The sequence below is a fragment of the Nasonia vitripennis genome (assembly GCF_009193385.2).
Source record: "Nasonia vitripennis strain AsymCx chromosome 3 unlocalized genomic scaffold, Nvit_psr_1.1 chr3_random0005, whole genome shotgun sequence".
Classification (NCBI taxonomy): domain Eukaryota; kingdom Metazoa; phylum Arthropoda; class Insecta; order Hymenoptera; family Pteromalidae; genus Nasonia; species Nasonia vitripennis.
In genome coordinates this window covers 500,840-561,787 of record NW_022279624.1, presented here as the reverse complement: position 1 = coordinate 561,787, position 60,948 = coordinate 500,840, and the positions used below count along the sequence as shown (strand labels likewise).

Sequence of the window (60,948 nt, the reverse complement as noted above, 5' to 3'; positions counted from 1 at the left end):
GGCGCAACCCCTTGTTCATGGATAGCTGAGCACAGCTTTTTGCAAATAGTCGGTAGATCGCTGGAGCTTCTCTCTTGGAGCTTTTATAAAAGTGTTCGAATCAAAAATTTTTTTTATAGAGTTTGTAAAGCGGACAGGAACGGTGCTTTCTTTTTGTTAGTAAAAATCCGAGCACATTCTCTAGCGAAATGTCGATAGATCGCTTAAGCAGCGCGTTCGTAGCTTTCGCAAAAGAGTGCACAATGAAAATTGATTTATCAGAGCTTCTGAATCGGTCAGCAGCTGTGCTTTTCCTTCATTGATAAAAATTCGAGCCTAGTTTCTAGCGAATCGTCCGTAGATCGCTGGAGTACCGCTCTAGGAGCTTTTGCGAGGCAGCTCGCTTAAAAGTATTTTTTTTTTTTTAAAGCTCAAGAATCAACAGGAGCAGCGCTACCCTTGGCTAATTAAAGCTCAAGTCGTGTTTCTTGCAGAGTCGTTTCAATGAAAATCCGAGCCTAGTTTACAGCAAAACGTCGGTAGATCGCTGCAGCAGCGCTGTCGGAGCTTTCGCGAGGCAGTTCGTGGTAAAATTGTCTTTAAAGAGATTAAGAATCGGCAGGAGCACTGCTACCCTTCGCTCATTGAAGCCTGAGCACTGTTGCTCGCAAAACGTCGGTAAATCGCTGGAGCAGTCGTTTTGGAGCTTTCGTGAAAAAGTTGTTTCGTGAAAAAACTGATTTTTCAGAGTTCGAAAAATCGGTTATAATCGACGCAGTGTTTCTTACTAAAAAGGTAATCTACTTTATTGTTTTTTCCTATAATAATTACAGATTTTACAACTGATAGCGAGGCTTAGCAATATACACTATGCAGAATAAGCGAAACAACGAACAGTAGGCATTCATAGCCGGTAGTGGTATAAAAATCCATGAATAACTGAAATAAGACTTCCGCTGTGCTTTAGCGTCCACATAGTGCAAAATAATTAACAAGGGTTGGTACAAAATTGGCAGCTTTCGGCAGTTACTGAAAATAAATTATCGCAAACTTATTATTTTAAATTGATAGTTTTTTAAAATTGAATTCTTATTTATTCTACTTGAATTAGCGATTTCTGTATTTCATGAGTTGCTGAAATTGTCCACCGTCTGCTTGTATGCACAGCTGAAATCTTCTGCGCAGTTGCTCTCTTGCTCTTCTTAATTCGCCAGCACGAATCGCAGCGCATGCATTTCGCAAGCGTTGCTTCATATCATCAGATGCAGTAGCTGGCTGAAAGGTAATGTTAGGAAAAAAACAAGCTATTATGAAATCAAATAAGATTATAGCCAATAATTGTGAGAATATAGAGAATTTTTTAATTTCTTTACCTGTGTGTAGCAGATTCTCTTAATATTACCGAAAAAGTAATAATCCATGATGGTTAAATCAGGTGATCTTCCGATCTTACGTGTGGTGAATTTAAGCCAATCCACCTTTCAGGAAATCGTTCCTCTAAGTATTCAGTGACTACGGCAGCATTGTGCGCTGGGGCTCCATCCATTTGCCACCACATCTGACTTTGAGGAATCGGATTGTCATGTAAGCGACCATTAATGAGCCTCAATAGTCTGCGATATCTCCTTGCAGTCAAATTTTCATTATAAAATATCGGACCTATAATCCGATCTCCGACAATCCCGATCCATACGTTGAACTTCCACCTTAATAAATATGTGAAAAATTGTAAAATGGAAGTCTGATTGACGTTTGCCTTTAACGTGAACTTACTCACCTATGCTGCCTGTCATTTTCTATAAACCAATGCGGGTTTTGCTCGGACCACATCCTTGTAACTTGCTTATTAATTGGTCCGTTATTGGTGAATGTGGATTCATCGCTGAAGCAAACTCGTCTAAAGAAAAGTGGATTTCTCGCCAACTGTCGCAGACCCCATTCGCAGTATGCCTGGCGTCTTTCGTGGTCACGTTGGAAAACTTTTTGCACCTTCGTGGGCTTGTACGGGCGTCTGGTGACTCTTACAATTCTTCGTACAGATTCTTTCGATACATCTAAATATAAAAATTGAATTAAGTATAAAAATAAATCCAAACAATACTGATTGCTCACTAACACTCGCTTAGAAGGAGCAGAAAGGGTAAAAAGTAAGCGCATATTATATAGAAAATGCGGATTACATACTGAATTGTCGTGCTAAGGCCCTTAAACTTAAACGAGGATTGTCCGTTAGAGCCTGATTAATACGATCACTCAAGTTTTGATCACCCCGCACAGGCTGTACGCGTCGACGTTGCTCCACCTTGATCACGCCATGCTGACGCACTCTTTCAAGAAGTCTATCATAACCCAATTTTTTTTTACTAGGGCAATATTTTTTAGCTATTTCCTTAATAAGAATTATTAACCTACCTGTAGTACGAAGTTCGAGATGGTTGAGGCTGAACATGTGGATATTGTTCCAAGAACATCCGGCTAGCATTCAAAACGTTATTATTTTGCGCACAGAGGCACCGGAACATCGCCGTGTGAATCTGATCACGATTCATAATAAATCACGTTTTCAGCTCTCTTTCTTACACAAGTTACATCAATTAGTATTACTATTTGCACTATTTACATAAATTTAAACAATTCACATTTGCGAAAATGATAGCACATTAGCAAGATACGCGTTGCAAAAACGCCAAATCAGGGAGCACATGACTATATATTTATCTAGAAACCAACTAAACAAAAAGAAACAAAAAGTCCGACATATTCGAACGTCCATAGATCTTCAATAAAATTGTACATACTGTTCCTTTTTTATATTTTAGATTAATTAGCCCATTTCACGTGCTACTCTGCGGCGAAGACGTCAAATGTGCTAGTGTTCACGGCGAAGTTGTGAATATTGCTAATTGCCAAAGATAATTTTGGGAGCAAGTCTTTCTTGCTGACGTTGCCCGTCGAAAACGTGATTTTGGAACAATAGGACCGGTAATCCAGGAGCCTCGACCAAAGCGCTCACCGCCGTCTTTAGTAGCTCTTCTCGCAGCTCCCAGGAAAAATTTCCTCCAAGCTCTCAATCTCGAGTCAAACGTGAAGGGCAAGCTTGCAAGCTCTATGAGAAAGCTTACCTTGAAAGAGACTTCTTCAGAGAAGAGCGAAGGTGTTGCGAGTACCGCTAAGTTTCTGGCAGCGGCTGCAAGCTCTGGTTCATCTGCAGACAGGAACAACTTGTCAATAAGCGATCCGACGTCCGTGTAGCACGAAAGTTGGCATATGCCCTGTTGGTGCAGCAGGTAAACAATCTTGCACTCAGTGGCAAAGGTGCTTTAGACTCCGACATGCTAATAGCGACACTTATGACAGATTTTCAAGCTCTGAAGAATCGATTTTTAACAAGAATTTTCTTGCGAAAGCTCCGAGACAACTGCTTCAGCGATCTACTGACATTTCACAAGATACTGTGCTCGAGCTTTGATAAACGAGGGGTAAGCGCCGCTTCAGCTAATTCGCGAGCTGCCTTGCGAAAGCATCAAGAGCGCTTCTCTAGCGATCTACCAACGATTCGCAAGAATCTGTGCTCGGGCTTTATTGAACAAGGCGTAGCACCGCTTTTGTCGATTTGCGAGCTCTAAAGGAACAATTTTTAAAAAAGATGCCTTGCAAAAGCTCCTAGAGCGGTGCTCCAGCGAACTGCGGACGCTTCGCTAGAAACTGGGCTCGGATGTTTATTCACGAGCTCTAAATAATCGATTCTTGATGCGCACACTCTCGCGAGTGCTCCGAGAGCGCTGCTCCAGCGATCTACTAACGTTTCGCTATAAACTGGGCTCGCATTTTTATTAACAAAGCAAAAGCACCGTACCTAACCGTTTTGCAGACTCTAAAAAATCAAGTTTTGATGCGCACATTTTCGCGAAAGCTCCGAGAGCGCTGGTCCAGCAATCTACGGACGCTTCGCTAGAAACCAGAGTCGGATGTTTAATAACAAAGGGAAAGGACCGCTCCTGACCGCTTTACAAACTCTGAGAAAACAATTTTTATTGCGCACACTTTCGCGAAAGCTCCGATAGCGCTGCTCCAGCAATCTACGGTCGCTTCGCTAGAAACTGGGCTCGGTTGTTTGATAACAAAGAGAAAGCGCCGGTCCCGACCGCTTTACAAACTCTGAGAAAAAAATTTTGATTCGCACACTTTTGCGAAAGCTCCGAGAGCGTTGCTCTAGCGATCTACTAACGTTTCGCTATAAAGTGGGCTCGCATTATCAACAAAACAAAATCAACGCACCTAACCGCTTTACAGACTCTAAAAAATCAAGTTCTGATGCGCACACTTTCGTGAAAACATTTTATTTATAAATCATTGTGACGTTTTACTTCATGAAGCAAACAAGGGGATGCAAAACCGAATAATTGATATGCAGAAAATCACCATTGAAGCACCAAGAAGTAGAGAAGTACCTCGTGCGCCGGTTTCCCTGCAAAAGTTTAATTTATTTTATTCAAAATCATACTTTATAATAATCAAATAGAATTATACAATCAAAAATATATCTTTGCCTCATAAATAGTATTTAGTTTTCTTGAATATTTTGTAAATCCCAATCTCGTCTAAAGTCAATTGGCTCGCACCTTTCTTAAGGTATTTAACCTTCGCGTTCACCGCGTCAAACTTCTCCCGGTAACGGTTGTAACTGTCGATTACTTGGTGAACTGAAAGTTAAAAAAATATTATTGCAAAATGCATGAATTATTGCCCGCTGGAGCTTTGCATAAAAAGCGAGCCCTCTGTCTCCGCATTAGCGGTCGTGCAAGGGTGTCGGAAAATGTGAACAAGCTAGGTTAGGATAATAATTCAGAGAGCAAAAGAGAGCGAATTATTAGCATTATTGAGCGTATGTTTTCGTGTACGTAAAACAAACTTTAAATTATAAAAGGGCGCATCCGCGGTAAATAAATTTCATTCTACTTACAGGTGATAGTTTTTCCCACCGTCCTAGATAACTCCTCCGAGGTTTGGACGAACACATAAATTTTGTCGCCGGTATTCATGTGCCCTGCGGCCTGCTCGTCGGTAATCATCTGGTTAATTGTGTCGATCAGCAACAGCATTGGAATTTCTTGATTTTCACTTGCTGACTCCATTTTTATCTCCGTATCTCACTGCTGGCAATGTCGCGTTGAAAGTGGCGTTTTTTTCGATGCATATGAAAGTTTCATATGTTACCATGACGACACTTTTAGCAATCGACATACTCGAACGTTACTGTCAAATGTTATAAGCTACATTCCACTCTAGAAACAGAAGTGCAATTAATCTACTGTAAGCATATTTATTGAATTTAATAATGCTTACTTCGCTCAGTTACGCAACTTTGATTGCAGTATTTGTGTTCCTGCGCCGCAGTTCAACAGTGGAAAAAACATTAGAACGGCCGCGTTTAAGACCGATAGGCTGCGGTTTAAAATACGTATCCTATTTGTTTATAGGACAAGCCGGGAACAAAGATACAAGTAAGAGTTTCCTCCAAGTGCTGGATCTTAAGTCAATCGCAGCAGGGCAAACTTGCAAGCTCGTTAAGAAGGTTTACGCCAAAACGCAGAGTCTCTGAAAAAAGCGGCAGCGCCGCGAATATCGCCAAGTTCTGGGCCAAGACTGCAAGCTTCGGTTTACCCAAAGATAGAAAAAACTTCTCAATAAGCGACCTGACACCCGTGCAACACGACAGTTGGCTCGAGAGTAATTGTCCGACCTCTCGCCAGGGCTATCAAGACACGTGCCGACGGTCCTATCAGACGCAGCGTTTGCTCAGCAGATTTTCTAGGCATGTTGGCCGTCGCGCAGTGGAAAAAAAAGTATCTTTAGGATGAGAAGCGACTTACGACACATGCCCTGCCAATGCAGCAGCTAGACAATCTCCACTCAGCGGAAAAGGTGCTTCAGACGTCAGAAATACTAGTAGCCGGCGAGTTCTTCTGCTTCTCATATAAATCCCCTCAAGCATAAACAATGCGCCAAAGATTTTGCGATGACCACACTCCAACAACGGCTTCCGGCCTCGTAAGCATTCCCCAGGATAATCTAAGCGCCGCGTCATCTGCTCATCTCAAACAATAGTCAGATATCGATAAGACAGGAATAGCGCCACTTCTAGCAAATTTTCAAACTCTCAAAAATCGATTTTAACGCGAATATTCTCGCAAAAGCTCCGAGACAGCAGCTCCAGCGATCGACTGACATTACGCGTGAAACTGTTCTCGAATTTTAATCAACAACGAGTAGCGCCGCTTCTAACCGATTAACAAGTTCTAAAATATTAAATATAAATGCGCACACTCTCGCGAGAGCACTGAGAGCACTGCTCCAGCGATATACGGACTTTTTGCAACAAACTAGGAATGGATTTATATAAACGAAAGGGAAACACTGCTCCTGATGATTGTTGAGCACTCAAAAATCGATTCGTGACGCATACTCTTTAGCGAAAACTCCGCGAGCGCTGCTCCAGTAATCTACAGAAGTTTCGCTATAAAATGGGCACCGATTTCATTAACATAGGAAAAGCAACGCTTTTGATCGCTTAGACAACTCTAAAAAAATCATTTTTGATGCGCACGATTTCGCAAAAGCTCCAAGAGAGAAGCTCCAGCAATCTACGGACGTTTCACGAGAAGCTGTATTCCGATTTACATGAACAACGGGTTGCGCCGCTGCTGACCGATTTACAAGCTCCAAATAATCAATTTTTAATACGCACTCATTCGCGAAAGCTCAGAGATCGCTGCTGAATCGATCTATCGACATTTCGCTAGAAACTGGGCTTGGATTTTTATAAACAAAGAAAAGCAGCACTCCTGACCAAATTACAAGTTCTGAACAATCAATTTTCAATGCGCACTTTTCCGCGAAAGCTCCAAGATCGCTGCTCGAGTGATCTATCGTCATTTCGCTAGAAACTGGGCTTGGATTTTTATAAACAAAGAAAAGCAGCACTCCTGACCAAATTACAAGTTCTGAACAATCAATTTTCAATGCGCACTTTTCCGCGAAAGCTACGAACTCGCTGCTTAAGCGATCTATCGACATTTCGCTAAAAACTGTGCATGGATTTTTATAAACAAAGAAAAAGCAGCACTGCTGATCGATTTACAAGCTCCAAATAATCAATTTTTAATACGCACTCATTCGCGAAAGCTCAGAGATCGTTGCTTAAGCGATCTATCGACATTTCGCTAAAAACTGTGCATGGATTTTTATAAACAAAGAAAAAGCAGCACTGCTGATCGATTTACAAGCTCCAAATAATCAATTTTTAATACGCACTCATTCGCGAAAGCTCCAAGATCGCTGCTCGAGTGATCTATCGACATTTCGCTAGAAACTGGGCTTGGATTTTTATAAACAAAGAAAAAGCAGCACTGCTGACTGATTTACAAGCTCCAAATAATCAATTTTTAATACGCACTCATTCGCGAAAGCTCAGAGATCGCTGCTGAATCGATCTATCGACATTTCGCTAGAAACTGGGCTTGGATTTTTATAAACAAAGAAAAGCAACACTCCTGACCAAATTACAAGTTCTGAAAAATCAATTTTCAATGCGCACTTTTCCGCGAAAGCTCCAACATCGCTGCTCGAGTGATCTATCGTCATTTCGCTAGAAACTGGGCTTGGATTTTTATAAACAAAGAAAAGCAGCACTCCTGACCAAATTACAAGTTCTGAACAATCAATTTTCAATGCGCACTTTTCCGCAAAAGCTACGAACTCGCTGCTTAAGCGATCTATCGACATTTCGCTAAAAACTGGGCTTGGATTTTTATAAACAAAGAAAAAGCAGCACTGCTGACTGATTTACAAGTTCCAAATAATCAATTTTTAATACGCACTCATTCGCGAAAGCTCAGAGATCGTTGCTTAAGCGATCTATCGACATTTCGCTAAAAACTGTGCATGGATTTTTATAAACAAAGAAAAAGTAGCACTGCTGACTGATTTACAAGCTCCAAATAATCAATTTTTAATACGCACTCATTCGCGAAAGTTCAGAGATTGCTGCTCGAGTGATCTATCGACATTTTGCTAGAAACTGTGCTTGGATTTTTATAAACAAAGAAAAAGCAGCACTGCTGACTGATTTACAAGCTCCAAAGAATCAATTTTTAATACGCACTCATTCGCGAAAGCTCAGAGATCGCTGCTTAAGCGATCTATCGACATTTCGCTAAAAACTGTGCTTGGATTTTTATAAACAAAGAAAAAGAAGCACTGCTGACTGATTTACAAGCTCCAAAGAATCAATTTTTAATACGCACTCATTCGCGAAAGCTCAGAGATCGTTGCTTAAGCGATCTATCGACATTTCGCTAAAAACTGTGCATGGATTTTTATAAACAAAGAAAAAGCAGCACTGCTGATCGATTTACAAGCTCCAAATAATCAATTTTTAATACGCACTCATTCGCGAAAGCTCCAAGATCGCTGCTCGAGTGATCTATCGACATTTCGCTAGAAACTGGGCTTGGATTTTTATAAACAAAGAAAAAGCAGCACTGCTGACTGATTTACAAGCTCCAAATAATCAATTTTTAATACGCACTCATTCGCGAAAGCTCCAAGATCGCTGCTGAATCGATCTATCGACATTTCGCTAGAAACTGGGCTTGGATTTTTATAAATAAAGAAAAGCAGCACTCCTGACCAAATTACAAGCTCCAAATAATCAATTTTTAATACGCACTCATTCGCGAAAGCTCAGAGATCGCTGCTGAATCGATCTATCGACATTTCGCTAGAAACTGGGCTTGGATTTTTATAAACAAAGAAAAGCAGCACTCCTGACCAAATTACAAGTTCTGAAAAATCAATTTTCAATGCGCACTTTTCCGCGAAAGCTCCAAGATCGCTGCTCGAGTGATCTATCGTCATTTCGCTAGAAACTGGGCTTGGATTTTTATAAACAAAGAAAAGCAGCACTCCTGACCAAATTACAAGTTCTGAACAATCAATTTTCAATGCGCACTTTTCCGCGAAAGCTACGAACTCGCTGCTTAAGCGATCTATCGACATTTCGCTAAAAACTGTGCTTGGATTTTTATAAACAAAGAAAAAGAAGCACTGCTGACTGATTTACAAGCTCCAAAGAATCAATTTTTAATACGCACTCATTCGCGAAAGCTCAGAGATCGTTGCTTAAGCGATCTATCGACATTTCGCTAAAAACTGTGCATGGATTTTTATAAACAAAGAAAAAGCAGCACTGCTGATCGATTTACAAGCTCCAAATAATCAATTTTTAATACGCACTCATTCGCGAAAGCTCCAAGATCGCTGCTCGAGTGATCTATCGACATTTCGCTAGAAACTGGGCTTGGATTTTTATAAACAAAGAAAAAGCAGCACTGCTGACTGATTTACAAGCTCCAAAGAATCAATTTTTAATACGCACTCATTCGCGAAAGCTCAGAGATCGCTGCTTAAGCGATCTATCGACATTTCGCTAAAAACTGTGCTTGGATTTTTATAAACAAAGAAAAAGAAGCACTGCTGACTGATTTACAAGCTCCAAAGAATCAATTTTTAATACGCACTCATTCGCGAAAGCTCAGAGATCGTTGCTTAAGCGATCTATCGACATTTCGCTAAAAACTGTGCATGGATTTTTATAAACAAAGAAAAAGCAGCACTGCTGATCGATTTACAAGCTCCAAATAATCAATTTTTAATACGCACTCATTCGCGAAAGCTCCAAGATCGCTGCTCGAGTGATCTATCGACATTTCGCTAGAAACTGGGCTTGGATTTTTATAAACAAAGAAAAAGCAGCACTGCTGACTGATTTACAAGCTCCAAATAATCAATTTTTAATACGCACTCATTCGCGAAAGCTCAGAGATCGCTGCTGAATCGATCTATCGACATTTCGCTAGAAACTGGGCTTGGATTTTTATAAACAAAGAAAAGCAGCACTCCTGACCAAATTACAAGTTCTGAAAAATCAATTTTCAATGCGCACTTTTCCGCGAAAGCTCCAAGATCGCTGCTCGAGTGATCTATCGTCATTTCGCTAGAAACTGGGCTTGGATTTTTATAAACAAAGAAAAGCAGCACTCCTGACCAAATTACAAGTTCTGAACAATCAATTTTCAATGCGCACTTTTCCGCAAAAGCTACGAACGCGCTGCTTAAGCGATCTATCGACGTTTCACTTGAAACTGGGCTTGGATTTTTATAAACAAAGAAAAAGCAGCACTGCTGACTGATTTACAAGTTCCAAATAATCAATTTTTAATACGCACTCATTCGCGAAAGCTCCAAGATCGCTGCTCGAGTGATCTATCGACATTTCACTAGAAACTGGGCTTGGATTTTTATAAACAAAGAAAAAGTAGCACTGCTGACTGATTTACAAGCTCCAAATAATCAATTTTTAATACGCACTCATTCGCGAAAGTTCAGAGATTGCTGCTCGAGTGATCTATCGACATTTTGCTAGAAACTGTGCTTGGATTTTTATAAACAAAGAAAAAGCAGCACTGCTGACTGATTTACAAGCTCCAAAGAATCAATTTTTAATACGCACTCATTCGCGAAAGCTCAGAGATCGCTGCTTAAGCGATCTATCGACATTTCGCTAAAAACTGTGCTTGGATTTTTATAAACAAAGAAAAAGAAGCACTGCTGACTGATTTACAAGCTCCAAAGAATCAATTTTTAATACGCACTCATTCGCGAAAGCTCAGAGATCGTTGCTTAAGCGATCTATCGACATTTCGCTAAAAACTGTGCATGGATTTTTATAAACAAAGAAAAAGCAGCACTGCTGACTGATTTACAAGCTCCAAAGAATCAATTTTTAATACGCACTCATTCGCGAAAGCTCAGAGATCGCTGCTGAATCGATCTATCGACATTTCGCTAGAAACTGGGCTTGGATTTTTATAAACAAAGAAAAAGAAGCACTGCTGACTGATTTACAAGCTCCAAAGAATCAATTTTTAATACGCACTCATTCGCGAAAGCTCAGAGATCGCTGCTGAATCGATCTATCGACATTTCGCTAGAAACTGGGCTTGGATTTTTATAAACAAAGAAAAAGCAGCACTGCTGATCGATTTACAAGCTCCAAATAATCAATTTTTAATACGCACTCATTCGCGAAAGCTCCAAGATCGCTGCTCGAGTGATCTATCGACATTTCGCTAGAAACTGGGCTTGGATTTTTATAAACAAAGAAAAAGCAGCACTGCTGACTGATTTACAAGCTCCAAATAATCAATTTTTAATACGCACTCATTCGCGAAAGCTCCAAGATCGCTGCTCGAGTGATCTATCGACATTTCGCTAGAAACTGGGCTTGGATTTTTATAAACAAAGAAAAAGCAGCACTGCTGACTGATTTACAAGCTCCAAATAATCAATTTTTAATACGCACTCATTCGCGAAAGCTCAGAGATCGCTGCTGAATCGATCTATCGACATTTCGCTAGAAACTGGGCTTGGATTTTTATAAACAAAGAAAAGCAGCACTCCTGACCAAATTACAAGTTCTGAAAAATCAATTTTCAATGCGCACTTTTCCGCGAAAGCTCCAACATCGCTGCTCGAGTGATCTATCGTCATTTCGCTAGAAACTGGGCTTGGATTTTTATAAACAAAGAAAAGCAGCACTCCTGACCAAATTACAAGTTCTGAACTATCAATTTTCAATGCGCACTTTTCCGCGAAAGCTACGAACTCGCTGCTTAAGCGATCTATCGACATTTCGCTAAAAACTGTGCTTGGATTTTTATAAACAAAGAAAAAGAAGCACTGCTGACTGATTTACAAGCTCCAAAGAATCAATTTTTAATACGCACTCATTCGCGAAAGCTCAGAGATCGTTGCTTAAGCGATCTATCGACATTTCGCTAAAAACTGTGCATGGATTTTTATAAACAAAGAAAAAGCAGCACGGCTGATCGATTTACAAGCTCCAAAGAATCAATTTTTAATACGCACTCATTCGCGAAAGCTCCAAGATCGCTGCTCGAGTGATCTATCGACATTTCGCTAGAAACTGGGCTTGGATTTTTATAAACAAAGAAAAAGCAGCACTGCTGACTGATTTACAAGCTCCAAATAATCAATTTTTAATACGCACTCATTCGCGAAAGCTCAGAGATCGCTGCTGAATCGATCTATCGACATTTCGCTAGAAACTGGGCTTGGATTTTTATAAACAAAGAAAAGCAGCACTCCTGACCAAATTACAAATTCTGAAAAATCAATTTTCAATGCGCACTTTTCCGCGAAAGCTCCAACATCGCTGCTCGAGTGATCTATCGTCATTTCGCTAGAAACTGGGCTTGGATTTTTATAAACAAAGAAAAGCAGCACTCCTGACCAAATTACAAGTTCTGAACAATCAATTTTCAATGCGCACTTTTCCGCAAAAGCTACGAACGCGCTGCTTAAGCGATCTATCGACGTTTCACTTGAAACTGGGCTTGGATTTTTATAAACAAAGAAAAAGCAGCACTGCTGACTGATTTACAAGTTCCAAATAATCAATTTTTAATACGCACTCATTCGCGAAAGCTCCAAGATCGCTGCTCGAGTGATCTATCGACATTTCACTAGAAACTGGGCTTGGATTTTTATAAACAAAGAAAAAGTAGCACTGCTGACTGATTTACAAGCTCCAAATAATCAATTTTTAATACGCACTCATTCGCGAAAGTTCAGAGATTGCTGCTCGAGTGATCTATCGACATTTTGCTAGAAACTGTGCTTGGATTTTTATAAACAAAGAAAAAGCAGCACTGCTGACTGATTTACAAGCTCCAAAGAATCAATTTTTAATACGCACTCATTCGCGAAAGCTCAGAGATCGCTGCTTAAGCGATCTATCGACATTTCGCTAAAAACTGTGCTTGGATTTTTATAAACAAAGAAAAAGAAGCACTGCTGACTGATTTACAAGCTCCAAAGAATCAATTTTTAATACGCACTCATTCGCGAAAGCTCAGAGATCGTTGCTTAAGCGATCTATCGACATTTCGCTAAAAACTGTGCATGGATTTTTATAAACAAAGAAAAAGCAGCACTGCTGACTGATTTACAAGCTCCAAAGAATCAATTTTTAATACGCACTCATTCGCGAAAGCTCAGAGATCGCTGCTGAATCGATCTATCGACATTTCGCTAGAAACTGGGCTTGGATTTTTATAAACAAAGAAAAAGAAGCACTGCTGACTGATTTACAAGCTCCAAAGAATCAATTTTTAATACGCACTCATTCGCGAAAGCTCAGAGATCGTTGCTTAAGCGATCTATCGACATTTCGCTAAAAACTGTGCATGGATTTTTATAAACAAAGAAAAAGCAGCACTGCTGATCGATTTACAAGCTCCAAATAATCAATTTTTAATACGCACTCATTCGCGAAAGCTCCAAGATCGCTGCTCGAGTGATCTATCGACATTTCGCTAGAAACTGGGCTTGGATTTTTATAAACAAAGAAAAAGCAGCACTGCTGACTGATTTACAAGCTCCAAAGAATCAATTTTTAATACGCACTCATTCGCGAAAGCTCCAAGATCGCTGCTCGAGTGATCTATCGACATTTCGCTAGAAACTGGGCTTGGATTTTTATAAACAAAGAAAAAGCAGCACTGCTGACTGATTTACAAGCTCCAAATAATCAATTTTTAATACGCACTCATTCGCGAAAGCTCAGAGATCGCTGCTGAATCGATCTATCGACATTTCGCTAGAAACTGGGCTTGGATTTTTATAAACAAAGAAAAGCAGCACTCCTGACCAAATTACAAGTTCTGAAAAATCAATTTTCAATGCGCACTTTTCCGCGAAAGCTCCAACATCGCTGCTCGAGTGATCTATCGTCATTTCGCTAGAAACTGGGCTTGGATTTTTATAAACAAAGAAAAGCAGCACTCCTGACCAAATTACAAGTTCTGAACTATCAATTTTCAATGCGCACTTTTCCGCGAAAGCTACGAACTCGCTGCTTAAGCGATCTATCGACATTTCGCTAAAAACTGTGCTTGGATTTTTATAAACAAAGAAAAAGAAGCACTGCTGACTGATTTACAAGCTCCAAAGAATCAATTTTTAATACGCACTCATTCGCGAAAGCTCAGAGATCGTTGCTTAAGCGATCTATCGACATTTCGCTAAAAACTGTGCATGGATTTTTATAAACAAAGAAAAAGCAGCACTGCTGATCGATTTACAAGCTCCAAATAATCAATTTTTAATACGCACTCATTCGCGAAAGCTCCAAGATCGCTGCTCGAGTGATCTATCGACATTTCGCTAGAAACTGGGCTTGGATTTTTATAAATAAAGAAAAAGCAGCACTGCTGACTGATTTACAAGCTCCAAATAATCAATTTTTAATACGCACTCATTCGCGAAAGCTCAGAGATCGCTGCTGAATCGATCTATCGACATTTCGCTAGAAACTGGGCTTGGATTTTTATAAACAAAGAAAAGCAGCACTCCTGACCAAATTACAAGTTCTGAAAAATCAATTTTCAATGCGCACTTTTCCGCGAAAGCTCCAAGATCGCTGCTCGAGTGATCTATCGTCATTTCGCTAGAAACTGGGCTTGGATTTTTATAAACAAAGAAAAGCAGCACTCCTGACCAAATTACAAGTTCTGAACAATCAATTTTCAATGCGCACTTTTCCGCGAAAGCTACGAACTCGCTGCTTAAGCGATCTATCGACATTTCGCTAAAAACTGTGCTTGGATTTTTATAAACAAAGAAAAAGAAGCACTGCTGACTGATTTACAAGCTCCAAAGAATCAATTTTTAATACGCACTCATTCGCGAAAGCTCAGAGATCGTTGCTTAAGCGATCTATCGACATTTCGCTAAAAACTGTGCATGGATTTTTATAAACAAAGAAAAAGCAGCACTGCTGATCGATTTACAAGCTCCAAATAATCAATTTTTAATACGCACTCATTCGCGAAAGCTCCAAGATCGCTGCTCGAGTGATCTATCGACATTTCGCTAGAAACTGGGCTTGGATTTTTATAAACAAAGAAAAAGCAGCACTGCTGACTGATTTACAAGCTCCAAATAATCAATTTTTAATACGCACTCATTCGCGAAAGTTCAGAGATTGCTGCTCGAGTGATCTATCGACATTTTGCTAGAAACTGTGCTTGGATTTTTATAAACAAAGAAAAAGTAGCACTGCTGACTGATTTACAAGCTCCAAAGAATCAATTTTTAATACGCACTCATTCGCGAAAGCTCAGAGATCGTTGCTTAAGCGATCTATCGACATTTCGCTAAAAACTGTGCATGGATTTTTATAAACAAAGAAAAAGCAGCACTGCTGATCGATTTACAAGCTCCAAATAATCAATTTTTAATACGCACTCATTCGCGAAAGCTCCAAGATCGCTGCTCGAGTGATCTATCGACATTTCGCTAGAAACTGGGCTTGGATTTTTATAAACAAAGAAAAAGCAGCACTGCTGACTGATTTACAAGCTCCAAAGAATCAATTTTTAATACGCACTCATTCGCGAAAGCTCAGAGATCGCTGCTGAATCGATCTATCGACATTTCGCTAGAAACTGGGCTTGGATTTTTATAAACAAAGAAAAGCAGCACTCCTGACCAAATTACAAGTTCTGAAAAATCAATTTTCAATGCGCACTTTTCCGCGAAAGCTCCAAGATCGCTGCTCGAGTGATCTATCGTCATTTCGCTAGAAACTGGGCTTGGATTTTTATAAACAAAGAAAAGCAGCACTCCTGACCAAATTACAAGCTCCAAAGAATCAATTTTTAATACGCACTCATTCGCGAAAGCTCAGAGATCGTTGCTTAAGCGATCTATCGACATTTCGCTAAAAACTGTGCATGGATTTTTATAAACAAAGAAAAAGAAGCACTGCTGACTGATTTACAAGCTCCAAATAATCAATTTTTAATACGCACTCATTCGTGAAAGCTCCAAGATCGCTGCTCGAGTGATCTATCGACATTTCGCTAGAAACTGGGCTTGGATTTTTATAAACAAAGAAAAGCAGCACTCCTGACCAAATTACAAGTTCTGAACAATCAATTTTCAATGCGCACTTTTCCGCGAAAGCTACGAACGGGCTGCTTAAGCGATCTATCGATGTTTCACTTGAAACTGGGCTTGTATTTTTATAAACAAAGAAAAAGAAGCACTGCTGACTGATTTACAAGCTCCAAAGAATCAATTTTTAATACGCACTCATTCGCGAAAGCTCAGAGATCGCTGCTTAAGCGATCTATCGACATTTCGCTAGAAACTGGGCTTGGATTTTTATAAACAAAGAAAAGCAGCACTCCTGACCAAATTACAAGTTCTGAACAATCAATTTTCAATGCGCACTTTTCCGCGAAAGCTACGAACGGGCTGCTTAAGCGATCTATCGATGTTTCACTTGAAACTGGGCTTGTATTTTTATAAACAAAGAAAAAGAAGCACTGCTGACTGATTTACAAGCTCCAAAGAATCAATTTTTAATACGCACTCATTCGCGAAAGCTCAGAGATCGCTGCTTAAGCGATCTATCGACATTTCGCTAAAAACTGTGCTTGGATTTTTATAAACAAAGAAAAAGCAGCACTGCTGATTGATTTACAAGCTCCAAAGAATCAATTTTCAATGCGCACTTTTCCGCGAAAGCTCCAAGATCGCTGCTCGAGTGATCTATCGTCATTTCGCTAGAAACTGGGCTTGGATTTTTATAAACAAAGAAAAGCAGCACTCCTGACCCAATTACAAGTTCTGAACAATCAATTTTCAATGCGCACTTTTCCGCGAAAGCTACGAACGCGCTGCTTAAGCGATCTATCGACGTTTCACTTGAAACTGGGATTGGATTTTTATAAACAAAGAAATAGCAGCACTGCTGACTGATTTACAAGCTCCAAAGAATCAATTTTTAATACGCACTCATTCGCGAAAGCTCAGAGATCGTTGCTTAAGCGATCTATCGACATTTCGCTAAAAACTGTGCATGGATTTTTATAAACAAAGAAAAAGCAGCACTGCTGATCGATTTACAAGCTCCAAATAATCAATTTTTAATACGCACTCATTCGCGAAAGCTCCAAGATCGCTGCTCGAGTGATCTATCGACATTTCGCTAGAAACTGGGCTTGGATTTTTATAAACAAAGAAAAAGCAGCACTGCTGACTGATTTACAAGCTCCAAATAATCAATTTTTAATACGCACTCATTCGCGAAAGTTCAGAGATTGCTGCTCGAGTGATCTATCGACATTTTGCTAGAAACTGTGCTTGGATTTTTATAAACAAAGAAAAAGTAGCACTGCTGACTGATTTACAAGCTCCAAAGAATCAATTTTTAATACGCACTCATTCGCGAAAGCTCAGAGATCGTTGCTTAAGCGATCTATCGACATTTCGCTAAAAACTGTGCATGGATTTTTATAAACAAAGAAAAAGCAGCACTGCTGATCGATTTACAAGCTCCAAATAATCAATTTTTAATACGCACTCATTCGCGAAAGCTCCAAGATCGCTGCTCGAGTGATCTATCGACATTTCGCTAGAAACTGGGCTTGGATTTTTATAAACAAAGAAAAAGCAGCACTGCTGACTGATTTACAAGCTCCAAAGAATCAATTTTTAATACGCACTCATTCGCGAAAGCTCAGAGATCGCTGCTGAATCGATCTATCGACATTTCGCTAGAAACTGGGCTTGGATTTTTATAAACAAAGAAAAGCAGCACTCCTGACCAAATTACAAGTTCTGAAAAATCAATTTTCAATGCGCACTTTTCCGCGAAAGCTCCAAGATCGCTGCTCGAGTGATCTATCGTCATTTCGCTAGAAACTGGGCTTGGATTTTTATAAACAAAGAAAAGCAGCACTCCTGACCAAATTACAAGCTCCAAAGAATCAATTTTTAATACGCACTCATTCGCGAAAGCTCAGAGATCGTTGCTTAAGCGATCTATCGACATTTCGCTAAAAACTGTGCATGGATTTTTATAAACAAAGAAAAAGAAGCACTGCTGACTGATTTACAAGCTCCAAATAATCAATTTTTAATACGCACTCATTCGTGAAAGCTCCAAGATCGCTGCTCGAGTGATCTATCGACATTTCGCTAGAAACTGGGCTTGGATTTTTATAAACAAAGAAAAGCAGCACTCCTGACCAAATTACAAGTTCTGAACAATCAATTTTCAATGCGCACTTTTCCGCGAAAGCTACGAACGGGCTGCTTAAGCGATCTATCGATGTTTCACTTGAAACTGGGCTTGTATTTTTATAAACAAAGAAAAAGAAGCACTGCTGACTGATTTACAAGCTCCAAAGAATCAATTTTTAATACGCACTCATTCGCGAAAGCTCAGAGATCGCTGCTTAAGCGATCTATCGACATTTCGCTAGAAACTGGGCTTGGATTTTTATAAACAAAGAAAAGCAGCACTCCTGACCAAATTACAAGTTCTGAACAATCAATTTTCAATGCGCACTTTTCCGCGAAAGCTACGAACGGGCTGCTTAAGCGATCTATCGATGTTTCACTTGAAACTGGGCTTGTATTTTTATAAACAAAGAAAAAGAAGCACTGCTGACTGATTTACAAGCTCCAAAGAATCAATTTTTAATACGCACTCATTCGCGAAAGCTCAGAGATCGCTGCTTAAGCGATCTATCGACATTTCGCTAAAAACTGTGCTTGGATTTTTATAAACAAAGAAAAAGCAGCACTGCTGATTGATTTACAAGCTCCAAAGAATCAATTTTCAATGCGCACTTTTCCGCGAAAGCTCCAAGATCGCTGCTCGAGTGATCTATCGTCATTTCGCTAGAAACTGGGCTTGGATTTTTATAAACAAAGAAAAGCAGCACTCCTGACCCAATTACAAGTTCTGAACAATCAATTTTCAATGCGCACTTTTCCGCGAAAGCTACGAACGCGCTGCTTAAGCGATCTATCGACGTTTCACTTGAAACTGGGATTGGATTTTTATAAACAAAGAAATAGCAGCACTGCTGACTGATTTACAAGCTCCAAAGAATCAATTTTTAATACGCACTCATTCGCGAAAGCTCAGAGATCGCTGCTTAAGCGATCTATCGACATTTCGCTAAAAACTGTGCTTGGATTTTTATAAACAAAGAAAAAGCAGCACTGCTGATTGATTTACAAGCTCCAAATAATCAATTTTTAATACGCACTCATTCGCGAAAGCTCAGAGATTGCTGCTTAAGCGATCTATCGACATTTCGCTAAAAACTGTGCTTGGATTTTTATAAACAAAGAAAAAGCAGCACTGCTGATTGATTTACAAGCTCCAAAGAATCAATTTTTAATACGCACTCATTCGCGAAAGCTCAGAGATCGTTGCTTAAGCGATCTATCGACATTTCGCTAAAAACTGTGCATGGATTTTTATAAACAAAGAAAAAGCAGCACTGCTGATTGATTTACAAGCTCCAAAGAATCAATTTTTAATACGCACTCATTCGCGAAAGCTCAGAGATCGTTGCTTAAGCGATCTATCGACATTTTGCTAGAAACTGTGCTTGGATTTTTATAAACAAAGAAAAAGCAGCACTGCCGACTGATTTACAAGCTCCAAATAATCAATTTCGCTAGAAACTGGGCTTGGATTTTTATAAACAAAAAAAAAGAAGCACTGCTGACTGATTTACAAGCTCCAAAGAATCAATTTTTAATACGCACTCATTCGCGAAAGCTCAGAGATCGCTGCTCAAGCGATCTATCGACATTTCGCTAAAAACTGTGCTTGGATTTTTATAAACAAAGAAAAAGCAGAATTGCTGATTGATTTACAAGCTCCAAATAATCAATTTTTAATACGCACTCATTCGCGAAAGCTCAGAGATCGCTGCTGAAGCGATCTATCGACATTTCGCTAGAAACTGGGCTTGGATTTTTATAAACAAAGAAAAGCAGCACTCCTGACCAAATTACAAGTTCTGAACAATCAATTTTCAATGCGCACTTTTCCGCGAAAGCTCCAAGATCGCTGCTCGAGTGATCTATCGTCATTTCGCTAGAAACTGGGCTTGGATTTTTATAAACAAAGAAAAGCAGCACTCCTGACCAAATTACAAGTTCTGAACAATCAATTTTCAATGCGCACTTTTCCGCGAAAGCTACGAACGCGCTGCTTAAGCGATCTATCGACGTTTCACTTGAAACTGGGCTTGGATTTTTATAAACAAAGAAATAGCAGCACTGCTGACTGATTTACAAGCTCCAAATAATCAATTTCGCTAGAATCTGGGCTTGGATTTTTATAAACAAAGAAAAAGAAGCACTGCTGACTGATTTACAAGCTCCAAAGAATCAATTTTTAATACGCACTCATTCGCGAAAGCTCAGAGATCGCTGCTTAAGCGATCTATCGACATTTCGCTAAAAACTGTGCTTGGATTTTTATAAACAAAGAAAAAGCAGCACTGCTGACTGATTTACAAGCTCCAAAGAATCAATTTCGCTAGAATCTGGGCTTGGATTTTTATAAACAAAGAAAAAGCAGCACTGCTGATTGATTTACAAGCTCCAAATAATCAATTTTTAATACGCACTCATTCGCGAAAGCTCCAAGATCGCTGCTCGAGTGATCTATCGACATTTCGCTAGAAACTGGGCTTGGATTTTTATAAACAAAGAAAAAGCAGCACTGCTGATTGATTTACAAGCTCCAAATAATCAATTTTTAATACGCACTCATTCGCGAAAGCTCAGAGATCGCTGCTCGAGTGATCTATCGACATTTCGCTAGAAACTGGGCTTGGATTTTTATAAACAAAGAAAAAGAAGCACTGCTGACTGATTTACAAGCTCCAAAGAATCAATTTCGCTAGAATCTGTGCTTGGATTTTTATAAACAAAGAAAAAGCAGCACTGCTGACTGATTTACAAGCTCCAAATAATCAATTTTTAATACGCACTCATTCGCGAAAGCTCAGAGATCGTTGCTTAAGCGATCTATCGACATTTTGCTAGAAACTGTGCTTGGATTTTTATAAACAAAGAAAAAGCAGCACTGCCGACTGATTTACAAGCTCCAAATAATCAATTTCGCTAGAAACTGGGCTTGGATTTTTATAAACAAAAAAAAAGAAGCACTGCTGACTGATTTACAAGCTCCAAAGAATCAATTTTTAATACGCACTCATTCGCGAAAGCTCAGAGATCGCTGCTCAAGCGATCTATCGACATTTCGCTAAAAACTGTGCTTGGATTTTTATAAACATAGAAAAAGCAGCGCTGCTGACCGATTTACAGGTTCTGAAAAATCAATTTTCAATGCCCACTTTTCCGCGAAAGCTACGAACGCGCTGCTCAAGCGATCTATCGACATTTCGCTAGAAACTGGGCTTGGATCTTTATAAACAAAGAAAAAGCACCGCTCCTGGCTGATTTACAAGATCTAAACAACTATTCTCGGATTTTAATAAAATACGGGTAGTGCTACTTTTGGCAGGTTTTGGAGCTACAAAAAATTAATTTTATAATTTTATGGATGAACAATTAAATTCAAATTTTATAGGTCTTACCTGGCTGACCTCTACATTCATTATAAAACATTTATTCTTTATTACAAATTTTATTTTCATTATAAATCACTTACAGGATCAAGTTAAATGAAAAGTTCATCGATTTATGACTGACAGTGTTATAGCTATGCCAATTACGCATGAATTTTTTGCTCAAGTGTGAGTGTGCGTTTGTCTTTGTCGTATTGCAAGTCTGCTAGAGCTTTGCAGGTGTTAGCTGACGAACTAGAAATTTGCTTTTATAGCAGTTTAACATGAGCTGCGTCTCCCCGTACCGATTTTCTTACGTCCGGGTGTAGCCAACTGATCATCTCGAACATCATTATCGTTTCCTATAATGATGCTTGTACAAAACTTCTGGAGCATTTAGTTTCGATGGCTAGCTGTGGCTTGAGCAGACGTTTGCATCTTCGCGTTAAACTATTGAACAGCAACCTTTGGTTACGGTATCTGCAAAGTCGCTGAGTTCAACCTTGTTGGCCACTTCGGTACTGGGCTATGTAACGGATCTTGCGTATTCATCTTCTGTATTGACGACTGCATGTTAATTAAGAGGTTGAGATGAAGGAGTAAATCATACACAAACGGGTGTCTTTGAACACTCGTTGCAATTCGTTTGATACTTAAAAAATATTGAAAATTTAAAATGAAACAACTCACTTCGTCAAAAACAAGCTGATTAGAAGGTAGAGAGCAAATTCACTGAGTAGGAGTAGTATGGGATCGCGCTGATGGAAAAGGATTCGCAGCAGGATGTAGGAGAGGTTGGCAAGTTGACCAGCAGCCCGAATAAACTTCTTACACGATCTGTCACGTAAAGAATTTGTATGGATTATACTTTTTATTTGCACAATGAGCACGCGTTTAAATTGTCCTAATTGCCGTTCAAACTGGCCGCTTACTAGATTATGGTTCTGAAAATTGTAACTTATATCTAAAAATTAACAATCAAGTAATTTTTTTTCTAAAGCACTAATGAAAATAATGCTTTAAAATTCTTTTACAATACAAACTTAGCATACACACTCAATTATTCGGCAGATTTTGCTCTCAAACCCAGAGATTGATTATGACGTTTAAAAAGGAACGTTCGAGTCAGGCCAAGAACGCCTGACATTCAAGATCTCAAACTAACTCGATACCTCTCCAAAATTCAGAGCACTATGTTTTTTTTTAATTCTGAGACTGGGCTTGGATTTTTATTGAAAAGGAAAAGCACCGCTGCTGACAAATTTACGAGCTCCGAAAAATCAAATTTCAATGCGCACTCTTTCGCGAAAGCTCCGAGATCGCTTCTTTAGCGATCTACCGACGTTTCGCGAAAAACTGTGCTCGGATTTCGGAGTCGAGCGTTGTGACAGGGACACCTCTAGCAGACGAACTGACCTTGAGTCATAACAATAACAAACCGGTGTAGTACCGTCTGGCTTCGGTCCGCCCTGTTCCGCTTTCCGCTGCGGTCGCCATGTCTAGCTCTCGCGAACTAATTCACATCTTACAAAATTTATTTCGTTAATTATTAAAAAATAAAATCTACATCTAACGATAATGTTTTTTGGTGGTTTTAAGCATTATTGGCCACGGCCTATGCGATGGAAGGGTAAAAAACATCCTGGCATACTTTTTTTTGCACTTATTATTTTTAGCCTCGGACAATTTTTTTACTGATAAATCCTATCGAACGGAGCAAACGACAGAAGCTAGAGCTAAGTTTACTCTAACTTTTCACTAAAAAAGATTTGTTTGCACCCCCGCTAATTTTGCTAAAATCACCAATTTAAGTATCTGTACGCTTGATCGTAGACATACTGTATATATATATATATATATATATATATATATATATATATATATATATATATATATATATATATATATATATATATATATATATATATATATATATATATATATATAATATATATATATATATATATATATATATATATATATATATATATATATATATATATATATATATATATATATATATTGCAACGACCGAAAATTCATAAATCTTATTATACGTTATTTTCTAATGCTTGCGGTACTTCAGTAGTCACTATGCACCTTGCGCTCACGTGACCTATGCATACATGCAACGCAACGACGCTACACGTATACGTATACACTATAGTGGGCTATGTTGAGTCTGCGGAAGTGCCCTACTGAAAAAAATCAGATGACAATCAACTGATAATCAGCTGATAATCATGCCAAAACATCAGCTGATTATCAGGTGATTTCGGCTCAGTATTTTTAATAAAGCTGATAGTTATAAATATGCGTTTATGTGAGAAAAATTTTTATTTTTTAACAATTAAAAAAAATTGTTTAAATTAAATTATTGAAAAATAAAAATATTGGAGCTCACAGCCAGAGTTTTCGTGTTATCATCCCGATGGTAACACCAGTACTGGCCCTCATTATTTGAAATTTATAAATTTTACTTATTTTAAATAATTTATAATAAATATATTAAAGGTTACACATTTTGAATGATTATCACCTGATTATCATGAACATTTTATCTCACATAAACGCAGATTTATAACTATCAGCTTTATTAAAAATACTGAGCCGAAATCACCTGATAATCAGCTGACGTTTTGGCATGATTATCAGATGATTATCAGTTGATTGTCATCTGATTTTGTTCAGTAGGGTGGGGACACGACGCACGCACATATGATGGAGTCTTGCATGTATGCGTAGGAGCAGCGGCGAAAGGTATGTGCGACTTTACATTATTAAATATGAAAATCGGCTACTGAGTTTATTCCAAAACTCGAGCCGCCTAACTTTTGCGAGTCAGTCGTATCGCGTGCGGAATCATATATTTCTGAACTTTCAAACTGCAAACATATTACTTATCCATAACCACGTGGAGCAGTTTCCACGCAACAAATTCTCGAGGCCCCGCGAGCACACTCAAGGTCCTGTTCGAAGCCATCTGCATTCCAGAGAGCAACGGCGAGAAGTGAATTGTCTCATTTTAAGTTTCAGTGTAAGTGTAGTGATTGAATTGCTCAATAACGGATTCATGTTTTTTGTGTTTTATGTGCAGTGCTAATTTGTAAGTTTACTAACACTGGCCGGAGGAATAGACATTCGTGCTAAGCTCCATGCGTCTATTTCACTTGTGCTCACAGAGGTATAGCCACGGCGAAGCTCTGGCACAGTTAATGTGACTTACCAGGTTAACTTAGTTAACAACCGCCCCCGTAAGCCGGAGAGGTTGAGTTGCAGTCTAGGGACTGCTAAGTGCCTTTTACAATATCGGGCTACGTCCGTATCGTACTTGCCGGCTAGGGCGCATCGCGATTTACGACGTAAATCACTCATGCGATAATGCAATAAAGTCACGCGTTACTAACAAACACGTGGATCTCATATCCAAACCATCGCTAGGTGGTCGCGAGAGTTTCTTTTCTACGCAGCAACCTATACTCTAACACGCACAACAAATTCCATCGATACTATTGATTCAATAACGTTTTTCGAATGCAAAACGAATGAAACTGTGTTGTCACAAACCACTATATCATATTAAAGGTAATAATTAGAGTGTTGTTTCTCTCTCTGTTCTAGTTTCTGTCAAACAGTCGACTATAGTCTCCCACAAACTACAGGATGTTCAATTGTTGCTAAGGAGTAGTTCATGACACAGTTAAATTAGATTATTTCAATTCACGTCAATTCTAAAATTAACTTCCTTTTGATCATACTAAATTTACTTGAATAAATTTAATTATTATTTGTTCGGTCATTATATGATAAAATTTAATCTTTGATTTAAATGCAACTAAATATCTCCGAGAAACTTGCAATCAGCATTCAGAGATATTGTTCTGAATCTAACATTCTGTTATATTAATTAACAATATATTTTCTTTGAATTTTTAATAAACAAATGAAGGAATCGCGCTGAATTTTTTTTTTTTGAGAGTCAGGTACAACATCTATAACATATATATATAGTTTGGGCAAAAATTAAAATTTACATCTTCGATTTCACAGAGAACCACCCATATATATATATATATATATATATATATATATATATATATATATATATATTATATATATATTGTGACGGCCGAGTGCACGTCTAATGTCTAACGGCTAATCATGTACTAATTGTAATAAGATTATTGTTTCAGCAAGCTGCCAACGAGCGCCGAAACGAGCGAGAACGGGAGACGAGGCAAGATAGAGACAGAGAGAGTGAGAGCATAGGTAGCGCGGTTGCCGCCTGGCCGCACAGCGTTGGCGAGATATGACAACGATGTGCCGACGGCCGGGAGAGCCGCGACTAGAGTTAGTCTCGCTGCGCTATCCACACGAGTAGCTCGCACTACTATATAAGCGGGTTTGTTGTGAGTCCTGCGAGCATCCCGAGAGCGAACGATATTCGTCCGTGCGTTACTGACGAGTTGCTGCGACGCCCGACCGAACTGTTACATCTCCACGTCCGAGACTGGACCACGTCCGTTGCGTCAAGTACTACTGCCACTACTGAGTTGTAAGTACCTGCACTCTCACTCTCTCACGTCGACAGGGTAATATCTCTCGTCTCTCTTTATCATTCGTCGAAGTGTACGGCGTTTGCACCTCCGTGTATAGCTACAATTGAATATACATTTCCATATCTAAACTTCTCGTGTGTTATTTCCTACGACCCGACCTACGCCGCCTCCGCGGGCTCGTGTAAAAATACGTGCATGATCTGAGTCGGCCGAGCCGTGCCTTCTGCACGCTCGACGTTAATTTACAATAAACAGGGCCCTTCTGGCTCTGGTTATAACACGGCAGAAAAGTATTAACCGAGTGTTATAAATGGCGCCCCAAAACGTGTGTCAAGGTCAAGCTATTTAACTCGCGAGTGTACAAAAATTGTATAGCTGCTACTCGTGCTAAAGTGTCGACACATTGTAGACGTAAGTGAGACTCGAAAAAAAAAACTGACCGCAACGGTAGAAAGTATTAGACAGCGTCGAATAATACGTGCAGTTTAACTTTGTAGCGGCAGGCATCAGCCTTCAAAATTCGAAACGGTCAACGACCGAGCGGCCAGCGACAGCGAGCGTATACATTGTTTACATAGCGCGCCGCGAACCGAGAGCTCGAATTCTTACAGTGTCGCCCGTTAGGCAGGGAATTTTTGGCTGAGTGCGAGTGAGACGGATGAACTATAGTCAGTATAGGAATTCAAACTATTGTATGGATTTTTGAGAATTCTTTTTGCACTCTGATGCAATTTTTATACTTGACTACTGTTTAAGCCGTAATCTCGCAGTTCAACAAATTGTTATGTTATTAGGAATGTTAAGGCATAAATCGCGATAATAACTTAGGAAAATTTCGCTAGATCTTGAGCCTGGTTTTGTGAAAAAAAATAGCTGTGTAGTTGAGTACAGAAACGTACGAATAAATATACGTATACAATTAACACACAGCCGCTCCGGCGTATAATTGCTTTTTCGAATTCGCGTAGAAAAAAAAAAATTTTTGCATGATAGAGGGAGTTAGTAACATTTAAATTCGCAAATAATTTATTAAAGTGGAATTGTTTTTTTTTTTTACAAATTAGTAAGTTTTTTTCTCTTTCTCAGATTTTAAAACTTGTAGCACAAAACAAGCGTGATTACTTGCTCTGTCAGGCAATTTATCGCGGTTCAAAAACAAATTATTGTTACCGTTATATAAAATTAATTGAGTGATTAAAATTAAATCACACGTATTAATCGAAAAAGCAAACGTGTGTTCCAGTGTCAACAACTAATTATTAAATTCACTTCGAGAGTAACTTGGATTGTTGAATCCTGAGTTTTTTAGGTTGTGCTGAATTTGACTCGGCTCTGCTTCTATTAAACGTCAGAATACTCAACGAGCACAATGTCTTTAACTGGCTCGTACATAGATTTAAGCAGATCGCATGTAGCGATACAAGACCACGTAAGATCGATGGACACGAATACGTTAGGTCAAGCGTTAGATTTCTTAGATTTGCAGGATAGGGGGGCTGATGAAGACAGAATGCGTCGATTGTTTAGGTGCCTAGCAGGTGACTACGCGCCAGAAGACTTCCGTCCGTCGCTAACCCTGTTAAATTCGGAGGAGTTATTTAGGCCGCGGGCGACACGACGCGCGTCGTACATAACGAATCATATCCCTCAGGAAGTCAGCGGCATATTTGAAGAAGAAGAGCTTTAATAAATTTGCACCAAAGAAATGCAATCAGCAATCCTGATGCCGAAAGTCAGGAGCAGCAGGCGTATCAGCCTACGGATTGCAGCAATCCAAGCGGCGTCGAAAACGAATTCAGCTGGTTGGAACCAGTAACAATAGGGTTCGGTCAACCGCTACATAGAGAACAGGTTCGACAACCGTTAGCAACAATTTTCGGTGGTAATCCGTGCGATAATACTAGCACGGTAGGGAATGACGTTGTTGAGGAAAGCCTCGAAAATCCAGATCAAATAAGAATAGACGCGAATCCCCCAGAATTAGCGGATGAACAAGAGAGAACATCGAACGTCGATTTCCTGATGTATTTAGCCAGCGACGGCTGCACGTATAATTTACCGAAAAGAGTCGTCGACGACCTATTAAAGAAAGACGACGAAATCGCACAGTATAAGAAAATACGAGATGAGGCGTGCGAATATATAAAGAAATTACGCATAGCTAACAGCGCTCAGAGAGAGCCTCCGGCGTGTAGTACCCGTTTAAGAACATCAGAATTTACACGGTCGAAAGAAGATGCACCACCATCAGCAGAGACCAAGAGTAAACATGTAGATTTTAATGACACGTACACGACTAGGTATTTCGAACCAACGAACAAGAATTTCTAAACTTCAGAATTAGAAGATAGCAACATATACCAGCAACCTCAGCGAAGGCTAAGTCAACAGTCGACACCACACAACCATACGCCTGGCTAACTACGGCCGATTCAGCCTCCGTATACGTTACCACAGTCGAGTTACGAGAGGAATATCTTTTCACAGAACAGAATGGCACAACAGGCACAAGTACTGACATGTCATCAAAGCCAGTGTTACCAGACGTACGATCAGCATAGAATAAACCAACCACAAAATACTGGTGATTCCCAGCAAAGGAGTGGGAATGTTTAGAGAGAGGGGGACCAGCCAATACGTTCGAATCGCCTGGTCTCGGAACGAGGCCCAAGCAACCTACAGACTAATACGTCTGGATATTATGACTCTAACCTCCAAAATACGCTGAGAGAAAATTCCGCCGATATTAACGACAGAATACGGAAATGGAATGTAAAATTCGGAGGCACGTCAACAGAAGATGTAGAAGAGTTTATCAGATTAGTGGAAGGTTGTAGGAAACTAGCTCGTCCAAGGATTTCAGAGGAAGAATTGTTAGACGCGTTATCACACACCACCTCTTTACTATCAGGAAGAGTATTGAAATGGGCTAGGGTTGAACGTCCGAAATGGTACACGTGGAAAGATTTCTGCGAGGAAGCCAGAGCAACGTACGGCATGACAGACGAAGAGCGCTCACAACTAATTGTGGAGGCGAGTTCACGTACGCAGGGACCACACGAAGACGTAAACGATTACTACGTTAGCATGGTCATGATATTCAACCGTATGCCGGATGCCCTACCAGTTCGACAACAGCTGGATATTTTATATCAAAATATGAATCCAGAGTTAAAATTGATTTTCGGTCGAATCGAATTCGAAACTCTAAACGAATTCAAGAGTAAAGCTGTGAGTGCCGAGAAACGGACGAGAGCAAAATCACGTTACAAGCCACCCCCTACTCCGGAGAAATCTATGCTACCAGGAGCGGCTTATAATCCACAGGAGAAGGCAAAGAATAAAAATCAGCCGGCGATAGCAGCTATCTGTCCAACGGATGCAAAGGAACCACCCCTCTGGTTTAAGACTTGGGTCAACAACAATTACCCTTCAATAGCAAAGGCCGTCAGAACCAAAAAGGGTCCAATAGATCTACCCAGGGTAAGAAGAAAACCTTTGCGGAAAATCAGCAGACGAAGTCCACGACGCCGACAGTTGTGAAAAATAATCCGACTCCAAGGAGGCCAATAAATCGTCTGGAAAATCGAGTGACTCAACAAACAAGGAAAAAAGAGAACTAGCTTGCTGGACTTGTAAGTCAGCGGGCTTTACGAAGAAGACATGTCCCAATTGTGCGGGAAAAGACAAACGGGAACAGTAAGCGAGATCCGTACTGACCCCGAGGTTAATTCAGGGATCTCGGCATCACAGTCGACTGAACAACTAAATCCGACTGCAATAGCACACTGTGCAGCGACCAGTAGTAACGCTGTTTTATCCGACCAGCGCTGGTGGGTGCAGGTGCAGGTAGGTGAATTCAGGGTCAGGGCCCTTTACGACCCAGGAGCCACTCAAACTTGCATCGGGGCTACGTTCGTACAACTAGCCAGTGCATGTAACGCAGAAATAAAACCATGTGACGGAATAGTCGCCTGCATGGCTGACGGTAAAACCTCAATGGTGACTGGAACAGTCGACTTGCCCTTCACGAACGGTGGACAAACCAGGACGCTTACTACGCTAGTAGTAACTGACTTACGTGAAGGATGCAATTTAGGCGCTGACTTCGTTCTACAATTCGACGCCAGGCTTAACCCTCGTGACCGAACGTTAACGGTTGAAAATTCAACCGAAGTCATAAACGCCTGTGAAGCGGTAACAGACGGATCCACTCGTCCGGTCTTAGCTTCGATTGGCCTGCAGGATTTGCATGAAGGCCAGAAACGGATGTTAGAAGAATTACTCGATCGGTTAATTCCTAAAGATGATGGGCCGCTCGGCTTTACGAACTTGGTGGAGTTCGATCTAGAGATAGAGACATGTCGTCCGATCAAGCAGAAATTCTATCCGGTTTCGAAGAAACTCGAAGAAATGCTCTTTTCTCAAGTAAGAGAGTTACTAGCAGCAGATATCATCGAGCCTTCGTTCAGCGACTGGGCTAGTCCCGTCGTGATGGTGAAAAAGGGGAATAGTGGAAAGCGTCGATTGTGCATCGACTTCCGCAAATTAAATAAAGTTTCCAAAGTAAGCGCTTACCCCCTACCTTTCATGGATACTATCTTGAGTAAGCTTCAATGTGCTCGTTACATATCTACGATAGATTTGAGCAACGCTTACCATCAGATAAAAATAAAAAAGAAAAGTCGACCGTATACAGTATTCAAGGTCCCCGGAATGGGGTTGTTCCAATGGAAACGTCTCCCGTTCGGCTTAGCTGGTGCTCCTGCCTGCTTCCAGCGTATGATCGATTCCTTGATTACGCCCGATCTCGAACCACACTGTTACAGTTATTTGGACGATATTATCGTCTGTACCGAAACGTTCGAAGACCATTTAAAAGTCTTAGAGATTGTGCTGACGAAACTAGCCAAAGCATGATTGACTATAAATCGCGAGAAAAGTCATTTTTGTCAATCGGAAGTGCGGTATCTTGGCGTGCTCGTCAACAGGGACGGTTTTCGTCCGGACTGCGCGTTCGAGCAAACTAAAATGCTGATAGCATCCGCTCCGGTTCTCCACCGACCAGACTTTAATAAAACCTTCTGTCTACAATGCGACGCTTCTGGCACAGGCCTTGGTGCTGTTTTAACGCAGGTGATAGAAGGGGAAGAACGTATGTTATCGTTCGCGAGTCGCACTATGAATCCGGCGGAACGGAATTACTCAGCGAGCGAGCGTGAATGTTTAGCGGTTCCTTGGGCGATACAAAAATTCCGTCCGTACGTTGAAGGTTACCATTTTCTGGTGATTACCGATCATAGCAGTCTCAAGTGGCTAAGTAATTTACGAAATCCAACTGGACTTTTAGCCAGATGGGCACTTGAATTGCAGGAATATGATTACACGATCGAACATCGCAAAGGCTCAATGAATGTGGTTCCCGATGCGCTGTCGAGACTTTACGAAGGAGACGACGCAGAAGAGACACGTCCGATTATTGCGAGTATTACACCAGAGGACGAAACAACTGACAAATGGTACACCGAATTAAAGAAGGAAGTAACTGATAACTCGCTAGAATTTCCTGGCTGGAAGTTATTAGGTGTAAAATTATATACCTACCGGCCTGACGCATTCGTCGATGATGTTTTCGAAGATGAGAATGCTTGGAAATTAGTACTTCCGAAAGAGAAAAGAGCTCAAGTTTTGAACGAGTGTCATGACGAAGCGACGTCAGGTCATTTTGGCCGCAAGAAAACGCAAGAAAGAGTCGCCCTGTCATACTATTGGCCATCGATGAAAAAAGATGTGACAAATTACGTCCGAAGCTGCTTGATCTGTCAACAATGCAAAGTTGAACAAAGAAAACCAGCTGGTCAAATGGGCAGTCGCAACTTCTCGCGTCCATGGGAAACAATTGCTGGTGACGTAATGGGTCCGCTATCAAAGTCTACCCACGGTTATGAATATTTACTGGTGTTTCAAGACATGTTTATTTGGTGGGTAGAATACATACCTATACGAAAGGCCAACGCTCAGACCATCATTAAAAACTTGAATGAACGGGTTTTTCTACGGTTCGGAACGCCAAAAGTCTTCTTTTCCGACAACGGAACAGAGTTCCGAAATAAGGCTATGGATAAATTCCTAGAGGAACGGGGAGTACACCATACGTACGCACCACCGTATCACCCTCAGCCTAACACCGTAGAACGTGCGAACCGCACGATTAAAACGCTGATCCGCGAATATATCGAGGGTCATCATAAAAACTGGGACGAACATATAGCAGAGTTCGCATTCAGTATGAACACGGCTACACAAGACTCACTCCAGACTTCTCCGGCGATGTTGAATTTTGGTAGACAGCCGAGCCACCCCAAATCTCTGCTTCGACAAGAGGAGATTGAAGCTATAGCCAACGAAGATCAGATCGCTATATCTGAATGGAAGGCTAGAATGGAGAAGCTGAGAGAACTCCAAGAAGCGGCTAACGATAACGCTCAAGAAGCGCAAGCGCGCCAGGCCAAATATTTCAACAGCCGACACCGAAACGTGGAGTACTCAGTAGGCGACGAAGTCTGGAAGAAGAATAGAGTACTGTCATCAGCAGCGGAGGGAGTGTCAGCTAAATTAGCCCCACCGTTTATCGGCCCCTTCAAAATCAGCCGTATACTGAGCCCAGGTATTTACGAACTAGTTGACCGAAACGGAACGGTTGATGGACCGACTGCTGTCGAATATTTGAAAAAGTATCACAATAGAGAAGAATTCGACGGTGAGCCTGTCGCAGCAGCAGACGGCTGTAAAGTTACTGATCAAGTAGACGACATCAGGACTACGTCCGTCAACAATGAAGAAATTGAAGAAGCGAAAGAATCTAACGCAAGTACCGAGCGACCGAAAAAGCGCGATAGGCCGAGAAAAACGCGGTTCCTTGTAAAACGCAAAACACTACCGGCGAAGATGGTACACCCGACAAACACCGTAAGCGTCGTGGTAGACAAAACGAAACGCGGAAGACCGAAAGGTTCGAAAAATAAACCGCGTGACGTTCCGAATAGTTTGTCTCCTAGGAAAACGCGAGTGCAAAAGGCGGCGGGTACGGTTGACAATTAAAATCATGCGATTAGGGAGCTTCATTCTTCTGTATACCGTCCCATTCTCCACTCATAATTCCCTTCTTCCCACATAGACGGCTGAACGCAAGATGGACGACATCAGGGAGTTAGCAGAGGAGATTGTGCAACAAATCGTCGAAGAGTCGATGAGTCACACGGTCGACGACACGCCAGCAGTACCGGCCAACGTCCCATCCGGATTAGAGGTGGGAAGCGAACTGCTCAACCGGTCGATCTTTGCTATCCCGGAATCACCGACCGAGATCGAACTGAGGAAGCAAGCTCTGCTGAAAGAACTGCAGGTGATAGAAGACGCACACTTCGCTCAGGCTCTAGTCAGAAGACAACAAGCGAGAAACCGAGCGACGCAGCTCAGAACCGAGCTGATCGCTGCACTGGAAGAAGCCATCGCTATTGGGTCGGAAATTAAGGAGAAGTATGGCCACCGGCCGGATTTACCTAAGGGAGACACAACCCTAGTAGAAACCGTGGCATTTCTAAAGGCCAAATGCAAAACGAAGCCGCAACCATTGCCAGCGCCACCGGTTGTCCCGAAGACGGCTCCAACAGCCGTAAGGCCAGATTCGACCAGCCATCAGCCCGACACGACGTCGAAAACCACGGCCACTCCAGCAGCAACAGCCGTAAAGAAACGGCCGACTCTAACCAACGAACAGTTGAACAAAACAAAAAAACAGTCGACCGTAACCGTGAATTGAAGCGTCGAGCGAAAAACAGGCTACCGACTTACACAGAACCTGAACCGCAATGCCCCATTTGCGGATACCGAGGTATTGCTCGATTGGATGAGTGCCCCAATTTCAACGTCCATGGAATGGACTTAACGTACGGCGACAAGTACAAGAAGAAGTAGAAGAAGAAGCTCAGGCTAACGGCCGAACCACTTCATTTCATCCTGTACCTTACCTCAATCCCGTGCAATGAAGCATTTTGTTTTTTTCTTATTTCTCTTCTTTCTCTCTTAATGTTTTTTTAGAGGCAAAAGACTACCGTACTGGCCAACGGCCGTATGTAAAAAGAGAGGCAAGAGATTAAAAATGAACTATTCTTTTTTTTTTACTTCTTTCATTATTTGTATTATCTAATTAATGATGATAATAAAAAGTCAAGTTTTCCTTGTAAAAATTGATATTTATTACAAGTTCTTATTACCCAGTTAGACATGACTGAGTGCGAGCTGGTACACCTGGCAGGGTACACAGCGTCTGGGGGAGGGTGTTGTGACGGCCGAGTGCACGTCAAATGTCTAACGGCTAATCATGTACTAATTGTAATAAGATTATTGTTTCAGCAAGCTGCAAACGAGCGCCGAAACGAGCGAGAACGAGAGACGAGGCAAGATAGAGACAGAGAGCATAGATAGCGCGGTTGCCGCCTGGCCGCACAGCGTTGGCGAGATATGACAACGATGTGCCGACGTTCGGGAGAGCCGCGACTAGAGTTAGTCTCGCTGTACTATCCACACGAGTAGCTCGCGCTACTATATACGCGGGTTTGTTGTGAGTCCTGCTAGCATCCCGAGAGCGAACGATATTCGTCCGTGCGTTACTGACGAGTTGCTGCGACGCCCGTCCGAACTGTTACATCTCCACGTCCGAGACTGGACCACGTCCGTTGCGTCAAGTACTACTGCCACTACTGAGTTGTAAGTACCTGCACTCTCACTCTCTCACGTCGACAGGGTAATATCTCTCGTCTCTCTTTATCGTTCGTCGAAGTGTGCGGCGTTTGCACCTCCGTGTATAGCTACAATTGAATATACATTTCCATATCTAAACTTCTCGTGTGTTATTTCCTACGACCCGACCTACGCCGCCTCCGCGGGCTCGTGTAAAAACACGTGCATGATCTGAGTCGGCCGAGCCGTGCCTTCTGCACGCCCGACGTTAATTTACAATAAACAGGGCCCTTCTGGCCCTGGTTATAACACGGCAGAAAAGTATGAACCGAGTGTTATAATATATATATATATATATATATATATATATATATATATATATATATATATATATATATATATATATATATATATATATATATATATATTGCGAGGTCTGTGGATTCGGAGTGATTACGTGAAAGGAGACTTTTGTAGCAATTATGTAGATACATGACTTCGAACGCAATAACACCAATATAATAGTAAAAGTAAAAATTATATTATTGATTAATACAGTAGAACGTTGAATTCAGGACAATATCTCTGAATCGCCTCGCAAGTTCCTCGGAGATATTGAGTTGTGATTGAATTTAAAATACACTTTGTAAGATAATGATTAAATAATACGATATCCTCAATAAATGAATCTAATTATGCTTATTGAATCTATGCAAGTAATTAACAGTATTCTCAAAAAAAAAGTAATTTATAGTACGAAGTAAATTGAAATAGTTTCGATTATTTATTTTATGAACTATGCTTCAGCAACAGTTGAACTGCCTGTAGTTCTCGGGGGACAAGAGTCGATTGTTCGAATGAAACTAAAACATAGAAAGAAAGTATACACTTAGATATTAATCCGAGACGGTCTAGAGATTTGAAACAACACAGTTCATTATCTAAGCGTTCGAGTTAGTAATGCCAAGTTTTCAGAAATATTGTGTGATTGAGTCACACTATGGAAACGCGATGAGCGCTAACCGGCAAGTACAATACGGACGTAGCCCGATATTGCAAAAGGGACTTAGCAGTCCTCAGACTGCAGGTCAACCTCTCCGGCTTACAGGGTCAGTTGTTAGTTGAGTTATTCTGGTAAGTCACATTTACTGTGCCAGAGCTTCGTCGCAGCTATACCTCTCTAAGTACAAGTAAAGTTGACGCATGGAGCTTAGCACAAAGGCTTATTCCTCTAGCCAGTGTTAGTAGCTTAAAATTAGCACTGCACATCATACACATAAACATTCACAGTGGTTGTTGAATCACTGTACTACACTTACATAAAATAACACTTAAAGTCGACACTGCTTTTTCGCCGTGGCTTCTTCGGGTGCAGAAGTACCTCGACGGAAATGCTTGGATCGCTCCGGGACCTTGACAGTGAATTGCGTTGTAGATAAATTGCTGCGGGGTGCTGTGTTTGAGAGTCGAATATGTCGTGAGCCGCGCACTGCGACACTGCTTCTTGGCGAGGAGGAATTTCGGCGGCTCAGGCATATGAAGCAGCGCGAGAAACGAATTTGTATTCACGTGTGTTTTTCTCCGCGCATGGCTCTCGCCGTGGCTCTCACTCACACAAACTAAGTTGAAGCGTACGTGCGAGTAACGTGTCCCCACTACGGCTGACTGAAACATAGTGCACTATGCATCGCATTGCTATCTGCGTATGTGAGTGAGATCACGTGGGAGGGCCATGCACATAGCTATCTTACTCGATGCCCCGGGCAAAATCGTATTCTGACCGTGAAGCGGGTAATTCATAAAGAAAGAAAATCAAAACGTATTGAAATGAAATGTCACTCGTTGCAATATATTTATGTATATTTAAATTATACTATAGTATTATTAACACATTATAACGACTAAATATATAATAGTAATTGTTTGGCTGAGTTATCGCCATTTAGTCCGGGAGCTGGTGCCATCTGAGTGTAAATTTCGAGCTCCCCTCAGTAACTTGGAATTTTTCTATGTTTTTTGGGATGCTGAATCGAAATTTGTTGGTTACGAAGCCCGAAACCCATCAGTTTTTTTGTTATAAACAAATTACTGATTTGCAATAAACAAATAATCGTTTTTTGCAATTAAAAAAAATTGAATTACATTATTTATTTTTTTTTTTGATGATATGATTTATACAATATATTAAACAATAGTGTATCTAAAAAAGCATAAAATTGCCTACTTTTTCCCGCAAGATTTTCCAGATTGACCGCTCTGTTCAATTTTTATGATGAAAAAGGTGATTTTGAACAAAAATTTAATATCTGAAAAAATAAATTGTCAAACCTTTTGAAAAAATGTATGGCAATAAAAACAATAATATCTATTTGCTGTAAAAATTTTAAACCATTTTGATGACTAGTATTCGAGCTAGAAATCAAAAACTAAAAAATATGGATTTTCTATGTCGTATTATTACAATAGTAAAAAGTCTTTATTTAAGTTGAAATTTTGGTAAAATATCGATATTTTGATCACCTCGGCTAGGTTCTTTTTGCAGCTTATGAAACGGATTAGTTTAAAAGATATTAGGAATCAAATTCTTTGTCTCTCACCCTGTATACCCTGTGTAACTGAAAATTACTATTTTTGTTAAACCTTCTAAACCTGCTAAAGTTCAGAATGTTTTGAGAAAATTTATGATATTATAAGGTTATGAGGACACTTTGGTATTTAAAATATTGAGGTTTACATTTTTTCATGAAAATTATATGATTTGATATTGTGACGGGTGCTCCTTCAGTAAAATAATTAAAATTGAAAGTATTTTAATAATCATGAATATCCTGTATATTTGAACAATATTCTATCTATTGAAATTATAAATTTTGTTGGAGGAAGCTACGTGTCAAAGAATTGGCAGCGGTTTTAGTTAAGAAACAACAAAATCATTCCCAACGTTGAAAATTGTTAATAGTCCGCAGAAGGGCTGTTGCTGCTGCCACGTGTGTACACACGTCACGGTTTTCTAAATACACTGAAAAAAACACAGCCGTTTCTGCTGTATAACACGGCAGTTTTAGCGAGTGTCACCACAGTAGCGACTTTTCAGTAAAAACAGCGAGTGGCCACTGGTAGTTTTGGCAGGTCTCGGGGAGATGTCTCTATCTCGAGGATATTTAGATTATGTATCACCTTCTAAACCACCAAAAATCTTAAGAAAATAGTTTTTTTAATGAGTAATATGATTAATTAAATTAAATTTATAAGTAATGATCATTATAAGAGAGAAAAATACCTTGAATAACAAACATCAACTTATTACCATCCCATTATGCAGAGTACCTATTAGCAAATAAGTTACGTGAACATTTTGAATGTTGTTACTTATCAGTCCCATATGGTCATTACTTTATATTTTATCATAATACTCATTAAAAAAATTTTCTTAAGATTTTTGGTGTTTTAAAAGGTTTAAATAACCTAAATATCCTCGAGATAGAGACAGCTCGCCGAGACCTGCCAAAACTACCAGTGGACACTCGCTGTTTTTACTGAAAAGTCGCTACTGTGGCGCACTCGCTAAAACTACCGTGTTTTACAGTAGAAACGGCTGTGTTTTTTTTTTTCAGCGTAGTATAAGAAGACGAGTAGAAGAGTGCAATGCAGTGGCGGCCGTGGCGCGACGACTGAACGTCTGCCTTGCAAGCCAGAGGATCTGGGTTCAAGCCCGGGGTCCGTCACTTTTTCGTTGCACTCTTCACTCGTAATACTGCATTTAAAATATTTTATTACGTTAGTCTAAAAAAAAGACAGATAAACATTTCTGAATAGTGTTAAAGAGTACAAAACTTAGTATTGATGTTTGCAAGGCTTGCAATATCTTGCGAAAATTAGCAATTGGGGAGGGAGGGTAATAAGCTACTTCCCTGGTAGAAATCTCAACGGTTCAATGGCTTATTAATGGCTTATTTAGCCAATAACGCTAATGAACCGCTTAGAAAACCGCTAAATAGCAGCTTACTGTAATAGAAGCTTATACATGGCTCCTTACAGTTAAATTGCTGAAATTTAGCTTACTAGTCATACGTATCAAATTGTGAGGTTATGATTTTCTATAAATGAATAGAACTGAAATTATGATTAATTAATTATAATTGGATTATTGTTAGACAATGTTAGGAAAAAGGTTAGGACATGAGAAAATAACAAATAATTAATATAATTATATATTTATTTAAAAATTCCTTGTTTACAGGAGGCTCGATAAACTTTTTTCACAAAAACACCTTAATGTAATAGTTATGCAAAAATACAATAATAATTTATTTCCACTGCTCAACATTGCATAAAACTTCACTAATACTTTTCAATAGTATTTTATCAGAGATTTCTAATGTCTTATTAACTCTTTTTACTTTTATAATACCTGTAAACAAAAAATGAATTGATTGATCATTTCAAAATGCCAAGATTATGTGCTTTTGATTAATATGCCACCCGGAGTGCAAGACATACCACACATAAGGCCATACAGATTAGTCGAGATAAATCTCTCTTTTCTCTCTTCGCTCTGGTTCCTTGCACTTCTTACAGCTGTAAATTTTCCAGCAACTTCCTTCGTCATGAAGAACTTCAACATCTTGGTAAAACTTTTGGTTACGATCAAATCAGCATCACAGAGATCAATCAGTTGTACGCTCTGGAATTAAAATATCCAATATAAATAGTCACAAATAATAACAAATAATAACTATATATATATATATATATATATATATATATATATATATATATATATATATATATATATATATATATATATATATATATATATATATATATATAAGTAAAGAAAAAAAACCATACCACATCATTTTTTAAAAGTTCATTCTTAGCTAGTTCACTGTCGAATTACAAAAACTGTTCCAATGAGGTGATTGGAATTGTAAAATTGAATTTAGTTTTGAAATCAATAACGACATTATTGATCTGTGTGACTTTATTGTCTTGAGTAATCTTAATAACTGCAATGTCCTCGCTAATGGTAGCAATGTCATTTCTTAAGTTTGTCAGCGTATTCATGAGGATGAGATCTGAATCAGTTTTGGAGTTGAGCGGATCCATCTCAATGACAACAACATTGTCTTCTTGGACAGAAATGTTCTCTGAAACTTGATTTGAAGTGCTCATTGATCCTCATAAGTCTTGATAGTATCTTCTTGATCGCAGTGAACTGAAATTAATGCTTCTTTACCAGCATCACTCTTATTGTGCTCGGTGTCATCAGGTTGTTCTTCATCAATTTTTTCTTTGATTTTGATTGTCGCAGCTTTCTTATTAGATACTTCTTTGCCAGCTGAAATAAATATGAGTTTAGTGATTGAGTTATAAAAAATTTCATCAAAAAAAATAAATAAATAAATAAAAACAACTGACCTTTCTTGTCTTTTGTGGAAGGCTTTGTTGTGGTTTCCTTAGACTTTACTGCGTATGAAGATTTCAAATCATTCAATTGTTTCTGTAATTGCCTTTGCCTGATTTCATTTTCCATTTTCTTTTGCACATCATGTTGATCATCCTCGGTATCCTCAGTTAGGACGTTGGTTTCTGATTGAAGAAGCTTTAACTTTTGCAAAGCTTTGTGGTAAGTCTCTGAGAAAACAAGAATTTTTTTTAAAAGTTAACTGCCAAGTAACGAAGCCACTAAGAAGAATATCTTCAAATACTCACTTGCACGTCCAATGATTTCCACAGAAAACCATGGCCAAGACTCTGGTGCTGGAGCAAGTTCTTTTACAAGGGAATGAAGCAAGTTGATATCTTCTTGAGTATGGACTTTATCTAGAAACTGTGTCGTGCATTTTCCTTTCTTGCCGTCAAAGCTGAGCCATTCACTGTTGATAATGTCAATTTGCTCGACAGCCCTCCTTCTGCCTCTATGTACAAATCTCACTATAGTGAGCTCATAAACTTCTTCCTCTTTGACTTCTTCCTCGCTGTCAGACATCCTAAAATAAACAATATTACACTTTAAGACCAAAACTCAAACTCATTTCAGAGGTTAAAATCGCCAATTTATTTGAAAATCTTGATATTTTTCATTTTTTTATTAAATGTGTAGGAAGTGGGAAAATAAGATACCTGATTAACTTTTGCAGCAAAAGATTAATCAACAAAAAGCACGCGGATTAAGCAAAAAGTAACTTTGCTAGTCGTGACTTTTTCGCGCGAAAGTATATATGCGGGACAGTTCAAATAGTGACAGATGAGGGTTAGGTTAGGTTAAGGAAGCAGCATGATGCGATAGCTGACGACGAGCAGAAGTGCACCGTTCGAATCAAGTATACAATATGAGGTTGTAAACGTAGCAAGTATAATTAATAAAAGTATTATTACCTTTTTTAACTTCTCTAGTGCAAGAGTGGCAAAACAGACGATTTTGTATCTTCCTCTCTGGACAAGTTGAGTTTAAAGTGAACACTTGAACTTTTCTCTTGGATAAATTATTGACCTCCCAAATATTCAAAGTACCAGAATCACACGGTTGGTCAAATATTGAATCTTTCTTTCCGTATTTTTAAATTGTACCATAGTAATTGTTCTCGACAATGCTAAAGTTACAAATACGTGCAATGCTTTTATCTTGTAATATGACCACGTTATTGGGATGTTTTGTAGATAAAATATAATGTTGATATCGTAATTTGACAATACTGTCCTTTTTTTTCATTATAATTTCAACTTAAGATTGAGTGATCGTTTCTTTTTTTGAGAAAGTGTGCTTCTCTGTCATTCTGTGATAATACTGAGAGACTAAGTTGACTGGACTACGTAAAACACTTCTGATAATACCCAAGTAACAATCGAAAGAGAATGCACTGATTTCATTCATTGAGCCTTTCGTGTTTTCAATGTCATCACACAAGTGGATCAAATTGTGCACATTTAACGAGACAAAAGTTTCTCCATAAAGAGTCGAAGCCAAATCAACAAAGTCTGTTAAATACCTTCTGGTTTCACTGATTTGAATATTTTCAAATTTGCCACACAAAAATCTGCATACTACTGTTAACAACATGAAGTAACCGTATAGATCATCAGATAATAATTCTATAAACACTACAGGAGCTGCATATAATAGAAAAAATTTGAATTCTACAGCCTTGTACTTAGAAAAGTGATCTATTGATCGCATTTTTCTACAAAATTCTTCTGGAATGTCATTATAGATAGATTTTGTCCTTCGCACTAACTCACTTTCGAAAGTAGCACTAAGTTTTGCTGCACGAGTCGATGGTAATAATAAATATTCTAATAATCTTTTTGTGCACCCCAGGTATACAAGGTGCATCGGATCCAGAATAAACTGGGAAACCATATTTAAAGCTGGTGTGACTGTGCTTAATGGCGACGCGCCTATGTGGCATTGCGGATCAGCAAATGTTGCAAAACTTTTGTCAGTTCTCTTTTCAGCGTCTGTTTGTAAAAAAAAACTGTCACACCGTCAGCTTTTTCCCCAACAGCTCGACACCTTTCACAAGCATGAAATCCACCATGGCCCATAACATTCTTCACAAAGGAACGCGCTGGGCAGTCACATGAAAAGTATTTCACTTTGATTGTAAAACATCTATCATCAATATTCACCTTTGCATTCAGGATATGATTAAGTTCTTCAGAAAATTTTCTTAGATAATCTGTGGACTCTTTGGGTTTCCCATTTCCAGCATACACTGCAACGGTAAACGGGTGGCACACTTCACACTCAGTGAACACTTTGCACAAAATAGGCCACACTGTCGCAGCACTGGACTTGAATGGTGAGAAGCCATCTATGTTAAATATAAGTTCTAAAAAATCTTCAAGATGTTGTTTAACATCAACCCTTTTTTTAGTTCATTTTCTATTCCTAGATAAAGAAATTCTCCCTTAGAGCCATCACTAACTTCCATTTCTTCTATATTGTCGAGTTTGACATCACATTTCAGTAAGGTCTTCGAATACTTTGGAATCCCCGGCAACAATCTTCTTTTCAAAATTGGGAGAAGTTTATCGACATGCTGATGTGGGATATTGTTGTCGACAACCCAGGCTCTAATATCTTGAATTTCTTGAACTTCTGGCAGATCTATTGTTTCATCTTGTTCACTATCACTAAAATCCTCCAATTGATTGTTAAAAGTAGCAACAATTGCTTTGTACAAGCTTTCATCTTCTGCCTCCGTATCACTAGAAGAATTGTTTGACTCTGATGATGAGTCTGCAATTTTTTGCATTTTTTCTTCTTTTTCATAAACTAACTGCGCAAACTGCTGCAACTCTTGCAGTCTTTTTGTGTCAGATGATCTTTTCCTTTTTGGAATCCTTTGCATCTTTACTCCAAGTTGCAGGTTAGGTTTCACAACTGATATTTTTGTGCACAAACACAATTAATATTTTTGTTCACAAATACTTTCACAAAGCAGAAAACTTTATTTTAAACAATAACGTCGATTTCGAAACAGTTGCTCCGAAAATTCAACTCAAGCTGAAAATTGCGTCGAACGTTTGCTTCGAAACGTGCTCCGAAACGATACTTCATAATACTCTACGCGTATATATATACCGACTGTAGACCGCACTCTACACACGCGCAGCAAGTATAGTCGCGACACATATATAGGTATACCAATATGAGATAACCTATATAATTTACGATCTATTAGGAATATCAAAAATAGAGCATTGCCGTACTTAAAAAGTAAAATAGTGTCATATAAGGTACTTTACAAAATTACAAGTTACTTTACAATTGCAAATATGTGCATGAAAATTAATTAATAATGTCGAATTTTTTTTTTACATCTCCAAAACTTAACGGTTTCTAAGCCATTATTTTTTTTAATTTCACCTGGACCTTTAAAACGGTTAGCTAAGTATAAACGTCTTAGCAAATCCGAACCGTTAATTTTCTACCAGAGTTGTTACTCCTTTTAAAAATCAAACAGCCATTAAATGAAATCTCAAAGGTATAACAGCCAAGTAAACTGCATGAAGAAAATTATGCTGAATTACTCTTGCTCTAAAGAACAACGAAAAACTTTTTGCATTTTGCTGATAAGTTAAAAAGATCACCACCGTGGGACTTTATATATCACCAATATTCTTCGTTTCCTTGTTCACTATTTTGGGACTTAGTGAAGTGTCGATCTCTTACACCACTATTTCATAACCGAAATCTGGCGTTCAATAGAAGTTCAGATACAGAGAGGTTATCAACATTTCGACTTCCCAGGGGTCAAAATTTGGGTTCTAAGGAATCAGATGAAATCATACAAATATACTTCCGCCAGAAGTTAAAATTTTACATATTCCATAAAAGAAGCATCCGCAGATAGTAGACTTATCTTCTTAGCTTAAAAATACGGGCAAGGGGAAAATTCGCTGTGATGAAACGCCGAAGCGTTTGCCTGTGAGAAGGGGTTTAATACATAGTAGCGAATTGAGCAGCGACGACGACGATTTTGACGATAACTCACCAGATTCTAAACACCTGCTCAAAGTTGCCCACAGAAAAAGATTTGTTTTCTGATTAATTATAAAACTAATTATAACTTTCTGGTTTTGATATTGGTTTTAAAATAGTTTATAAATCGGAAGTTATTGTATTCGCGCAAATTTTTGTATCTCAAACTAAGGGCGCGTTTGCAAACGTTTATAGCGGTAACTTTACGGAGAATAATATCGTAAGGCTGTAGATATATCCTACTGTACAACAGTATGTATATGTAAACAGCGGATTATTTTGTTTGTAGTAGCTGTCGTTTCTTAAACAGAAAATGCAATAATGCGAAATGCAGTTTATAAGATAAATTGTTGCTTTCTGTACTTAAGGGCGCTAAGTGCCATATTCTAAAACATAATATCATTGAATCAATTTTCCAATATAACATTGATATATGTAATTGTATAGTTTTTCATGAAATAGCATTTATAAATGTAAGTTTATAGTTTTTCATGAAATGTGCAGTAACAAAAATGAAGAAATAAAATAATTTTGATTTGTGCACGCCTTATTATTTTATACAATTATCTTTGATCTTACAAACAAACACAATATTATTTGGGTACAGTTATAGCGAAATTAAAGAAGAACAGTCTAAAGAGTAGAAGCCTCTGAATCAGGAATGTTTATTAAGCCATCTTTTCTCCAATAATACCTAGGTGGACCCATGCTGAAACAAAATTTATCATACAAAGGCTCATCATCCGTAACATAATACATTAGATAAAAATTACACATTTCATCGTTATTTGTAGTTCCAACATAAGTCCACTTATCTCTTTCGCTTTTCATTGTACATCGAGCAGCTAGCCTATCACCATATGTAATTGTACCATTATAGTTAATATTATAGAACATTTGTGGTGTGAGTGGATCTCTTTTCCCAAGTTCTATCCATTCATTATTTTTTATTATATAACCAGATACCACTTTTCCTAAGCTATGCGTGTGCACTCTATATGCGAATGGATAAAGAGTTTTGTTTTCTGATATTTTACAAGATGATTCCATATTTTCGATACTGTTAGGTGGGATACCACCACCAGTTCCAAGAACGTATACTCCTGCTAACTTTGTTAAAGGCTGTTTTGTAATATGTAAAGTAATACCAGAATCATCAGTACTTCCATCTTTGAACTGGTCAATGTGTGCATAATGTACTTGTAGCACTAAATATTTTAAAAGAGAACCTTTGCCAACTTTAAATCCAACTCCATCAGGAAGTATAAGCGCTGGAGCATCTCTAGCCCACGCATAAATAATCTGAAACAAAGTATAAAGTTACAGAAAATATGCATAGTGTCACTGCACTCACTCCTATAACTTACACTCCATGCATTGTATAAAAACAAATCAAAAACCTCTATAGCAGAATATTTAAAAATGAGGTTAGTTTTTAAAGGCAGTGAGTTCGCTAAATTAGCTGAATAACTTACGGCATATAACATACACTTTTCTTATCACGCACAGAAATTACTTTTAGTTTCCATTTTTTTCTGTTGACAACCGTTTTTATCTAAATGAAAAACTACATTGGTGTAAGGAGCAGTATTCTATATAAGTTTAATTATCAAATTTAATGCATCTAGATTAAGAGGATGTCGTCCCAAAAAACACTGTTTTTCTATTACATAAAACTTTTTAATAAAGTTTGCAAACGAAAAACCGAGTCTGTAGCGCCGTAGTGTTGAGTTTAATGAATCGTTCTACCGAAAGAAAATTTCAATAGGACTTTTTGTTTTTCTAAAATCTTGGAAATATGAACAGATGTTTACGCGTACTTCGTCGTACTCGAGCGATTGCAGCGCCAACCTTCAAATCTAATATTACATAAAACTTTTTAAATAAAGCTTGCAAATGAAAAACCGAGCTGCAGCGCCGTAGTGTTAAGTTTAACGGACCGTTCTACCGAAAGAAAAATTCGATCGGAATTTATGTTTTTCTAGAAGTTTGTAAATACAAAATTCCCCGTGGCGGATTTGCGAAGCTTTTGCGCCGACATCCCCTTAAGGTGGGATTCTGGTGTTTTTCGACCAAAAAATCGAAAAAATTTTAATTTTTTTAAAGTGTTCTAAAGAATGCGTAGAATCTAGTATCAAGTTCCTTTTATGGGAATAAATTTTATATACATGAAAAGCAAGCTATAGAAGTTTAAAAAAAATAATACGTTTACTTATATACCATACATGTAAACAAAATATATGTATAATATGCTAAAGTTGTAGTTGCATAATTTATAATTTATTAATTTATAAATTACAACAATGGGTGCTATACATTCAAAGTGGCGTAAACCGAAGCCAAAAAAAAAATCGTAAAAGTGCTACGAGTGCACCTAACCTAATAAAAGCTCGAGCAAATGTAAACAAGGCTGATCAAAATAAAAATGCAACAAAAACTAGTGTTCCAAATCGTAATTCTCTCAATGAAAAACCTTGCACTAGAAGTGTTTCTAACAATACAGTAAATGCTATGCAAGCTAAACTGCAAGAGTCAGCAACAACAAGTAAATTGGTGTGTTTACTGATATGTTAAAAAGTTCAAGTGATGTTGTTGATGAGGAAGAAAACATATTTATTAACATAAATGTTTTTAAAGTTATAGCTGACAAGATGACATGTGAATTTTGTAAAACAAATTCAGTGAATTTTGAATCAGGACAACGAAATGGTTTTGCTGTGAATTTATTGTTTATTTGCAAAGTTTGTGGTGAAGCATGTGTGGATACATTTTCAAGCTCACGTACAGATCCTAATAAGAACAACTCTTCTTTCGTGATCAATGAGATCGTAGTGCAGTCTTTTACAAAAGTAGGATTAGGAATCGCTGCTCTTCAGGATGTTTGTGCTTCTGTAAATATGCACTGCATATCCACTTCGTCCTTTTACCGTCACATGGAAACAGGGAAAAGTCAGTGTGATGACTGGTCTTGTTGTCGACTATGAAGTGTTTAGTAAATATTGCCACATGTGCATGATTACTGAAAAGGATTTAGGATCTGACTCTCCAGAGTTTGATATTTGGTAGAAATCACACAAAACTTCAGGCAATTGTAATAAAAATTATGATGGCTCTTCCGGCTCCATGGAGTTAGCCATAGCTCAAATTCTATGGCGAAGATCTGTGAGTGATTGTGAAATGAGATATATGACAATGCTACCCCCTATCAAAAATATTTACATCAAATTTTACATAAAATTTTATGTAAAGATTTTAAACTCTTATATGTATAATTTCACATAAAATCAATAAAATTGTAAAATTTTACGTAAATATTTTTGATAGGGTCTGATGCTGACGCTAAGACATTCAATCATTTATCCTCACTTAATATTTATTCAGATCCATTAGAGAAAGAAGAGTGCATCAATCATGTGGCTAAACGCTTGCCTACAAGCTTTAAGAGAAATAGTAAAAGGTGCTGAAGCAAAGGGGATAACACTAGGTGGAAATTCAGCTGGAGCGCTGACCAACAAAGTGATTGGCACGCTTGCTGGATATTATAGGAATGCTATTGTAAGAAAAAAAAAATAATAATTTACAGGAGATGCAAAAACAAATTATGGATACTTTATATCATTGTAGTTCCACAGATAAAAAGCACAATCATTCACTGTGTCCTCAAGGAAAGCAGTCTTGGTGCTTTTACAAGCGTGCTGTAGCAGAAAAAAAAGCCGCATATTCATACAAGTATGCAAGTGTTTTTGAATCAGGTTGTTATAGAAAATATTCTATCAATATATGAAAGATTGTCAAATGAAGAATTATTAGCTCGGTGCACCCAAGGACTTACTCAAAAAAAACGAGGCTATACATTCAGTGCTGTGGAGAAAGTGCTCCAAAAATAATTCTTCATCAAAAACTAGAGTAGAAATTGCTGCAGCTCATGCAGTTTCTGAGTACAACCTGGGTCGTTAAAGAAGTGCTGAGATACTTGCATCAATCACAAACAGTAAGATGACAAGTCACGCAGAAAAAATTACGACTCAGAAAGATAAAAAAAGGAAACTCTCAAGTGACAAGAAACATGAACCAGAGTCTAAAGCTGCAAGAATTTCAAAAAAATATGGCAGTTAACGACAAGAGTCATTAAAAGTACAATCAGAAGGTGTTACTTATGGTGCCAGATGTTTCTAAGTGAATTCTAAAATTTTATATAAATTTTATGATAATAGTATAAATATTAATCAAGAGAATTAACAATTTTATATAGTTTTACAGGATTATAGGATTTGAGATTATTATTATCTGATGACTGAGATCAGACTGATGCTTAGTGAGGTTATGTAAATATAAAATAAGAAGATATTAATGTTAACATTAAAAACCAAAGTACGGATGATTATGAAATCATTTTGTAAAGATTTATGTACAGTGAAATAGATTATTTATAAAATATTATGAATAACAGTACTTTTTTACAAAAACCTCATTTTCTCAGCTTTAAGTTTTGAAATATTCAAAATGCACCCTGCGGAATGCATTTCCATTTCATGATTCCAGCAAACTACGGTGAATTCTTTGTTATTTTAACAGCAAATCATAGTGATTATATTTTTATTATAGCCCATATGATATCAATGGCAAATCCAGGTAATCAAAATTTATTGTAATTTAACTCACTTTATTATTAATTTTATGCATTCAAATGACATATTTATTTATAAAAATAAAAAAATTATTTTGAAAATCTAATCACTATAATTCTTTCACATCGGCTTAAAGATTACACTCAAATTTTCTGGAATCATGAGATGCAAATGGGTTGCGCAGGATACCTTAGCAATATAGCTAAATTATAATAAAAAACTCTGCTTCATCTGCATTGTCCAACTAAGTATTAGATAAATTGGGCTGAAAATTTACAAAAAATCATATTTTTTATATACATAATGATCGAGGTCAAAATCTTAGCTGACTAGATCTAAAGGGGGAAAAAAGTGAAAACACCTTAAAAACCCAGAACCCCACCTAAAGATTTTTATTATTATGCGCATAATGAATCAAATAAGTCAATTAAAAAAACATGCTTTTTCGATTATAGCAGGTCAAGATGCGATTACTAAGAAAACGTCCATAAACTATTTTTCTGGCCCACAAAACTTTTTAAATAAAGCATGTAACGAAAAACCAAGACCTGACAGGGAAACTAATTTTTTTGGTCCTGGGTGCATTTATATTTTGTATAAAAGTAGAAATTGTTTCTTGATCGGCATTGTAATTATGACGACAAATCAAATGAATTGATTTTTTATAGGTTTAGATATTTGTGTAGGTCAGGCAGTGAAATTCATAATAATAATAATAAAAACCTCATAGTATATTGTGCAACTAGGGGGTGGGAACGGACTATTTCTAACGATGGTGAGATTTGAGCACAACTTGTGCTCAAATCTCATCCGAGGTACAAATTGCCTTCCCCCCTTGTAACACACTGTACTTTTTTTGACAAGTGCCTGTTAAGACCCGTTTTCATGCATATAGAGTGAATGGTAAGTTGCGCATTTTGAGTCGTAAGCCACTCTCTTTCAAAAATTAAAAAAATTTGATTTATTGGCCATTCCGTCCCGTACGCTCGAAATGAACAGCTTGCCGTTCACTTTCAATGCATGGGAACGGGTCTTTTTCATGCACGTGTTAAGAAAAATTATTTTTCTTAACACGTGCATGAAAAAGACCCGTTTCCATGCCTCTAAAGTGAATGGCAAGCTGCTCATTTCGAGCGTGCGGGAGGGAATCATTCCCTCCCGTTTCAGCGGGATAGAATGGCTATTCCCTCCCGCTACTCATAAACACTCAAAAATAATCAAATTTTTGAAAATTTTTGAAAATTTTTAATAAATATTGATATTTTTTGAAAGAGAGTGGTTTACGACTCAAAATACGCAACTTACCATTCACGGGTCTTTACAGGCACTTGTCAAAAAAGTACAGTGTGCAACAAGGGGGGGGGGGGCAATTTCTACCTCGGGTGAAATTTGAGCACTCGTGCTTAAATCTCACCCTCGTTAGAAATCGCCCCCCCCCCCACCAGTTGTAGAATATACTATTAACATAGTAATAAGCATATTCAAGAGAATCTAGTTACGATTAATACTGCGTAATTTTGCAGAATTCTGTTTAACATATATTATATCGTAAATTCGATTTTGATTTTTTAATATAAGTAGAATTGAAGCTGATAAGAATATACGTGTTAAGCTGGGTTATGCTCTTTTCGCAGAATTTTTTCAAGTATTTTTCGACCCAAGGCGCAAAGTTTCTCTTAACATTGCGCGGAGAACAAGTGCCTTGCACAGGCTGTGCTTGGCCTTATAAAGGCAACAGGAGAGAGCGGAATTTCGCCGCCAAAAAAACTCGCACATATAAATGTTATATGGTATAAACCAACACATGCACGTTCACACCTAATTACTAAATACACGCACTACGCGCAGGCCTATCTCGACTCTTCACTATGATTCCTCCTGTTGCCACCGCTGACTAGTGACGCTGTTGATGTTCTGCTGCTGCTAGGGCTTAGCTGTAGCCCAGAGCATTAACGGGACGATTGGGGAGAAGAGTAAACCTAAATATACTTTAAACATAAATTCGTTTAACTTAAGGATTTTTAATTCATATATTTTAATGTACGCTGCTGAGCTTGTATGGGACATTACAGACCAGAGCGCAATAGTGTTTTGTTCAAAGAATCATTCTACTAACGGAAATTGTCAATTAGACTCTTAGTTTTTCCTAAAGTTTTGAAATACGAATGAGTATTCAGGCGATTTCAGCGTTAACCTTAAAACTAAGTAGTACCTTAATTTTACCAATAATCTTTTTATTGTTTCAATAAAAATTTATATAAATAGCACACTACTATTTTATGAAGTGTAATGAATCATTCTAATTAGACTTTTAGTTTTTCTTTTGGCATTTGAAATACGAAATACCTCGCGGCGTATTTGCTAAGCTGTAGTCCCCACATCCACGTAAGGCAGGAGCGGCTAGAGTAAAAATATGATCTGGTTTGGTTTTCTTATTAAGCAAGCTTTGTAATAGTAACTAGCGTGATTCACCTCACTCCTAACGTCGCTCGGTTAAAATATATATTGCAGTAGAAATAAAATTTGTTTTGTTACGATCTTTTTTCCTACTATCAATTCCTAATAGGAGTGGAAGTAACACATTTTAAATAATAAAGATTTGAAACACGAGATAACGCATTGATTTTTAATGGAAGGTAAAATTTTGAAACTGAAAATATTAAAAAAAACTATGACGCAGTCAAAAGAATAAATTTTAAATTTTAAATTTAAAACAAAAATACTCTCAACTCTTGTTATTTTATATTTCCTAATATTTCAATTCAACATTTTCGTTTTAGAAATTGTTTAATTTCATAATTTCAGTTGTGACAGTGCACATGCACACACAGACACTACACGACACGACACGCGTCTCCGAGACGCATGCCGAGGCGACAGGAGTCGCCCGCGAAGCATAAGCATAGGACAAGCAAGGTAGGTGCGAGAGAGAGATTAGATTAGATTAGATTAGATTTATTTGACGTACAATATGTTGTACGATAAATTGTATACAGCAGCAATAGTAGTACAGCAAAAATGTGTATTGTGAAAGTATGATAATGTGAAGATGGGTCAAGCGAGAGTGTGTGAGTGTGTGCGTTTGCGTGAGTGTGTACAGGCGTGTGTGTGTGCGTTTGAGTGAATGTGTACAAGCGAATTCAAGTGTTTGTGTTTTCAAGCTCGAGAAAGTGCTCTTTAGCTAGTCTCTTGAAACCTGAGACAGATGTAGTGTTACGAATGTGAGATGGTAGGTTGAGGTATGAGGCGCTGATATGAAACGAGTTCCTCAGCGTCTCCGTCGCGAATGTCGGAATATCCAGAGGTATCACCTCCCCCCTAACAGGCCGAAGTGTCACGCGGAAGTCAAAGTATGCCAGTACGTATGATGGTACGGCTGTGTTAAACATTTTTCTTAGGAAACAAACAGTGAAATACTTCCTGCGTCCGGCAGTGGTTAGCCACTGCAACTCCCGCCTGTATGGGGAAATGTGCTCATCTCTTCTTACACCATAGATGTACCGAATTCCTGTATTCACGAGCCTCTGAAGTTTTAGGTCGAGTTCCTGCGTCAGGTCACAGTATACGAGGGAACAGTAGTCTATAAGAGGAAACAGGAGGGCCTGCACTAAGTGCTTGCGCAACCTGAGATTGGTGCTTTTCCTGAAAAAGTAAAGCCTGTACATTAGTGTGTGAGCACGCTTACACACTTGTGTAATATGCTCCCTCCACGTAAGCTTAGAGTCGAGCACCAATCCCAGATTACGCACGGAAGATTCTAAGCTGACCTGGGCACCCCCTATGTTAATGAAAGTGTTAGCTGTTGAGGGTAATGCGTTTATGTAGTAGGGAGAGCCCAGGACAATTGCTTTAGTTTTAGCAACATTAAGTTTTAGCTTATTCTGTGCAGCCCAACCAGTAATCCTCTCAGCATTGGCACTCATCTTGTTTGATAAAGAATCGAGCTCTTCGAGGTGGCATTGACTGTAAATTTGCAAGTCATCCGCGTAGATGGAAAACATCGGTATCAAGGCAGAAACCGATGTCATTGATGTACAATGCAAACAGCAGCGGACCCAGAACGGACCCCTGCGGAACGCCGAGGAGAAGAACGTTCGTTATTGTCACCAACGACGGCCTGCTCTCTACCAGAGAGGTAGGAGGCAAACCAGCGGATGACTTGCTTTGAGAAGCCGAAGGTGGATAGCTTTCTCAGGAGCCTGACGTGACACACAGTGTCAAACGCCTTGCTAAAGTCAAAGAGAAGGAGTAGTGTTACTTTCTTTTTGTTTATCCCAGCTCTGGCATCATCAGTTAGCTTAATTAGGCCAGACTGAGTGCTGTGACCAGTGCGGAAGCCTGTTTGAAGGTTATCTAGTAATAGCCTTGATTCAAGGTATTCTGAGACTTGCCTATGCACTAGCCACTCCAGAGCCTTGGAGAGAAAGCAGAGAAGTGAAATCGGACGGTAATCAGTCAGGGCTGTTGGTGAGCTGACTTTGTTGAGTGCGCGCACAAGTGACATTTTCCAGGCAGATGGGAAGCAGGGTTCGCTAAGGGACAGGTTGAAAATATGACTTAGTAAGGGAGCAAGAACCGGCAAAGCTTTTGAGATGACAACCTGTGGGATGCCGTCGCTCCCCCTGGCCTGAGTGTCAAAGTGTGATACCGCAGCCAACACGTCCGATTCCGTTATAGGTTTGAATTCGAAATGTTCCGGGAGGTCAAGACTTTCCAGGGTAACAAGATAATCCTCAACAGCAGGAGCCAGCGGATCATTTGAGATCGCGCTGAAATGCGTGTTGAGTTCATCTGTGGTGAAACTAGATGGTAAGGGGGCCTTGGTGGCAGAAATTCCAAGTTTCTTCAGCTCTTTCCAGATCTCAGCAATATCAGTCAAGGTGGACAGGCGTGAATAGTAATAATTCAGCCTGGCCTCCTCGACTTGTTTGTGAGCATAGTCTCTAGCTAATCTGTAAACGCGTCGATCTGATTCGAGCCTGGAGTCCCTGAAACGCCTGTAAAGTCTATTGCTCTCGGATACAAGGCCACGAAGAGCCGCAGTGTACCACGGGTGACGTTGTCGTCCTGGAGTCACAGTCCGCAATGGAGCGAGGTGGTTGATGGCGTTAGTGAGGTTAGCGTTGAGTAAAGATATGCAGTCGTCAAGTGATGAGGTGGTGAGAGATGACCAGTCACAATCGCTAAGAAAGTCTCTCAGCTTCTCAGCGCTGATTCCTTTAAAGTTTCTGTATGAGTATGTATTTGGTACGTAGCGTGGAATCTGTACGTCGAGAGTGGCCGTGATAAGGTCGTGTCCGTTGATGAAAGGTGCGTCTGTCTTCCAGTATGACTGCAGGCGATCCTGCTCGTCGATTAGGCACAGATCAAGCCAGGTGTCAGAACCCTCTTTATGGTGTGTGGCACCATAGGGAACGGACGAAAGGGAGTTCTCATCAATGAAGGCCCTGATGAAATTGGCATCTTCAGATGAGGATAGTTGGTCAGAGTTAAAGTCCTCTATTATAATCTTCGTGGAGTAGTTGTGCATGTGAGTTGTTAGTTCGTTAATAAAGTTAGAGCCTTGGAAAAAAGGAGCATGAGGTGGACGATACAAGAGAGAGAGAGAGAGAGAAAGTATAGCGCGACACGAGAGCCATACACCAGTACTATACCCGAAACGGCCGAGAAACAAACATCAGCTCATCCCAAAAAGCCAAGAGAGGGGAGCCGAAATACCAGGCAGCGAAACCGAGCCAGATCACTCTTCCGATAGCTGCGATAGCAGCAAGAAGTACCCGGCGCTCTCGACGAGGCGAGTAGCGGACGGAGCGGGACTTCAGCACGGCGATCCCGATTAGCCAGGGCGAGCATCAGCCCGATCGGAGAGAGATCTCTCTCTCTCTGTCTAAATCAGGAATGTTTATTAAGCCACCTTTTCTCTAATAATACCTAGGTGGACCCATGCTGAAACAAAATGTATCATACAAAGGCTCATCATCCGTAACATAATACATTAGATAAAAATTACACATTTCATCGTTATTTGTAGTTCCAACATAAGTCCACTTATCTCTTTCGCTTTTCATTGTACATCGAGCAGCTAGCCTATCACCATATGCAATTGTACCATTATAGTTAATATTATAGAACATTTGTGGTGTAAGTGGATCTCTTTTCCCAAGTTCTCTCTCGCTTTCTCTCTCTCTCTCTCTCTCTCTCTCTCTCTCTCTCTCTCTCTCTCTCTCTCTCTGTCTCTCTCTCACACACGAAAGGCGCGCGGCGCAAACAACGCGATAGACGCTGTAGACAGGTTAGATAGTAACATTCATCAAGTTAGTGCAGCTAAAAGCACATAACCTCGGTAAGAGTCTCATGTACGCAAGATACACGCGAGTATATAATACCCGGACCGAGCAACGGTCGGAAGAAATTCTACTTGTTAATTCATGAAAATAAAGGTTATACCGGACATAACTTAAAAACGGAGAGTAAAAATCTTTATTCTGCATGCAAACCCTGCTTCCAACTTTCATTTCAGCCAGCCAAGAAGAAAGGATCCCGCCTTAATTTTTTCGAATTTTAACTGATTATTATGAAAATGAAGACGCTAAAATTTTAGTAAACAAATATTATCAAAGTTTGATATAATGGTAAAAGATTGTTTGAACATTGGAAAATAGAGATGTAATTATTTTCTTATTATTATTACTATTATTTTTTATTTAATTTTAATCTTGTAATACTTGCGATAACTTATATTTCATTTTTTAAAGTAATTTTCATCAGATGTATGAGTTATAAGTTAGCGATCTTTATACGCAACAGCATCAGATAATGCGATTAGCTCATATGCATCATATAACGATTCTATTCGCTTTTTTATTAATATACAGTTTTGTGTATGCATATTAGTAATTTATTATTTATATCTCAACTGAAACGGTCCGATCAGTGTTAGCCGCGAACCGCATATAAGTCCTACACCCGAGTGTTAGTTAAGGAGGATGTAAGCACACCCAACGAACGAAACAAATGACCAAAGATCATCCGGCTCTACGGGTGATGATCAATGGTCCGCGCAATAATAGATGCTTCGGGAGGAACCACACTCTCACGTCCACATCTGTGTATCACTGACTCAGTCAAGGCAGGGATCAGCAGTTCTGTCCAAGAAAGAGTAAGACGAGGGGGTAGGAGGTTGATAAAACAAGGTTGAAAGAATCAATTGAGAGCGAATGACTCCGTTAGCGCAGCGGAGCTCCTTATATGCCTGGGGCTACCCGTCTCTTGAATGCTTTATACACGCATGCCATCTACCTACGCTTAGGTAGACTATTACATAGTCGATGCTAGTACCACATGGTCGGTAACTCACGGATACCGGCAAGTTATCCGTTGCTGTTCTTTAACCTACCAGGTGGGGCTGCCGTCTCACATTTTTTATAAAAGATAAGCAATATAACTTTATTAAACGAAATATAAATTATCTCATGTATTTCAAGATACAAATCAAATAAAAACTCCATTATAGCCATAAGTGCGCAAACAGCTCTGATTGCAGGATAGCGGATTATCACGCTGAGGACCCGAGTTCTAATTTCAACAGGAAATTTTTTTTTAATTTTATTTATTACTGTTCAATGGTTTTTAGATTTACAATAAATAAATTCTTTCATAATTATTTTTGTAATAAAATAGTAACTTCTGGCAATTATATTATATACAGAAAAACTACAAGTGATTTATCAATTGATAAATCGCGTTAAATCATCACTTGATAAATCATTTGATAAATCATTTAACAAATCAGTTGTTTAATCACGTGATTAATTAAATGTTGAATCGAATGATTTTTTGTGCCAGAGCTACTCTACCGACTATGAATATGGCATTCCATATTCATCGGCGCTCACTTTTCTCTGAGCTCTCGTGTAGGAGACACGCGTTCGCGCTATTCATTATCTATTGATACTTATTGTTCTGCAAGCTCGATAACTTTGTAAATTACGTTATAATATTTTGTTGGAAGGCAAACTGAATTAAGTGATACTATTCTGTAAACTGTGTACACGTTATTCCCCAAATCACGCTAGGGTTAAGCAGAGTTCAACAGGCTATGGGCCCAGCATGCTTCCACTGCGCTGCTTGAGGCTTTGCTGAACCTGTGCGCGTACTTGGTGAGAATATCTCGCGAGTGAAGTGCTGGAAAAAAATACGTATTTGCCGTTTCAGTGTTAAAATTCGGCGACCACAGTTCGACGCTCTGCATCCTTTTTTCGACGTGCAATGCTCGACACGTGCAACCAAGGACAAAGCCACAGAGGGACTACTTAAGCTCAAGTGCGATGTCCTATCAACGTAAAACAGTGTCTACGCAAATGCCTAAGACAAGGGGTAAGTCATAGTTCCCTTGACAAAGTGCGCGAGTGAAAATTTGCGAGAAGACGGTGCGAGAAAGGCACAAAATCCGTGGCAAGGCACGTAAGGCGGGAGATTCTAGGAATCGGTCCGAAGCCGGCAACATGCTTGAGCGTGCCGGTGCGCGCGTCGAGCGCTCGTAACAAAGAAGCGCAGCGAAACAAAATGGCGACGCCCGGCAACGCCGGGAAGAAAAGACGTTGGTGCAGTTGATCGCGAGCGCCATCTTACTCTCAGTGCACATAAGAGAGACGGGACGAGTTGATGCAATGGTGCTCATTAAAGATAATAGCTCGATTTTTTATTGAAAATTCATTCACGAATAAAGTTTTAAACTATGTTGCGGCACGTTGATCAAATCGGGAAGCAAAAATGTTTATTAAAAATTAGATTTAAGTTCGACTAACCTTATTTAAGATTGCAATTTTAAGTCAGATTAAAAATTATTATGAAACAGTTAACTGATTAGTTCGAATTTAACAGATGAGAAAAACCTGCAGTTGTTTCTGCAGCTCCAGGACCACGAGCTAGGAATTTTGGAAACATATCCCGATGACTCCTTTTATCCAGAAATGGATGATAAAAGGCCGTAATATAAAAGACAAAAATTCAGATCGAAGTAACAAATAGAGATAGCACCTTCGTAGAGAATACAAATTAACACAAAATTTGAACATTAATACGTTTTGGACTTTTTAAACTCAGAACTGACTCTTGCTGATTTATTGTTCGTGATTGATTCGACAGTTCAGCCAACACGCGTGCCTGATCAAACTCAGCTGAAAAAAGATAAAGTTTGAGTTCGAGACATTATCATAAATAGAATTGATTACGTATAATATATATAATAATTGATTACGTTAATATATCTTATTACGAGAAGGTATCGGATATCCGAAATCTTATTGAATTGCTTGATGAAATTAAACGTATTAAAGAAAACGAATTAAACGTGACTACTAGAAGTATAAGAAAAGAGTTACACAGTATTCGATATAATCAACATAAAGAGAGAGCATCAGCTTTCTGGAACAGATTGGATAGGTTAGTTCGATTATACAATAAGTTACCTTAAGTTGAAGAGTCCGAATTTTTTAACAAAAATACGGCTGGTAAACTTTTAACTTTGAATCAACTTAAAGATTATATTGGTACTTTTAGTCGTGGTGTAAAACGACGTAATAACGAAGTACCTAATGGTATCGACCCTAAGAAAAACAAGTCCGATAGAGGTCATACGAGTAGTATTAATTGGCTATAAACCAACTGGATATTTATTCTTGAAACCTGAAGAATGAAAATACTATGAAAGTAGGGATGTTCGATTCAATTAAAAGCTTGTATTTGGAGACAAATACAATAAACAGATCATTAAGGATTGGGCTAATCCGATGGAAGATATAAATAAGGAAACATGGCTTGTTAAGTTCGAAGAAGATTAAGTTTTGATCTCTGAAACAGAGGGACAAAAATAGCGAAGAGGACGCCCAAAAAAAGTAAAAGAAGTCGAGCGTCTATAAGAGTCACATGCACTTGAATTTGAATTAAATCTGCTGGAAAGTGATGAACGAAATGCAATCATAGCAACTGAAGAAAATGATACAAATTCCTACAGAGTACTGTACTGTAAGCCATGAGTACTTAAAACAAGCTTGAATGGCGAACAGCTATTAGGAGCGAATTAGACTCAATGAAAAAAGATAAAGTCTGGACACTTGTCGACAGACCAACGATTCAAGGAGGAAAAATACCTAATATAATTGACTAAAGGTGGGTCTTAAAAACAAAAGTTGGATTGAATAATGAAAACAAATAAAAGGCTCGACTTGTGATAAAGGGTTTCAAAGATCAAAACAATAACAAATTATGGAAACATATGCACCTATTTCTTGGATACCTCTGATCAGATCAGTGCTAGTCGTAATAAATAAGTTTGATCGGAACAATCGACAGCGAAATTTATATGGAAATACCTGCGGGTATTGACTGTTCACCAGAAACCAGACGAGATAAAGTCTGTAAGATTCAACGTGCTTGGTACGGCTTGAAAATAAGTCCGAGAAAGTGGTACGAACAATTTACAGAAGTTTTAATAAAACTAGGACTAAAGTCTCACGATTCAAAGCCCTGTCTCTTTATTTGGCGCAACAATGAGAAACATCTGATAATGTTGCTGTATGTTGATGACATACTGATAGCCACTAATGACACATAAGCTGGATGAAATCACATCAAAACTTAAGTTGAAATTTGAAATGTCGGACATGGGAGAGCCCAAGAGCTTCCTTGGCATTGAAATAAATAGCGACAGACAAAATCAAAAGATGACTTTGACTCTAGAGAATTACATTGACAAAATGTTGAAACGTTTTCGATATAGTAATATGCATTCTCAGAGAACGCCAATGGTGACATACCAAGTGTCGAATCGAAAAAGGCAAGTAAGAGAGAAAAGCAATAATCAGCTTGAAAATATACTAAACAAAACAAACGGTCCTTATAAAGGGATAGTAGGTTCTTTTTTGTATCTCGCTAACACTGTACGTCCCGACATAGCATATGCGGTGAAAGTGTTAAGTCGACATCAAATTAATCCCTCTGATAAGGAGTGGAGAATGGTGAAACAAGTTTGTAGATACCTGAAACACCGGAATACATGTGCCGCGTGCTCCGACCGACCTAACTTGACGAACTGGCCAACCTCGCGGACCAGCTGATGGTCCCGGAGATGTTTACGTCGTCAGCACGCGCCAGGCATCAGCGGCGTATCATCGGTCACTGCCTCGCCTGTTTTAGAGCACGAGCCTGATATAGCTGCGGCTCAGCATGGCCCAGCTCCTCACTACCATCTAGAGGCAGACCTCGTTGCTAGGGTCGATCGCTGGCGTCATCACTAGCAATAACAACATCAACAGCAGCTACAGCAGAAGTCACGCACGCTCGTGCTCACGCCCTCGACCGACGAACGCAGCTGCTCCAGTCGCACCCGCAGCATCTAACGCTGGCTGGAGCTGATATCATCGAAATTCAACAACGAGGCCACATAGTGCAAGCTTCTCTGCAACTTCCCATCAAAAGCAGGAAACTGAACGCGCCTCAGCCCCCGCAAGCCAAGGCAGTTGGCGCACCAACGGAGCAGCGCTTGCACGTGTGCGACAGGAAATCAAGACTCCGGCTCCTTATAGACACCGGCTTGGCAGTCTCCCTGGTACCTCGCTCATATTTCAAGGAGCAAAGAACTCGTGGCCCACTCACTCTCAGCGCAGCCAACCCTTACACGATCAACACGTACGGCACGCACACGATGTTCTTGGCCTCGCTCTGTTTAAGTCCCTGGCGTGTAAATTTATCGTCGCAGATGTCAGCAACCCCGTCATCGGTGCTGACTTTTTGGCGCATTTCAGCCTGGCTGTCGACTTACAAAGAAGAAAACTTATCAACGCTGATCACATCCATCACGCAGCCTGCTCCGTACTTTCAACGCAAGTATATTCAGACGCAGTTAACATCTCTGCTAACGTCTCGGAGGAAGTTTTCGCCGATCTGCTCAAGGAGTATCAAGATCTTGCCACGTCAGAAAGCACCATCATCGCTCTGCCTTGCACCAC

General features: G+C 39.1%; 5 protein-coding genes across 9 annotated transcripts in view; 1 reads left to right on the top strand and 4 right to left on the bottom strand.

Moving 5' to 3' along the window:
- Positions 1-447: 447 nt before the first annotated feature.
- On the bottom strand, positions 448-3,817 carry LOC116416703. The gene is made up of 3 exons (XM_031925919.1): positions 1,757-3,817; positions 1,082-1,685; positions 448-1,008 (listed from the first exon to the last, which is right to left on the bottom strand). Exons 1-2 carry the CDS (start codon positions 2,134-2,136, stop codon positions 1,406-1,408), a joined length of 660 nt encoding a protein of 219 aa, XP_031781779.1. The 5' UTR covers positions 2,137-3,817; the 3' UTR covers positions 448-1,008; positions 1,082-1,405.
- A 713-nt stretch (positions 3,818-4,530) lies between these two features.
- LOC116416705 lies at positions 4,531-6,271 on the bottom strand. Its single transcript, XM_031925921.1, has 2 exons — positions 4,943-6,271; positions 4,531-4,682 (listed from the first exon to the last, which is right to left on the bottom strand). The coding sequence occupies exons 1-2, from the start codon at positions 5,112-5,114 to the stop codon at positions 4,531-4,533; spliced, it is 324 nt and encodes a 107-aa protein (XP_031781781.1). The 5' UTR covers positions 5,115-6,271.
- Positions 6,272-39,020: 32,749 nt separating this feature from the next.
- LOC103317511 lies at positions 39,021-41,818 on the bottom strand. The gene is made up of 6 exons (XM_008215712.4): positions 41,204-41,818; positions 40,538-40,815; positions 40,244-40,459; positions 39,674-40,163; positions 39,323-39,506; positions 39,021-39,233 (listed from the first exon to the last, which is right to left on the bottom strand). Exons 2-4 carry the CDS (start codon positions 40,812-40,814, stop codon positions 39,994-39,996), a joined length of 663 nt encoding a protein of 220 aa, XP_008213934.1. The 5' UTR covers position 40,815; positions 41,204-41,818; the 3' UTR covers positions 39,021-39,233; positions 39,323-39,506; positions 39,674-39,993.
- Positions 41,819-44,838: 3,020 nt separating this feature from the next.
- The window catches only part of LOC103316486 (peptidylglycine alpha-hydroxylating monooxygenase), a 112,066-nt gene continuing 95,956 nt past the window's right edge, over positions 44,839-60,948 (bottom strand). For all 5 annotated transcript variants that reach the window (XM_031925906.2, XM_031925905.2, XM_032601772.1 and 2 more), the window contains one exon: positions 44,839-45,614. In XM_031925906.2, the coding sequence (XP_031781766.2) occupies positions 44,946-45,614 (669 nt within the window). In that variant the 3' untranslated portion in view covers positions 44,839-44,945. The remainder of the gene's footprint in view (positions 45,615-60,948) is intronic.
- LOC100113848 (ADP-ribosylation factor-like protein 6) overlaps positions 51,748-60,948 on the top strand; it is a 246,997-nt gene continuing 237,796 nt past the window's right edge. Inside the window, exon 1 of the mRNA XM_032601776.1 lies at positions 51,748-51,856. The gene's annotated coding sequence lies outside the window, so the exon portion shown is untranslated. The remainder of the gene's footprint in view (positions 51,857-60,948) is intronic.

Excerpts from the sequence above, each read along its gene's own strand:
- LOC116416703 (XM_031925919.1), bottom strand. The coding sequence starts at position 2,136 with ATGCGCTTACTTTTTACCCTTTCTGCTCCTTCTAAGCGAGTGTTAGTG. Across the intron at positions 1,686-1,756 it reads GAAAATGACAGGCAGCATAG|GTGGAAGTTCAACGTATGGA; the intron begins GTGAGTAAGTTC and ends ATATTTATTAAG.
- LOC116416705 (XM_031925921.1), bottom strand. The coding sequence starts at position 5,114 with ATGGAGTCAGCAAGTGAAAATCAAGAAATTCCAATGCTGTTGCTGATC. Across the intron at positions 4,683-4,942 it reads GGTGGGAAAAACTATCACCT|TTCACCAAGTAATCGACAGT; the intron begins GTAAGTAGAATG and ends TTTAACTTTCAG.
- LOC103317511 (XM_008215712.4), bottom strand. The coding sequence starts at position 40,814 with ATGTCTGACAGCGAGGAAGAAGTCAAAGAGGAAGAAGTTTATGAGCTC. Across the intron at positions 40,460-40,537 it reads GGAAATCATTGGACGTGCAA|AGACTTACCACAAAGCTTTG; the intron begins GTGAGTATTTGA and ends TTGTTTTCTCAG. Across the intron at positions 40,164-40,243 it reads TTCCACAAAAGACAAGAAAG|CTGGCAAAGAAGTATCTAAT; the intron begins GTCAGTTGTTTT and ends TATTTATTTCAG.